Source organism: Polyodon spathula, chromosome 1 (genome assembly GCF_017654505.1).
Source record: "Polyodon spathula isolate WHYD16114869_AA chromosome 1, ASM1765450v1, whole genome shotgun sequence".
NCBI classification, from domain to species: Eukaryota; Metazoa; Chordata; class Actinopteri; order Acipenseriformes; family Polyodontidae; genus Polyodon; species Polyodon spathula.
Genome location: NC_054534.1, coordinates 86077329 through 86149417, shown reverse-complemented (window position 1 = coordinate 86149417; position 72089 = coordinate 86077329).

Sequence of the window (72089 nt, the reverse complement as noted above, 5' to 3'; positions counted from 1 at the left end):
GCAATCCCACTGTCACCTCTGCAGTTCATGTACAGAGAAATACATTCTAAAGCATTTCTACAGAGAAATATGATTTATAGCAAAATCAATTATAACCGCTTACTGCCTGCAAAACCATACCATGCCAAACTTACCTATATAGTGCCCTTTGCGTAAATGTATCACAAGTTCCACTGACATGGGGCACAGGAAATAAAGGCCCTGGAACTGAAAGCCTTTAAAGAGTATATGGTACTTCAAAACAGAATACAAGGTATATGGGCATGAACATAACATATTAGAAGCTCACTTAAATAAAAAATATACCACAAATCTAATAATACGCCACCCCTGCAACGGTGAATAATATTGATGAGACAAATGTCTAGATTGAGAATATAACTGTAATTATTCTTACTATTGTAACCCTATGCATTATTTTAGGAAGGAGATTGAAAAAAAAAACCAAAAAAGAACACCTGACAGGTTTCTAACTGTAACTGGGCCTACCATTCAACAGGCTCATACTGTCTATGTTCCGTCATTACTGAAGTAAACTTTCACTCAAGTATGATACATGTCTGTCTACCCTTTTAATCTTTCTATTAAACTGTAACTTAACCCAAGAAGAGAAATATATCTATAAACCCACATAAGAAGGCCACTGCCTCTTTGAAAGCTGTGATATTTCTCTTTGTTAGTTGTATTGTATAGAATTTCAGTCTTTAAGGAAAAAAAATACCAGATCTCCCGGCAACATGAGAACCTGACAGATCTTAATCAGCCCTTTGTCAACGTCGCGAAACATAATCATATATCTGTGTGATGTCACCTCTTGTATTAGTACTTAAGGTGCACAATGCATCCAGTCTTGCTAGGTACTGTACAACACTACTTTTTTTGCATGTGAAGAACTCGTTAGCAGTGGTAAAAATTTAAAAAAAGATGTTGGTGATAATCATAGAAAGATTTATATAACATGGACTCACTTCCCTAATGTGGTCTACATGGATAGAGGATACAGTACATTGTAAAACAGTTGGATATACACACACACACCACACACACACACACACACACACATATATATATATATATATATATATATATATATATATATATATATATATATATATATATATATATATATATATATTATATATATAATATATATATATTATATTAGATTAATGTGGTCTTAATCTGCATGTACCATAAAATGTCCAGCTACAAATAACAAAATAAGTGTGTCCTCGTGATGCTGGCCCAGCAGCCACCTCCCAGGTGTGGCCAGCTGCAAAGCAGAAGCAGGGGAGGGGAGGGAAAATCAGTGAAAAGACAAATAGGTACGACAATGAGGTGCATCAATAATTGAAATACAACCAGGATTCAAATAAAACTGTTTTGTGTGGGTTATAACCAGGAAAAAAAGATTTTACAAAATTTATATCGATTTACTTTTTTTATAACCCAGCTGTGGGAGGGCATGTGTGTCAACCTGTCTAAACAGAACTAATCTGTTCTCACAGGCTGCCCTTGAATGTTTCTAGCCAATGGTAGTACCATCATTATTGATAAACTTTGTATGTTTTTTTATACATCTGCTCTTTTTTGTTACATTGCTATTTTGTAGATTACATTTTTATATGCCGGATCAGTTTTTATAAGTTATTCGAACTATAGAATATAGAAATATTACTTTGTGTAGCTGATTTACTATATGGGTGTTTTTTGTACCTGTGAAATATTTTGGTCAGTGTAATAACATCTAAAAACTGCAAATAATTCCTTTTATCTAGACATCAGTATTATTTTAAAGAGTTATAGGTAGGGCTCCCAAGTGACGCATCCGGTAAAGGCGCACTGCCAACCGTGGATTGGAGTTCCCAGGCGGGAGGTACACAATTGACCAAGTGCTGCCCAGGCAGGAGTCCTTGGCTCACCGCACACCAGCGATCCCTGTGGCTGGCCGGGCACCTGCAGGCTGGCCTGTATGCAATTCAGAATTGCGTGGTCCTCCGACCCTGTAAGTTCTTAATATGGCTGCATGGAGAGTTTGCAGAGTGAAAAAAAAGCAGACGGCTGACGGCACTCGTTTCGGAGGACGCGAGTGCTGGTCTTCATCTCTCCTGAGTTAGTTTGGAGGTTGCAGCGGTGTCAGGTTGAATACTAATTGGACATTTCAAATTGGGAGAAAAATTGGAAAATTAATGCAAATAATTAAAAAAAAAGAGTTATAGGCACAAATGTAATAACGGTAAAACAAAATTAAAAAAACAGGCGAAAATAGAGTTAACCCCTAAAGAGTTAAATCAAACCTAAAAGTGACATTTTTCAAACTCATCATGTGTACCTCAACATGTACTGTAGGCCTATGTTGTTTTAAATAAAATAAAAGCATCGCTAATAAAAGGATTCAGTATTTTCACAGTAAATTGAACTGTATTGCTGCCCTGCAAATATGGTATTTATGTTACATTGATGCCAGGGAAATTGCATTTCATCTTTTAATTTGACTATTAGTTCCAGAGGAGTACTTAAGGTTCCTTTTTAATGGAAAGTTCATCAGACTGTAACTAACAAGCTGACATTCAGGCCACATTAGCTACCAATGGCTGCTTGCATAACAAGTCTGTCAATGATTTACAAAGTGTGTACACAGACTGCCAAGAGTCGTCTCACACAAACAATTGGTTACTCATTACCAAGTCTGTACAGTAGTTATGCGTGATGTGTTAAAGGTGCAGTATCAACATTTACGAGCAGAATTCAAATTTTTAAATTTCACAAGATAAATGATTTGTCAATCATTTTTTTGTTTGCAAGTTTAAATGTCCATTTGGGATTAATATTTATTGTTTTTTCTTTTTTTTTTTTTAACAATTGACAGCGTAAAGTAGCTTTGTTTTCCTTTAGCAGGCATTTACCCTTTTGGGACAGGCTGTGACGCACGTTTAATGGTGGGATAATATTACATATTGTCTTGAACAGTGTGGTAAAAAGACAATGATAATGACTTTTAGCTTGTTAGACTTCAATCAAAAGCCACTTATAAGGACCAGTGTGTTTACCATTAATTTGTTTACATTTAAAGTATAAGAATACATACATGTGGCCTATCAAATTCCCCTCCCATAACTTTGCCTCACAACACAGATTAGTTGCTAGATCACTGTTTTGATTTGTTCATATTTACAAAGATGGCAACCTTTAAATGCCAAAATTTCAATTTTTAATAACCTTTTTAATAACATGTCTGGATGACCCTTTGCTGCTGAACATCTACTGTGCTACTTTTTAAGACTTGGTTTTCAAGGGTTACTCTAGCCCTGGATTATGATCCAACCATGTCCCAAATGTGCAGGTCACAGTCATGACTGCACCCCCTTCAGTCATAAATTATGATTTAGAAATTTATATTTACATGAATGACAGGTGGCCTATAGAAAAAAGAACTAGGTAATGGGTTTGATTTCAGTCATGTACTTTAAGCAAGCAGATTGTTGTATAGAAAGAAAGTGGAAATTATTTACAGTGGAGTACAGTCAAATAGATTATATGATTAGTCATGTACTGTAAATTTGTATTTCTTTCAAGTCCAAGTGGATAAAGATAGTCACAGATGTTTTTGTGGTATTTATTACATTAAAGTCTCAATAAAACACATTGCACAAATAGAGTTCATCATGTTTTAGGGTCTTGGTGGTTAATATAAAACTATTTCTTAGAGTGGCCGTTAAGAACTCACTTTGTCTGCTTCAGCCCTAGACAATACATGGAGGTGAAATTTTATCATAAAATTATCTTGGACTTTTTCTTGTCCCAACAAATTCAGCTTCCGTTTCTCTTTTCAATATTAAGCAGTGACTGGCAGTGTTGAAAGCTAAATAACTCACTTTGAAGGTTAGTGAAATCAACATGTTATCCCAGAGTAACCACTAATCAGCTTTGGCATGAGACCCAAAGGCTACCCCTTACATAGTATAAGCAATCATAGGACAGATTCGGCTTTAATGGGTTTTATAGATCAGACTACCTACTTCAGAAAATACTTCAGAAGAACAATTTCATATGCTGCTGCACTTCTTGGTTGACACATTTGGTTTATATATATATATTGTAAAGTACCTACTGTATCTCTCCCACCTCCTATGGTTTCGGCTGAGCTATTGTAAACATGTCATTTACATTTGTAACCTTGTTCATTGAATTAGAATTATGCAGCATTCATAGAACAAGAGCAAAGTCTGTGTGTAGAAACAGGGAATTTAAATAGCAATTATGTGCTTTTGACTTTAGAAAGAGGACAGGATTTCCCATGGAGGTGAGTCCGAGCCGATCGGCCTCCAAGGCTGGGAAGCAACCATTGCTTCCCCCAAGGGATAATGAAGAGAAGGATAGTGGCTAAATCAAAGAGAAGTCTAGAAGTCTCCCCGGCTTACAAGGGAGGATGGCGCAGCTAGACTTCTGAAGCTGATCCATGAGGGGGATACAAGAATGCTGAAAAAGAGAAAGAAATAAACATGCATGAGGTGGTCTCCAGAGAGGGGACTGGCACAGATGAAAGCAGATAGTTAGTAAAGAGTATAGAGTTTCCAGTGGCTCATGGAGAGTCGCCCTTGTGGAGGTGATTCTGACTCGATCGGCATCCAAGGCTGGGAAGCAACCCTTACTTCTCCCAAGGGGAGCCTAGAGTGAAAGAGAATGGGAAAACAAAAGTGTTAGGATAGATTTGGCCAGGGGTTCCATCTGGCTTGCAGAGAACCTTCCTGGTGCAGGACGAAGCCAGCGTGGCTGGGCCTCTGAGGCTGGGAAGTGAGCTTCACTTGCCCCCAAAAGAAGACCCCTGGCTCCCTGCAACTGCACCACCAATGCAAAAAAGAAGGACTAATCTCATCGCTTCGACTTACTCTGGGATCACATGCTGATTTCACTAACCTTCAAAGCTGAGAGTGGGATGGCAAAGCCCACCAAAAAAAAAAAAAAAACATGCAAACTAACCCGCATAAAAGTTTTCCACAGAAAAATGTAACAAGGCAAAGCGAAAGCTTTAAATATGGCAGGACATAACAGGGAAGAGCCCTAGCTCCCGCCCTCTGAACCACACAGGGTTACAATTATGCAGTGTAGATTAGGTTCCCAATGCTTCATAAACATGTGTGAAAAAGTATTTTCATCCATATCAGATTTGGGAAGTTATGTATTTAGCTTTATACTTACTTCAAAATAAAGTAACACAGGTCGGTCTGTGAAGAAAATAGAAATGCCACTGCAACTAATACATAGAAATATATATGACATAAGAAATAAGGAACATACTGGAGTTATAGCCCAGGAAGGGAAATAGAAGTTGAAAACGGGCTAGGCTTTGATTAGCACTGGGAGGTAAAAAGTTAAAACCCTCTATTATTTTTTTTTTAGCAATAACTATTACAGCCTATAATTTGTAACATTGCTCTTTAGGACTTCACAGTAACCCTGTGACATCTAAGCTTTAAAAAAATCCACCCAAAACTCTTGGTCTATGTAATTGAGTCCTGATGTCACCGCTAGCTTGGAAGAAGTCTAATTTAATTAAAAAAATTTGTAGAAGACCATGCTCACATCAAAAATGGATGCACAAAAGTAAATATTAAAAACATTTAAATAATTTACTGTACAGTACAATACTTTACTGTACAAGAAGTTCACTTTTAAAAGTTTAGATTCATATCTAAATCCATCATTTTTTAAAACATCTTTCTGTCGCCTGGTTTCTATTCTTAGTATAAATAATTTTTGTTTTAAAATACTGTATAACACTACATTTAAATGTAATGCATCTGCCGAGTTTCTATGGCAAAGACACACACAGGAAGAGGTTTGCACCAGAGATCAAGTCACGCATGTACTGTATGACATCAACCTTTTTAGGTACAAAGCAATTTCAGTATTGTTCATTTATTTTTTACTCTGAAATATGGATTTAAATATTTTGTGGTATACTATAATACAGTATGTTGATGACAGATCGACATTCCTGGTGTTTAGGGCCACTTCATTAGAGTGTGAATGTTGGAAATGGTCACAATTTCCAGGTGTGTCCCCACATTGCTCAGTTCTCAGTCAGTCTTTATTTTTATATAGCACCTTTCATGATAGATTGCAGCAAAGTGCTTTACAAGGATACAAACATTAATAAATATTACAAAAAGTAACAATAAGCAGTAAAAATGAACAGCAGAATAAAAACAAAACAAAAAACAATAAAACAAGCAATAGAGGGTAAGAAAACATTTAAAAATATATATAAGATAGATTATAAAAATGTGTTTTTAATCAAACTTTAAAGGCAGCAACAGTGAGAACATTCCTTACAGTGCTAGGCAGGTCTTTCCATGATTTTGGTGCTATAGCTGAATGCTCTACCACCTGGGGTTTTTTTTTTCTGAATTGGGAATAGTAAGTAACCTGGCATCCTGTGATTGGATGAGTGTCTAGGAATATATGGGTTTAAAAGATAATTTAAGTAAGATGGGGCAAGGCCATTTAAAGCCTTATAAGTTAAATGCAACACCTTAAAATCGATCCTAAACCGGACAGGAAGCCAGTGCAAAGATGCTACCATAGGGGTAATGTGTTCTTGTCTCTGTTAAAACAACAGCAGCATTTTATACAAGTTGAAGATAGGGAAATAACATGACTGAGTACCAGAGAACAGGGCATTACAGTAATCTATCCTTGAAGATTTAAAAAAGCATGTATCAGTTTCTCAGTATCTGGTCAGGAAAGAATACTTCTCAATTTGGCAATATTTCTTAGTCAACTTTTTAATACAAACAAACTGCCAATTGTGATACATGTGATAAATATATAACCATATTAGGTTCTAGAAAAAATAAATAAAATAAAAAAACGACCTACTTTGGCTATGGTAATTGGTTAACTAGAGGCGGTATTTTTGCAATCAACTTCCAATGAGATAAGGTCATTGTGTAGAACTGATTTTTGGAAGTAAAACTGAAGGTCTGCATGATAAGTAAACATGAGGCAGGAAAGAATCAATTTAGAGCTTTTAATGAACAACCTCTTATCACAATCTCTCTGCAGTATTGCCCCACTGGTTAAATATTACATTTAAGCATGTCAGAATATTTTAAGGTGGTGAAGGGCAATTTTACTTTAATGTAGTTGCTTACAGTACCTTACAAAATAAATCAGGTTTTCAGTGTACCAGCCCCAATGTACAACAATCATGGATAATATTATGTTGCATACAGGACTGAATGCATGCACTTCGAGCCTTTGTACTTGTAGAAACAAGTCCTTCATGAACCAGAGTTTGAGGCTTTATATGTAATACCATAATCTGAGGTCCATGGCTATGAACACGAGTGGAAGTTAGTATGAGTTGAAAAAACTATAAAAGAACAAGCTTGGCAAGAGGACTATATATGATAAAAACAATGTTCTAAATGTATATCTGAATATACCAAATGGACTAATATTAATTAATCAACACAACTTTTGGAGCGGCAGAAGTTTTGTTGCAATTATCTTTTTGTTTGCCCATTTGTACAGTCAAACTCACCATGATTGGAATTGAAGAGTTATACCAATGCATACCACTCAAGTTTATTGACATCTTATGCACTATAATTTGGATATAAATAGAACCTTAAAGCAAATCACAACAGAAATAAAGCAAATTACAATTAAGATAATTAGAGTTAATTTCAGACTAGTATGTATATTTATTGTTCCATCATTTCCTTGCATGTTGTTGGGTATTTGCTTTGACTATATAAATATACATCTCATACATAATATTATTATCCTGGAAACAGCTATCCTACAGGGCTTAGTTCATGTTGTATCTCAGAGACGACAAAGACGCCATACATGGTCATTCATAACTGTAAACACTCAATCATAACCTTTAACAAGATGCTGTGTTTTATAAAGGTTATTTTTAGTAATTAGCATACACCTTCACTCTAACCTATAGTAGTTAAGTGTCCCTCAGGGTTCAATATTAAGACATTGTAATAATGCTCTAAAACTGATTTCAGTAGAATCGTGTCTGAACGCTGAGTTTCCGAACAATGAGCAACATTTATAATTAGGCTTAATATAACGTAATTTGGTACTAGGCCCTTGACCTTTTACCCGTAGGACCTAGTTTTAAAGCTGACAGCTAAATAAGCAGTGTCAGATTTGACAGGCCAAAGGTGTAAGTGGGTAGAATGAGAATGTAAGCCTGGATAAGTAGAGTGCTCTATGTTGGTGGAGGTTAAAGGGCATTGCTAAAATAACAGACATGTGAAAAGTGAAAGGTGGTGATGGCAGGGCAGAGTTGGGGGCATTGTTGAAGATCTCACTTCGAAAGAACCAGGCTAATACTATTTCATAAAATAGTTCATAATACCCTTCTTTGACTCTATTTGTTTCTGTTTGAACTAGCTGGTAAGCCAGCTATTCTGATATTTAAATATTTTATTGTTTTAGGTATTATCACAATCCTGAGGACCATCATTTACGTATCCCCATTTCCAAAGGATACATTGTACTCCTCATCTCTTTCTCTTTCACTTTTCAGAGAAGCTTTTCTTGTTTTCTGTTAATTCTATTAAATGTCTGAAATGTTTCCCCATGAGTTAAACTTTTGGAGAAATAAACTGAGAAACAACATATTTCAAACTACTATACTTAGTTCATAAACATGTAAAACTGAAATAAATTTGAGCTCCACATAATGTGAAAGAAAACATGACGAGAAATTCTTAAATTTTCTTTCAATTTTGTAATTGATTATTCAACAAAATACAAATACTGAAACATATCCGAAGATATTTATAACCACACACATTTTTTTTTGTTTAAAAACCAAAAGTGGTTTATAGACGAACCTGTTCAAATTACTAAGATCCACCACTATTTAGATAATGAAAATAGACCATGGGCATAGATCTCAGGGGGGATGGGGGGTATATATATATATATCCTCGTCTTTTTGGTCAGGGGGATAACATATGCAATCATACCCCACAGTTTTCAAGCATAATTTTACTGTAATTATATATGTAAAATTTCTTCTTTTTGCATCTCATCTTGTACCAGTAAAAAAGAGTGATCTACTAATTTTGTAGAGCGGAACAAATTAAGTTACACACAAACTGTACTCGCAAAGCTCTGCACGCCGTCTAGCAAACAAAATTGTGCATTGCATTCATGATCTAATAATCTCACGCTCCTGCGGCAGCAATGTACATGAACTGACTGAGAAACGTGCTTGAACAGCTTGCAGCTTGAACAGTTGACGAAGCAAGCAGGCGTTCATCATGTCTCATCAGAAGAAAAAATGAATGAAACTTAAGACGGTCACATCATTCTATCCACCATCCACATCCACAGTGACTGATGATTCAGGCCGGATTTTATTTACTTGATTTGTTTATTTTATTTATTTGTTTATTTATGTATGTTTTTTTTTTTGTTATTTATTTGTTGTAGCCTGTGACTTCTATTGGATTTTATTGTTTTCATTTTTGCATGCTTTCACTTCATATGTAGTACAAATATCAGTGTTTGTGCAGGTCCAGAAATGTGCTTTAATTTTATTTCATAAAATTCAAGTATTGTTAAATCAATGTTTGTTTTTTTTTAAAAAGCCCTTAAAGTGCTTGATTCCCATAGACAGTGGTTAAGACATTATAATACGTCAGCATGCATACGTGTAAGAAAAAAAAAAAACCTGACAATATGGCATATCAGTAAAAGAAAAATAAAATATCTAGGGTGAAGAAATGATATAAATGTTTGACTTTAGTGTCTCTGCATAGCACTGTTGAAAGTTAAGTGTCTTTCCACTGGACACATAAACATACACACAGAACATTTACTTGATTTTATAATAAATTATAAAACTGTTTTAACACTGCTAATTGGCTGTTGACATCAAAATGAAAATAGCCATCTAGGCCAGCCAAAGCAATCTAAGACTGAGCAATCGCAAAGTGACCATTCCGACAGTTTGGACAAAACTAAAATATCAGCCCTACAAAAAGAAGTCGGCACCAAGCCTGAACTAAATCAGCAGACTTCTCATCAGCCAGGATCTTCAATATCTGGACAAGAGCAAAGAAATTCCCTCGCAAGTATTAATTCTGTTGATTGCTGGAGTAAACAACAATATCTGGAATACAAAGAAATATAAATAGCTGTTTTCGAAAGGTTCTGTTGTGATGCAAATATATGAAATATTGTCTATTCAATGGCTGATTTGCATGATAATTTCTATAGCTTTTTACACCCTCTTCTGCTGTGGTCAGAATCTGTAACAAAAGTATGGTACATTGTATAACAGACATTATCAGAGGGCACAATGCAACAAGGCAGAGGCTGGTCACATTAACTTTACCTGTCTACCTTAATATTCTCCATATCTGCAGCCCATGAGTCTTCTATTTACTAAATTCTTTTTGCTTATGTATGAAAGGCTCCTGCCTCAAGCAATCCTCACCTTCCTGTTAACACCTGCTGTAGGTGGAACAAATGCAAACTATTTGAATGCACTTATGGTTGGTTGTACTTTTTATTATGTCTCCCCAAAGGAAAAGCCTTTACTTCAAACTGGTTGTGACATATTTTAGCCTTTTGTAGAAAAAAGAAAAAAAAAAGCTGCCAAAGGGCATCCTTTTGAAAAAAGGAAATAAAATGATGATGGTTTGACAGTACAACTGGGTGAAACCTTTGCTCTAATTATTTAAATTATCTGTAAAAAAAAGTTTACTTTTAGTGCATCCTCAAGATAAACTAGAGCTGCAGTGGACAATGAGGCTTATTATTGTGTCAAAAAAGTAAACTATGTTTAGGGAGAAGATATTTTCAATGCTCCTTTAGCCCAAGGGTAAACTTTTTTTTATTGACAGTGCAGGAATTGCAAAAGAGAAAATGTAGGGATTCGCTCCAGTATATGAGCTAAACAAAATATTTGTAAATTGAGAAATGTCAGCAGAATTTAATACAAAAGAGAGAACACAAAGGTACTTACATGAATTCCTATACATTTTCCAAACAAGGTATGGGAAATCCTCTCCCTCACTTTGCGCAAATGTCTTAACCCGTTTAGTCCATAATATGCATGCTGTGGTTCTAAAAGCATGAATCTGTCATTTTGAAACAATCTTTATAAAAGGCTGTCAGATAGATAATTTATCACATACCATCTAAAACTATTCATCTAAGCACTACCTGAAAGGTCCCAGCTGCTGTAATATAGCAGAACGTGCAAATCTGCTCTTGCATTCTTCTAAAAACAAATGGTCCATGAAGATAATTAGAAAATAATGCATGGATCACTTGAAGTGCATTAAGATGAAACTGACAATTGACAGACTGGACAAATGCACTCATTAAGTTTATTGTTGCATGCTATTCACTTTTCAAATGAATGTTGATGAGATGATTCATGTACATTTTACGATCTCTGAATGTAATATTACCAGTCATTTATACTATTTGAAAAGTAAATAAATGTCAAGAATTTTTAACATAGGCGCTGATTAAATCTAACTTTGCACCGAAAAATACATTTTCTATTACTATTGCAGTAAAGATGGATGCAGGAATGTTTAGAGCACTGTATAAGCAAACAGGTATATAGGAAACTAGCTGCTCTAGATAAAAAAAAAAAAAAGATATATGCTACGTACATTGCTGTCTTAGTAAAAGTAACAAAGTATATTCAAGTGAAGGAATATGTGCTTTAGGATGAAGAGGCCCAAGTCATTTAACTAGAAAGTTACAGAAGCCAAATGAGTTAACAGGAACTCAGTACTACATTGAAGCAGTATGTGTCACTGGTGCCAGATGCATTGTAAATGACTGCTAACATGAACAGTAAATGGATATAAAATGACTAGAATTTCCTTTTTTATGGCCTGGTTCCTTGCTGAGAGATTTATTTGTGGAATGACTACAAATAAATGAAAAGCAAGCTCAGGAGAACTTGAAGGATAAAGAAAATATGTAGACAGAACCTGTTGCTGCGTGTAACTTTCACAGACAGGAAAGATGGGAACAAACATCGACAACAATAGAAAACATATACTGCCATTGCAGGACGACAAGCCTATGAAGCTCCACATAAAACTGTACTGTACTGACAGTACTAGGGTTGCCACCTGGCCCCATAATTCCGGAACACTGCGAGACAGAACAGGATTTTGAAGTTACCTTTAAACTGAAAGAAATCAACGTGAATTGAGAGCTAAATTGATTTTGCTGTTGATTAATTATCTTGAGGCAGCATGATATAACAATAACAGCTTTTAACAAATTAAATAAATAAGTAACAATATCAAGATTTATTTATTTTATTAATAGTTTTAAAAAATATATATTTTAAAGTTTCTTTATAGTTTCTAATAGTATATCGCCTTCTACTGCTCAGATCATTAATACTATTGTATTTCAAGCAGTGAAAAACTATTTAAAACATAAACATCAAACCTACAGTTTGCAACAGTGAAATGTACATAACATTGCAAATGCAGCAGTTACAAGCAGTATTGTTGGATAATACTTTATCAAATGCAATACTGGCAACAATACAGTACTGTAATGTTGACTTTGTTCAGTTAGTGTAAATATATATATATATATATATATATATATATATATATATATATATATATATATATATATATATATATATATATATATGATAGCTTTTCAACTGGTAAAACCTGTATAATAAAGCAACAAACAAAAATATCAGTAGGGTACCTACAAAGAGAGAAAGGGCACTGGGAAAGTGGACAGTATGCTTCCCCGTAGACTGGTCGACTCAACGGTGGGCGGAAACTGGAGGTCGGCCATCTAGGCGGAAACGCGAAATGGCACGTACACAAAACAAATCCATTGCGATCCGCTATGGGACAGGCATCGATTGGAGAAAGGCTGGCGCCAGGCAGATTGCAGGGAGTAGTTGGGTAGTACAAAGGAGATGCTGCTACGTCAGTACTGCCCCATACGCTGAATGTTTATTATGAGGCCGGAGCCTGCATTTGTTTGGTTTTGTTGTTGCAAAGGAATAGGTGTGGAACGGAGCTGCAGCCACAGCGTGGCACTAACCCCGACTCACTGCTTTCACAGCACAGAACAGCACAGCAAAGCACCACCCACACTCGAAAGGACACTTACACCAAGAGCATAGCTTCGCGCACGGAGGACTGTGGTTACCAGAGTGTATTTGTTTGTTTTGTTTGGGATTGCAACTCACCGTGTTTTCTTCTCCTATACCATTGCTGGTATAGGGGCAACCTGTTTTGTTTAAAGAACCTTTTTGTTTTGTTCAATTAAATAAACACAGACGTTTTTGGGAGTGAACATTGTTGTTACTGATCATTTCACCACACACCACTCACCATCATTGTCACGGGTACATACACAGCTCAGTAGTTACGGAGGTACACATTCCCACCGCTTCCTGTTTTTTTTTTTTTTTACCCTGTTGCATGTCTTGGCATAGTCGGAAAACACATGTTATATGTAGGGTTTTGTGAAATAATCTGTTACAGCGCTGACTGACAGCTTAATTAATGACGGATTAATGAGATGTGGATAAATGGGTGCTGACTGTAGATGAGAAACTGGTTAAATTAAAATTTTCTTTAATATGTGCAATTACTACATTTTGGGCTGTTATCAGGTCAGTATGTAGGAATATTGCAACACAATTCAATGATTAGAATTGATGTTGGTTACCTTGTCTTGTAAGTGGAATAAGGCATAGATGCGAAATTCCATGTGTCAAAGTATCAAATCCCTCCAAGCAGTATTATGATATCTAGTCAGAGCTCAGACCTGTTCACTAAACTTACAGAAACATCAAATGTGTCATTCTCGGTTTAAAAAAAGTGTGACATGCAGTTATACATACCCAAAGATCATGAATCGAAAATAGGACAAAATATCTATTTCTCATTGAGTCAACCTCAGGCTGTAACCATTAGACTTTTTTGTTGAAGTTATCATGTTCCAGTTGTGCCTTACAGTAAATGTGTATTTAGTCTTCTTTATATGGTGTGATGAGGTGACCGATGTTGAACTGCAGATTAACAAACACCGGAGACTTGAGATGGTTTTCCAAACAAACGGTTATTTTATTTGCAGACAGAGGAGAGCTTTTTAATAAAATAAACACAATACACAAAAGACTAAAAAAAAAAAAAACACTGTAATACTAACTAAACAGTGCCTCTTGGTATTCCCTAACTAGTGGTTGGAACGGCTAAGCTGTTTATCCAACAAAACAAACATTCCACACAGGTAATGTTAACGAAGTCCACACAGAACTATCACCCCTCTACTTTTTCTTGGTACATGCTTTTCTCACAGCTTTTTTCATTCAGCAATATGAACACCAGGGCTGGATTTAGGTGTCATGGGCCCCAGGACAAGAAAGCAGAACAGACACCCCCCCCCCACCCCCCCGATATGCCAAAACCGGAAAAACAGACCTAGGTTGAAGCAGACACTTTTTCAGTACTTATACTTGTTGTGCTCAACTTCTTCCCCATTGTGAAACCTGCGTTTAAAAATGCTTTTAGGCAGGTGATGCCTATAAACTTTTTCACTTTTTCACTTGGATGCAACAGACTTGTCACTCTGATTCTGGTGATGACTTGGGCCTCGTTCTGTATAGTATATGCAAAGCGGTTCATCCACCTTTATTTATTATGTAAGTGTTTATTTGACAGGGGTCGCTTACGATTCTGAACATTTATGACATGTCGTAAGATGTATTTCACCCAGATATGAGCTAGTTTTTATTCCCAGGGCAGGTGTAAAGAAAGGAAGAAAATAAATAAGCAAGCACAAAAACGGAGAAATAAAATAACACAAATAAGAAACATTTACGGAAGGGAGCAATTTCGAATTGACAGATTAAATAACAAAATTATCTCCTGAAACAAAATGCAATTATTCCATTCAAACAAATGCAAATTTATAATAATAAAAAAACCCATCAAAATTCATAGTACCAAAATAATAATAATTACCCTCCCACCCAATTTTGATAAATCGCAATACAATAATTGGCAAAATCTAATAATATACCACAGTTAATAACATACTAAAGTGTCCCTCTAATAAAATAGTATATTTACAATTAGTGTTCACAGATTTGTTTTTGTTTTAACCATACTTTAAGTTTATAAGTAAAATATTTAAATTCATGAGTACATTCTAACAAGCCGGATCCTTACTACAAGTTAAAGCGAAGGGCAGATTTGAGTTACATTGATTGTTTGGTGGTGTGGATAGATTGGGTCAGACACCTTGTTCATTCATTACTTTTCAATTGTTTGAGCCCGACCTTCTCGACCGTTTTTGTTCAGGTTAATTTTTAAGGGATTTAAAACCGAAATTTGGTAGTCTGGATTTTTTTCTAGCAGGTGTCTTTCACTAGCTTGCTTTTCCTTTTGGTTTGTTTTTCGTTTTGCTCCACTGCTAAGTTTCTCCATTTGTTTTCTGTTCATATCTCTCTCTCTCTCTCTCTCTCTCTCTCTGTCTCTCTCTCTCTCTCTCTTTCTCTCCATCTTACTGCATGTGCGTGACCAGTTATAGACGATATTGTTTAGCTAACATGGTAAAGGGGCAAGTGAATTGGATTTCAAACTGAAAATAGCGATTTAAAAAAAATATATATATATTTATTTTGTTATTTATTTTAACCTGGGCTGTGGGCCTCCTTGGCAGCCCAGGGCCCTGGACAAAAGTCCTGTTTCCCGCCCCCCTTAAATCCGGCCCTGGTAAACATGCTTCTGCCCCTTGGATTCCTATACAACTTTTTGTACCCGAGGCAAACACAGAGCCTCTTTTATAGTTTTTGTGCACTGTACAAACAATTGCTACTCGTGCTGGATTTGCAGCTCAATACTTGTTTATGCACAGTGTTTGTTTATTTGACCTCACAGTCATGTGTTCATTTCCTGGTCTGACATCATCCACAAGCCACCCAGGTGACAAGTTCCAGCAATGGAATTTTGTTTTGGTTTCACTGCAGAAAAGCCGGCAGATTGCAGAAGAGGCTTTGTGTGTAGTATAGTGCCCTTTTATGGTCATATGATCTCTCGGACATGCCCCTCCCAGCCAGTCAGGGACTCCTGAAGCGGTACGCATGCTCTCTGGTCAGTGACAGGTCTCCCCTGTCGCACATGCAAATGTAAAATATTGGAAATGTATAATTGGTCTTGGAAGCTGCCATGAGTCTGTCCACTAAGTTGTACAAGTCTATTTACTAGGTATTTTTTATGGGGTCCTAAAAAAGGGAGGGGGGACAGACGGACGGACGGACGACTTATACACCAGTGTGACATATACACTGATTTTTATGGTACATTTATAAAAGTACATTGACACTTTATTTTTTTCCAAAAATATTTGGAGATTAACATCTTTATATCTTGATAAAAAAAAATCAATTTGAAAATTGATATGGAATATACCACTAGAATTTAAATGCAATCAGGATCATGTGATGCTTACTAGCCTCCTTTGTTGCATGTTTACTTTCTTAATCCCTGTAGTCAGCATCAATATTAGCCTTACCTTAATGAAGGAATATACAAAAGAATGTACACATTTTTTCAGATTCTCATTGCATTCGACTAGCTGCTTTGGTTGTCTAATCGTATGATGTTCACAATTCACACACACAGTACTTTTGAATCCACACTACTATTTTGCTAGAATTTGCCCCACATGTCAAGCAAGTTGGAAAAAGGCAAATAGCAACTGAATAGAAACATGAATAGAAGAAAAATAACAAAAACCTCATTGGTTGGATGTAACTTAATCAGAGTGACTTTCATTTTATTTTCCCTACCTCTTGATCAAGGAACAACAAGAATATAAATATAATTTTTTTTTTTTAAATGACTGTAGCACTGTAGTACACTTTTTACAATCCACACACTGGGCCTCTCCAGATCAACTGTTGTAGAATGAGAAATCTTCTTCATCTTGAGATCTTTCATTTTGATGTGTAAACCTTTTATTTGCTTTAGATTTGGTAAAGTAAAAGGTGATATTCTATGATACGAAGCAAGCTCAATATTGATAATATATATAATAACTGAAAGTTATAAACCAAAATAATGAGTATTCTGCAGAGCAAGATGTTAATTTCTGGTACACATCATTCAACACTGTATTTACAGCATCCATCATCAAGCTGATTATGGAAACAATCAGAATCCACTCAGCCTACACCACTCCCCGTACAGCTCAGGAATGTGGTGGTGTCTACATTCGAAACACCTTCCAGAAAGGAAAACCTTCTGAGCTTCCTAGTATTCTGCACTTAAATACAATTTGTTACACTGTAAAAACTATAGAGACTTATATAAATGAAGAGAATTGCTGGCAAAGTTTTCAAGCAAATGTAGCTGGAAAGACTAAAGTTGTCTTAAAATGGGCCTGTTGTCTAGTGCTGTTTAAGTTTTGTGAGGTTAATACAGGTATATAACCCTCTTTATACACCTTTTTTAGCAGGTTGAAAAGTGGTCATTGGGTAGATAGCAGGAACAAAAGTTGCGTGTTGATTTTCATTCGGTACATAGTTGCAGTGTCAACACACTGTGACATTTTTAAGTTACTATTACCCATTTTAATATATAATTATATATATATAATATATATATATATATATATATATATATATATATATATATATATATATATATATATATATATATATATATATATATATATATATATATATATATATATATATATATATATATATATATATATATACACATATGATGAGTCAAAGGGGTTTCGGTCTGCAATTCAGCCTCCCAACAGTAGAAGGCATCAAACCAACTTGGGACTTCCCTTACCAAGGTCTTGTGACCATGACAAAAGTCATCTTTTTGAGGGGCGGCACCTTGGTGAGGGGCGGAAGTACGAGTATGTAAATTCCAGCCACTGGAGTCAAGTGAAATTAAGGATACCTGTCAGTTTGGGATTGGTGATCCACTGACTACCGGGGCGGGGTTTGCATACTAAAGGGAACGTGCTACTGTGTTCGGGGTTGGTCCTAAGGAATAGAGGCGGGGGAAAAAAGGCTGGAGGGAAGTACGTGGGAGTTTGGACTGTGTCACGAACGGAGGCCTTACTAACTTGGCTCTTTTCTGTTTTTATTCCTTTTTTGTTTTATTTTTGGATTTAAGCAGAGCGCGAAGAGGACTAAGAGGCTTCCGTTCCTTTATTTTTGATTACTCCAGCACTCCCTCCCTCACATCCTTCTTTATTATTTTTCTTTTTTTTCCGTGTAATATTAAATAAAATTTTAATTTTTACACGTAAATCACTGTCTGGAAAACCCATTTTTACTCACACGCCTCACAACACAGTACTGTGAAAAAGTTTTAGGCAGGTGTGAAAAAAACAGCCAAACTCAGCTAACAAGGTGAGGTTGCTGATAACAGTTTACTGTCAAAAGTCATACACCATGGCAAGACTGAGCACAGCAACAAGACACAAGGTAGTTATACTGCATCAGCAAGGTCTCTCCCAGGCAGAAATTTCAAGGCAGACAGGGGTTTCCAGATGTGCTGTCCAAGCTCTTTTGAAGAAGCACAAAGAAACGTGTAACGTTGAGGACCGTAGACACATTGGTCGGCCAAGGAAACTTACTGCAGCAGATGAAAGACACATCATGCTTACTTCCCTTTGCAATCGGAAGATGTCCAGCAATGCCATCAGCTCAGAATTGGCAGAAAACAGTGGGACCCTGGTACACCCATCTACTGTCCAGAGAAGTCTGGTCAGAAGTGGCCTTCATGGAAGACTTGCGACCAAAAAGCCATACCTCCGACATGGAAACAAGGCCAAGCGACTCAACTATGCACGAAAACACAGGAACTGGGGTGCAGAAAAATAGCAGCAGGTGCTCTGGACTGATGAGTCAAAATTTGAAATATTTGGCTGTAGCAGAAGGCAGTTTGTTCGCCGAAGGGCTGGAGAGTGGTACACGAATAAGTGTCTGCAGGCAACAGTGAAGCATGATGGAGGTTTCTTGCAAGTTTGGGGCTGCATTTCTACAAATGGAGTTGGGGATTTGGTCAGAATTAATGGTCTCCTCAATGCTGAGAAGTACAGGCAGATACTTATCCATCGTGCAATACCATCAGGGAGGCATCTGATTGTCCCCCAATTTATTCTGCAGGATGACAACGACCCCAAACATACAGTGAAAGTCATTAAGAACTATCTTCAGTGTAAAGAAGAACAAGGAGTCCTGGAAGTGATGGTATGGCCCCCACAGAGCCCTGATCTCAACATCATCGAGTCTGTCTGGGATTACATGAAGAGAGAGAAGAAACTGAGGCTGCCTAAATCCACAGAAGAACTGTGGTTAGTTCTCCAAGATGTTTGGGCCAACCTACCTGCCGAGTTCCTTCAAAAACAAGTGCAAGTGCAAGTGTACCTAGAAGAACTGATGCTGTTTTGAAGACAATGGGTGGTCACACCAAATATTGATTTGATGTAGATTTTTCTTCTGTTCACTCACTTTGCATTTTGTTAATTGATAAATATAATCTATTAACAAGTCTATTTTTGAAAGCATTCTTACTTTAAAGCATTTTTTCACACCTGCCTAAAACTTTTGCACAGTACTCTCTCTGTGTGTGTGTGTGTGTGTGTGTGTGTGTGTGTGTGTGTATATATGTGGTATCATTTTGTGCATATATATTCTTAACAAACCTATTAAAATCCTTAATTCCTGACTTTCTATAAAGTAATACACCCATAATGTTTTATAATTTTGAAAAAAAAAAAAAAAAAAATTCTAATGATTCTTTTATTTCTAAAACAATAAGCCACAGACTTCAGAGTTTACAACCGTGCAACAATATAACTAACCTTTATCATAATTTTGGTTGGTCCTTAAAACGTTAATAGCAGGACGGAAGTAGAAAACAATGCCTATTGCAGCATGCGGTTTTGTTGGCACTTATTTATTTCTAATTTGTTATGACAAAGTTCAGTATACAAGAAACGTGAGTGAACTAAAACCCCATGGGATAGTTACCACTGGGATGCTTTCATCAGGGTTCAGACATGCAGTTTTTATTTAGAAGTAAACTTTGAGTAGGAATGTAAATGCTGATTTATGATGTTCAGCTAATGGGGTCACTCTTTGGTCCCTGCTGCCTATTCTGCTTTCTGCTAGCAATCATTGATAGGCATGGCTAGGCTACATTGACGCCTCCTGTCCCGAATAGCTTTTGTGTTGTCCAGTAGTTCTTGATTTGTTCTGACACAGGGGTCTGCTCAATGGGCAAAAAATATTACAATGATAAAATTGTTTTTAAAATTGAAATGCATGACACTGTTTACCCTATGTTATATTATTATGGGAAAAAAAAAATATTGGCATTTCTGAAAGGAATACCTAGTACCCAGTCAATTGGTGACGAACACTATTCCTTCTGATTATCTTCTTTTTTGTCTTGTTTCTTTCTTACCCCATCACCTCCTCTTTCCCCACATCTTAGCTGTCTGTTGTCTCTTGGGGAGTTATTTTACCTACCAGCTCCATGACTGTTTTATTTGACTATAAGCAACTGTGTTATAGGCTCTGAGAGTCAATACCACTGGACCACTAAAAAAACTTTTTTTGTGTGTGTTTTCACATTTGGAATTACCTGTCTTTATAGATTACATATTTTAAAAATGTCTATTTCAGTCTACTTCAGAGTGATGAGTCATTGTATTATTTGGATTCTTTGTTTATAGTTTTCTAAAAGTGAAGAGTAAATGCATTGAGAATATGTCCCTCTCAGCGACACAGTAGTGTCATATTTTCCTTTGCCACCTTTAGAAGCTTCTAGAAAGCACACATAGGCCAACTGAATGTCCTTTCAGTTTGTTTTGGTGAGCTATTGCTTTCCAGACCTTCACAGACTCCTCTTTCTGCAACTTGTCTGACACTGGAGCCCAGGATTCCTTATGCCTGGCAAAGATATCCATTCTTAGTTCCATGTTCTTAAGCAATGCTGCAGCATAAGCTGCCACATCATTGACAGAAATACAGACACTTGGATTAACTCACCTGGTCAAGGTAAGATCTGAGTGACACAAGCATAGATTTATCAAACAAGTTCAGAAAGCTGGAAAAGCTTGTGATCTTTGTGGAAGAAACTTTTCTAAATAAATAAATAATTAAATAATTAAATAATAAACAACATTTGTGAACCACAGTCTTGGTCATTACAAACAAAGAACAGTACTGTTTGTAACATTTCCCAGGTAAGTTAAGCAGACTTTAAATTTACCGATGTTATGTATCAGTGACATATTCTGACTCCAAAAGACACAATAATGTTACGCACCAGTAAGGATTCAGTAATACATTCACAAGACCATTCTGCTTGTTGACTAGTCTATTCCCATTCAGTATACTGAAACTAATCAAGGTGAGATGTCATCACTTTGCAAAATGCTGACTTGACCTGGTAAGAAGAGGATGCCAAGGAATGTGAAAAGCCCCAGACAGTGTTCTTAATTGAACAGCAAAGAATGTAAAATAGGCTTTGAGTTAACCCATAACTCATTTTCTTATTAGTAGGAGGAGATCATCTCATTGGAATGGAAAGGTCACCATTCAGATTGTAAAATAACCTTTTGCCACCTCTCAGTGGGATAGTCTGTTGTCTGTCAAATTCACAGACACTTTAAAAAGCCAAAGGCCACTTCAAACCGGATGTTGACATATTTACTGGCTTTATAGATAAGAGTTGTGTAGGTTTCAGATAGTGAGGTTATTCTGCAGATAACCTTTACAAAGGCACTAACAAGCAATGTTAAAGTAAAATCATTGATGAAGTGTGTTTTTTGATTTCCCACATAGTCTTTTGTAGGAATGTATAGGGATGTGCACATCCTCAAATACCAGGGTACAGTTCCAGATAACGTGAGTCAAATTTTGCTGAGGGACCCAAGAACATCTAAAAGCATTTCAGAAATGTATGAAACAGCACTGTAAATCGACAGTGGAGTTTATGTGTAAAAAGCAATCAATGAAGGGGGAACAGAAAAATGAATAAAGTACTTCAATGAAACTTACATCTATGCTTCGGGATAAATGAGCTTCACCTGGAAAACATCTTTGAGGGAGAAATTTTTATACAGAATCCAACCAGGACTACTGTTAAAAATCATGTGGTTCCTGAATTTGTAATAAATCCTAATAATAATTGAGATTCAGAATTAACTTGGATTCCTGAAGAAACCTAAAGCCTTAAACCCATAAAACACAAGACGCTTTTTTTCTGGCAACCTTTTAAGGAAAATAGGGGACATTTTCAGCAATTGTACCATTTTGCAGAACTCAACAGCATGGCACCATTTTTAACATCCAACTACTGTTTTATGATCTTAAAGTGTTCATACTAGGTAGGCTATTCACCATGTTTATGTTATTTTCTGAATGTATTATTTTTTAATTTGCATAGATGCCCCAGATTCTACTTGGTTACTAAATTAGATTGACAGCTTGATAGAAGTATCAGCTTTTGCAGCTGACACATGAGATGGTAATACACCATTACACTAAGGTTGCCACCTTTGTTGTTTCTAAATGTGACTGACCTTTTCCCGTCCCTGCAAGTGGCTAAAGGTGGGGTGGAGATACGGGGGTTAAGAGCTATGACTGACAGCTGTGGGACTCTTGTTGTCCATATTAAATAAAGGGTCTTGAACAAAAATATTAAATTACTTCCAGGTCAGTAAGCCACATTAGCAGCTGAACAGGCAAAAGAAAATACAAAATTTAAAATGAAGGTAGTGTCTAGTTTAAAATGATGTTGAAATTTGATCAAAAGAACCGATGAGAAAAGTATTGGTTTAAAAAAAAAATCCTGAGATAATTAAATGTATCTTGTGATCTCGACAAAATTACCTGTACTGTCGAAATACTACTAGAATGGTAACATTGAGAGCCTGCCGATGGCCTCAATGAGGCACCGTATAAAAACAGATGATTTATCTCAGGGTTTTGACAGAACAAGTCGTTTTGTCGAAATCAAGAGATGAATCAAATTATCTCAATTATGTCTTTCATTTTTTTCGAGATCCTAGGATAAATTATCTTGTGATCACCAGATAATGGAATAGTAATATCGAGAGCCTGAGATCAATGAGCTCTAGATCTAAACATAACTGGTATGTTATTTTTCAATGGCCTCAACAAGCCGCTGTGGTTATCTGATAAAAAAATAAATAAAAATAATTAATAAAGAAAGAAAAAGACAACTTTAATATTCAATGCTGTAACATGAGTAACTTTTTACTGGGACTAATTTTGCACATGCTTAAAAATCCCCTCTTATTTACACTTGCAAACAAATCACACTAAACAATACTATAGGCTACTTTCATGTAACAAGCTTTAAATACTTTGTTTGCTCCATGTTTCACGTTTATTAACTCTGTCAGAAATTGTTTTAATTAAATATTATAATACTTGCCTTACAGGAACTGTATTTTCCCTTGGCTGCACCTCACAAAATAAAAAAATCCTGAAAATGTTCTCCATACTATATGAAAACACAGGAGTTCTCCAGGAGTATATTGACAGACTGATTCAAAACATTCCAATATCAAAGACTTGTCACTTGGGCAGATCACGATGATAGAAATTAAAAGTATATGCAGCACTTAAAAATAACCTATAAAATTGCCCAAATGATGCACATTTGTTTAAAATATGTATGTACAGTACTTCAAAAAAGAAAGTACAGTACTGTACCACCATAAGGTATTCACATTTACAGATATTCACATCAACCCGCTATATGTTTCATTATAACATTAAAAGCTGCATTTCATTATACAATGTACCTTATTAAAACAGCTAAATCAAACCAAGGCTTAACATGAATAACTATCTCTTCCTTTCTTATGATTTACTTTAAATAAATGCAGTTATTTTAAATCATAGGAATGGTGCTTCATCATAAACCCTCCCGGTCGTAGGAGTTAAGTTAGTATTTTTTTATCTTAATTTAAAGAATTGCGATTCAGAAACATGCTGATACACTTACTGACACACCAGTAAATTACAGGGTGTAAACCCAGGCATATTATTGTTCTGCATGATGCACACACGCCTAAAAAACAAGAAACTATTTCATCACAGAACTGACTAAAGGGTTAATTGTTTCAACTCTGAACTATGACCTAACTCCGAAACTAGAACCACACATCTTAAACTGGAAAAGAAGTTATTTGTTTATTATACAGTAATCCATTTTTATTGCCATTCTGTCACAAGGAGACCAGTCAACTTCTGCGGTCTACATTTAGGATACTTTATTTATTCAACTGTGTAATGTATTTATCTCTATAATGACCCATCTTGATAGCCTACAAGAATAAGGGTTTTGTGACTAGGATCACAAACTTTATCTGAAAATGTTTGTGATTGCCCTTTTGTTAGTTGAACTGTTGCAGGTGACATGCAATAAATTATGTTTTTTTTTTTTTTTACCTCCCCTGAAAATGTAATGGATGAATATACACATTATACTGAAAGTTGCATTGTGTGTGAACTCCCTTACAAAAATATCCCAGTTTATTTTTTAAGGGCTATATCAGTTGATATAGACTAGTGGATAGTGTTATTTGCAGCACTTGGTTTGGTATCATGTAAAAATATACTATGAGATGCCAAAACAATGTATTTGGCCACTGTGAAGTCTAGGCAGTTGAATTAGCATGGTTTCAAATTGTACAGAAGGAAACATGGGCCTTCCCATAGTAAGCTGAGCATTGCAATCATTTTTGTTAAATGTAAGGTGGTGGGCACAAACACATGTTTGTTTTTTTTAACTGTATATTATATCTGGTGTACTTGGAATGCAATAATATTATTTTTGTTAATCTTTGGCCATTAAACGTTTATGGTTTCCCACACCCTTTTTGAAGATAATATGTGAATTGTTATCTGTATATTGAGGTTCCCAGTATACATTGCACCAGTGAGGAGGGTCACTTTTTAATGATAAAGCAAAACGTTACCATCTGTAAGAAAACAGAGACCAGTATTTTCTTTACCCTACTGCTTTTTCAAATCTAATTATAGCTCATAAATTGCAGCCCAGCTGAGCAAGCATAACAAAAATAGAGCTAATTAGGGGCAATTGTAATTTTGGGATTAGATAATACCTGGAAAGGGGACCCAGACCCCACCCCTTTACCACTACCACTAATTTGGTAAACCCAGTGAGGAAACAGTGATGGTCTGTACACCACTGGCTTTTTCCAATGCTTTCTGTTCCTTGATTTGTAGATTTACTTTTGGTATTCATGGATCCTAATGTAAAAAGACACTTGGGTTAAAACTGGGTTAAAAAGCAATTCAGATGGATTGTAGAGCCTACAGTATCTTCTCACTCTTATACAACTTGGATGGGTGCTTGGTTACACCTGAGGATTAGCTTTGATTAATCACAGAATACAAAGAGATTCCGCTCAACAGCTTATGTATCTGTAGAACTGGCAGTCGCATTAGACACATACTTAACAACTTGAATGCAAAGCTAGATGACAATGAAATACAAGCTGAGTATATCTCTTACTCAGGGCTGCCGACTGCTGAGACACAGACTATATATATATATATATATATTACAATTACATATCGTCTTGCAGTGTGTTTATAATCCTGTAATTTAATAGCCTATTGTTTTGACTGAAATTATGACTGGATTATGTATACATATTTTAATATTCTGTAGCAGTAGTCACAGTACCGACACTAGTTTTGTTTCTGATTTCTTTGCTGATCTGTAATTTTGTATAAAAGTAAACATTTTCAGAAGCACATAAAGCCACAATGGTGAAAGACCTATAAGTAAAGTGGGCGGAACAGAGCGTGTGCGAATCGTGAATGTAGCAGTTTTGAAATGTAAGATTATCGTAGTAATCATCAATTGAAAAATAGATGTATTTTTTAATACAACTTTTTGCCCACCACACGTCTGTCTTACAATATTTCTGAGTAGTTTTATGTTTACAGATCTCTAAAGTCACTAAATATCGCACAAGATAATGAAACCTGCCGTATTCATCGTAATAATAATAATTTATCAAAATATAATATAAATATTTGTTAATAAGACACGCAGCCACCGAGTTTCGGTTGCAGTTGACCTATTTTCGACAATACCACACCGACTTCATCATACTACACATACAAATAGCTTTAAAATAAACGTAATACCTTTTAATCTTTCTGAATCCATATTTTCACGTTATTATAACAGTCAAAACATTTTTTAAAAATAGTTTTAAATATTTTGGCCGGTATTTATAAAAACAACAAATGCCTTTCTCTCAAAATGTACATAATTGGTTTGGAACATATGGACGTGCATTCAGGTTTGTCAAAGTTTAACTCATTCTCTGCTCTCTAAGACAATGAAACGTTAACAGATCACCGTTTTTGCGTTTCTGCTTTCAGGGGCGGGGACAGACGGACGGAAGGACGTTAGGTCGGTGAAATTTTCACATTCAAACACAGTGCTTTGCGGCAGCTTTTGTCGAAATTCTCTTTTATTTAATTTTGTTTGCTTTTAAACCAATTAAATTGTTACAAAACAATTACTATTAATAGAATAGAATAGTCGTTTTTTGTAACAAGTGCGAGGTTTCGAGTAAATATATAAAGAAAAAAGGCAGTTTATATTTTAGCACTACAAGACCATGTACGGAATTAAAACGAATGGACTAAGTAATAGTGATTGTTTTGGAACAATGTCATTGGTTTAAAAGCAAACAAGATTCTCCAGAAACTAATGCTCACAGAAAATAAATATAAAAAAAGAATTTCAACAAAAGCTGCCACAAAGCACTGTGTTTGAATGTGAAAACTTTACCGACCTAACGTTGTTTTCCCCAGAGCGTCAATCTGTTAACGTTTCTGTCGTGAGACTGGGTTGGACAGATCAGCGGTGTCTGTGCCACGCCCTTACCACCTTGAGCCCATAGTGAGATGTGCAGTTTTCAAGAGGCTGGCATGTACACATAAATCATCGATCCTCCAATTTAAAGTGGTCGTTTAGCTTAGAGTAACATTATTTCTTAAAATGTGTTATTCAGTTTGGAACAAAATGTATTACCAATTTAAATTAAGAAAGCTCAAAGTCGTCAGAGGTGTAACATTTTTAAAGTCTATTTGGTGGCCTATTTATAAAGAAGCTACATTTGGTGTTTTTTTTTTTTGTTTTTTTTTACCCGTTTAAAAAGTATTTTTGTATGTTTTCATTTCAGATATGTTTAAGTTATATGAAAACTGATTACAAAAATCGGTTTGCTCTTTTCTAAAATCTAAAATTACGTTTGCCCACCCTCCTATAAGCATTGGTTGCATTTAACCCTCTGCATTAATGTTTGATGCACAAACAACTATCTCTTGTCTAGACATTCAGTGTTGTAAACAAGTGAAACTTTTATATAGGTATACAAACTATGTGTTAAATGCTACGTTAATCTGTATGTTTTTTTTACCAGTTATGTTGCCCAGGTGAGGTCAACAACTCATAGATAAAATAAATACACATGTAGCTTTTTGCAAATTAAACAGTCCAGTAAAAAAACTTGTGTGTGAAAGATAGCTAACTGTTACTTTAAATAAACTTCATATCATAGACACACACTGTTAAACCACTTATAGAGACAAAAGCACAATAAAAAATATCTGATAAAACTATTTTCGAGCACTGCATAACCCTTAACCTGTGAAAGCACGTTGATGGATAAGTCATTACAATAACAAACGTGCTTGGTTTGCTTTAACAAGCAGTTTTAAGCAGTACTGCTGTAGCTGGGATACCTATTCAGTTAAAATATGCCATTCAGTGACCAAATGAGTCGGTTCAATTCAAGACAAATAATGTCCAAATAATACACACCGCTTACTCTCCTTTCCAAGGTCCAAGCATATAGTAATAGTGCAAGTCATACACACACTGCGTTTCTCACTGCAGATTTCAAATATTGAATTTCAAACAAATTATTAGTATTTTGACAGCGCCTGTCTGTACATTAGTCTACCATAGAAGCACATCAGTTCAGTGTACAGTACTATAGTTTGTAGTGTAATGTAGCCCAATCTTACCCTGAAAATAAAAGTTGTCTTCTTTTTTATGTGGTGGTGGGTGCAAACACAAATGGTCCTGTGCAGGCCTTAATTTTGAAATGTTCGGTATTGATTGACCAGAATGTATTTTTCTGGCTTAATAGTTTGGTGTCGAACCTTTGTGTTTTATTGAGAATTCCTCCAGCTGTAGCAATCAGTTGTCCAAATCATTTTGTTGAAAGTGTTTCATGCATTAATAGATAGATATGATGTTTGTATTGTGGCACATTATTTGACAGGTGGGGCTGAAGATTAGGATTTTTCTTTGGCTAGGGTTTTATGGATGAACATCGTAGATAAAGATATTTAGATTAGAGAAGATGTTCATACGAATTCACAAGATTAATTTATTTAAAAGGTGATACCTGTATTCCAGAAGCATGCCAAGGAAACAGTCGCTAGGTTTCTGACATGATGTGATTAATTTATGTGTAGAAGTGCTGTGGATGCTCTTGGTTAGGGTTAGGGTTAGGCTTCAGTTTGTGTGTAGATATTACTGGAGCCAGAGATCTTCACTGGGCATGTTTTACTGGATAAATCAAAAGCCTGCTTGATGCACGTTGTCCATTTAATCCAGTGCAAATTCTGCATGAACATGCACACTTCCAGGAACATATTATACACATTAACCTTTTCCTTACATTCAATCACAGTTTTACCCCAAACATTTAATCCTAGCCAATATCAGATTGCAACATTTTCATTCAGTCCCCCAGTGAGGCAAGTATTATTTACTATATAACAATGTTCACATTCCTGAAGCATTTAGTACTGTTTAAAATTACATTTGGCGATCTTGACAACCTGTGTCCAGCCTGAAAAAAATATTCAAGTCATAGTGATAGTAGGTCAGGGAAAAGTCTTATGTGCAGTTTAAGGTTATTTTAATTTAAGTTGCAGTAAAATGTCTGGCAGGAAATACAATTGTACTATAACAGTGGCACACCTGCACATTAGAACTGTAACATATTTGTTTTGTGCCAGCTTTGGTTCTGAATTGAAACATTTTTAAATCCGTTAATTTTGCAGTGGATTTCTTTCTGATTTGCTGTAAGTAGGTCAGATAAGGTGGGTCTTTGATATACATCCAACTTGAGTTCAATGCAGCTGATCAAAAGTAAATTGAATGTTGTTGCATTAAGTACCAAATGCATTGCGACATGTTACACCTGAGTTGGCTCTAAAAGTGATTTATTTTATTACAGCATTTGTAACACAGGAAAAAAAAAAGGAAAAAAAGAAAGAAAAGAAAACCAGAGCCCCAAACTATGAATAATACTTATACCGGAAATAAGGTAATATAATATATATATAATATATATATATTATCTATATATATATGATATATATATATATATATATACTCCATATATAACTATTTTTCAGGTATACCATGATTAAAAGATAGCATTGTGAAGCTCAGAAAAATAACGGTAAAGCACAGTCAAGCCTTGTAAATCATAAAAACTGCATGGTTTATGCAGACAAAGGGTAGTAAAGCACATTCAATTGTAGTAAATCGATAGCATAAGCATAAAAGAATATGGTAAATTGCACAATCACCAGGCAATTTTTCATTAATGTCATGTTGTTCTGTTATTTTACCTCATTTGTGAAGAAAAAAAAAAGTAACATGTTGATGCATTTCTAGATTCTTTAAAAATGTACTGTATACTTTTGTAAAACATAGGACCACCCTAGTTTTTATAATGAATGTCAATCCTATATTTGTCAATCAGATATATTTATATCTTTAAAAAAAAAACATTTTTTTTTTTTTTTTTTACAAAATTGCTTCTTACAGTTATTTGTTTATTGGTATTAAGCCAATCATTCCAGGTCACTTCCTTAAGATCTTAAACAAAAGGAAGTTAAGGTGCAAAATAATGTCAAGTATGTTCATGTCATAACAAGACATACTAATACCACGACTTTGTAAACGTGATGAGCTAAATGCATATCAAAGCAATGGGTTGTTTCAAAAGATTTTAATGCAAAAATAAATAACAGCTGGCCGCGTTGACCACCACCTGCAGTAAACACTTTATTCTATGTGGTTGAATACTTAAAAAAAACACACAAAAAAACAAACAAAAAAAACTTCTATGCTATTTGGATCATATAAGCATTATAAACTATTTCAATAGGGTGATTGGGGGAAGCTATTGGGGTTAACCAGGGATATTACTAATGGTGGTTCTTACACATCAGACTCTTTTATTCTCTTTCTCTTTAAATACTAAAACATGCTTGTTTTACTTATTTTCTTTAATAGTTATTTAACAGTTATACATTAGTCATACAAGAAATTGGTATTTTACACGAGAAATCAGGGCAAATACAACTTCGAACAGGACTAAAAATCAAATGTCCTCTGAACTGGTCAAAAGCAGAGAACTCTAGTGACCCCACAGACGTGGATTTATTTTCATCAAGTAAAATCGGTAAATTCAAAATGAAATGCAATGTTGTGGCTAGAGAAGGCTCTTTTGTGCATGATTTATAAACAGTGAACCGGGTGTAAATAACTAACTTATTTTCCAAAGGCTAGAATAACTAGTCGCTTCAGTGATATGTATTTCCATACATACCTTTAAATACACCGCTCAAAGCATACATTTTTCAAAAGTCGCACAATCTGTTTTCTATTTTCGCCCGATCGCAAGTTTGGTCATGCCCAATTGTTGTGTTTTGAGGAACTGTAATGTGTGATAACATTGATCTAGATTTAATTAACACTTAATCCATGACTTTATAATAAACTGTGCTCATTTGAACTTTTTATTACAGAGAAGAACTAGATGAAACAGACTATAGGAAACATGGTGGGCAACAAAAATTGCTTGAAAATATTTAACAATCATTGATTTATTTAATTAATGTACAATGCAGTGGAATTTATTAAAATATGATAACGTTGTTGGTGTTGTTTTTTCTTTTGTGAAAAATTTCCAGTAGAAAATACAATATCCTTACAACAATTACATACACATTAAATACTCTATTGTGTGTTACTAAAAATACACGATGAAGGAAAAAGAAAGAGATTTGTTTCTTAATTATTTCTTCTATACACTATTTCTTCAAAGTTTTGTTCAACATTTCAGCCTTCACATAATCCCTCTCCTCTCCCACTCCTTTTCAGCAGTATTGAAGCATGATTAAAATGAAGCTAAACAGTTGTTCAAGGAAAAAAATGAAATGAAGAAAACCCCATTCCTGTCATGTACTTGAATATCCCTTTCACTGGCGATTTCTTTGTGTAATTTTTAAAGTAAATAAAACTCAGAGGGATGCCACACAGCAGGCTTTGCTCCAGTCTGCATGCATCCTCACTCTTTGCTTGCCTTTGAAGTAAAAAGGCTCCCAGAAGACCTGCAGCCGCAGTGTCAAGTCACCTGCTGGGACTGACACAGACTGTGGAGTTTTCAGTTCCCTTCTCTAGGGGTAGCTCATTATCATAGGTTAACATCTGTAACTAACGCTGACCCTCTATCCACAGGAGTTTCAAAAAAGAGAAAGCATTTTGTCTTGCCACCCATGCTTCTACTTGATAGCTCCTTCAATCAGATGTAAATAGCCATCCATAAACAGTATTGTTTTGGCAATAAAGTGTTAAAGAAATTAAAACGATATTTGAATCTGCGAATGTCCCTAATTAAAGTAGAAAAGTCTGATTTCTACTAATTAAATAACACTCTTTTATGCTCTTTTAGTCCAGGAGCTGTGATAAAACTTCTTTGACTGCCAACCTGGGAGCTCCTCATTTTGGAGTGTCTTTACCAGTGAAATGCTGTTGCCATACTGACAGTGAAAATTGGGCTCTGCCTTGTAGATTTATATATATATATATATATATATATATATATATATATATATATATATATATATATATATATAGTTTGTTTTTTGTTTATAAATATCTTTAGACAGGTGCAGCCATTTCCAGAGATAATAATACAAATGGACAATAGCAGAGACATTTGTTTTTTGTGTTTCTCAATCATTTAAGATTATGAGTTATTATTAGTCTTATTTCTACAAATAGTCACATAAAATGTAACAGACAAACCATTACAATAATTTCTAAAGACCGCTATCTAATGAAAACCCAGCACTGTGGTGACCTTCTTTATTGATTAGTTGTGATATTGAAAAAGTCACAGTCAGACAGTCTTGGTCTGATTGTCCCCCAAAACATCAGGTGACAGTACAAAGAAAAATAAGAACATGTAATTATAAACTACTTACTAGCTACATTTTTACCTTAAGAGGTGCAATTACTACATTCATATACAGCTCTGGAAAAAATTAAGAGACCACTGCAAATTTTTCTTAAATCAGCATCTCTGCATGTATGGCAGCCATTCCATTCCAGTGTCTGTTGAATTCCAACACAGGCACACCTCATTCTATTGAATGAGGTACTGATTAGGGGATCACCTGAACCAAATCTTATTTAACGAGGAAAAGTATAAAAACCACTCCTGTGGTCATCACTATCCTCTTGCAATAGGACCAGCTGGATGGCAAAACAGTGCTAGTAGTACCTCAAAAGTAATTGGAATCAAAAAATAACTATTGACCATGCCCAAAGAGTTGAAAAGGAAAGTTTTGAGTGAGGAAAAGAAGGGTTCAATTCTGGCTTTACTGGCAGAGGGATACAGTGAGCGTCAGGGTTGCTTCTATCCTTAAAATTTCAAAGACGACGGTTCATAAGAACAAGGTCAAGCAGCACACGTTGGGGACAACAAAGCTACAGACCGGCAGAGGGCGAAAACGACTCTCCACTGACCGTGATGACCACCAACTCATTCGAATGTCACTCAGCAACCGTAGGATGACATCAAGTGACCTACAAAAAGAATGGCAAACGGCAGCTGGGGTGAAGTGCACGGTGAGGATGGATCGAAACAGGCTCCTAGGGGCAGGGCTGAAGTCGTGCAAAGCTAGAAAAAAGCCCTTCATGAATGAGAAGCAAAGAAGAGCCAGGCTGAGGTTTGCAAAAGACCATAAGGATTGGACTGTAGAGGACTGGAGTAAGGTCATCTTCTCTGATGAGTCCAATTTTCAGCTTTTCCCAACACCTGGTCATTTAATGGTTAGACAGAGACCTGGAGAGGCCTACAGTGAGTGTCTCGCACCCACTGTGAAATGTGGTGGAGGATCAGTAATGATCTGGGGGTGCTTCAGCAAGGCTGGAATCGGGCAGATTTATCTTTGTGAAGGATGCATGAATCAAGCCAAGTACAAGGTTGTCGTGGAAGAAAACTTGCTTCCTTCTGCTCTGACAATGTTCCCCAACTCTGAGGATTGGTTTTTCCAGCAGGACAATGCTCCATGCCACACAGCCAGGTCAATCAAGGTGTGGATGGAGGACCACCAGATCAAGACCCTGTCATGGCCAGCCCAATTTTCAGACCTGAACCCTATTGAAAACCTCTGAAATGTGATCAAGAGGAAGATGGATGGTCACAAGCCATCAAACAAAGCCGAGCTGCTTGAATTTTTGCGCCAGGAGTGGCATAAAGTCACCCAACATCAATGTGAAAGACTGGTGGTGAGCATGCTAAGACGCATGAAAGCTGTAATTGAACATCAGGGTTATTCCACCAAATATTGATTTCTGAACTCTTCCTAAGTTAAAACATTAGTATTGTGTTGTTTAAAAATGAATATGAACTTATTTTCTTTGCACTATTCGAGGTCTGACAACACTGCATCTTTTTTGTTATTTTGACCAGTTGTCATTTTCTGCAAATAAATGTTCTAAATGACAATATTTTTATTTGGAATTTGGGAGAAATGTTGTCAGTAGTTTATAGAATAAAACAAAAATGTTAATTTTACCCAAACACATACTATAAATAGTAAAACCAGAGAAACTGATAATTTTGTAGTGGTCTCTTAATTTTTTCCAGAGCTGATATATATATATATATATATATATATATATATATATATATATATATATATATATATATATATATATATACCATATATATAAAACAATATTCACTGCAAAGAAAGAGCCACAGATGTTGATACATGTGGTACTGGAGAGCAAAGGAAGCTACTTTTTTATACAAGCATCTGTACTTCTGAGGTATCTTTGATGTAATTTAAAATATAAATTGAATGTCAAAACATCTGAACATCTGTTTGCTGAGATCAATTGAAAGTTTAACGGAGTTAAATGTCTGTTTTTCTGTTGTGGTCAACAGGAGATTCAACACAAACACATCCAAATGAGGGTTTGGAGGCTGATGTGATTGGCATCCACACCTGCTAACTACAAAAGGAAGTACACACTTTCACTTTAAGTAACACCCACAACATATATGGTGCAGATGACAGAACTAATATAACTTTTTTTATGACCAGCTCATGCTTTCACGCATGGGTTGCCTCACAATAAATGGTTGTAGGGGTTTATAGCCCAAATATACCTAATGCAATTTCTTTTATAGCACAAATATATTCTTTTAACACTTTCACGTCAGATTAACCTACATTAATTACATATGTGCACCCTTGTCCGACTTGTGTAGTCATACAGTAAATAAAATGATAATCATACCCATATTTGGAATGAATGAAGCATGAAGTTTGTTTTTCTTTAACAGGCAATGGGAATTGGATACATGTTTCCAAAATGTGGAAATGCAGCTGCCAAGATTCATATCAGTCATCCCAATGTCAATCCCACTCTATTCTTTATTGACTTTGTTTTTAGCTGTTTAGTTTTCAAATAAATACATTCTTATGAAAGTAAACAGAAGTATATCCAACTAACCATGTAAATTAGGATATCTTTAGAAAAATGTACCCATTCAGCATAAACATACTAATGTAGTGATTTTACAAATTCAGTATAACATGGCTTGAAGCTCCAGGAAACACCCTGTCACAGTATCCTAGATTTTTTATTATTTATTTATGATCATAAAATTCTTTAAAAATGTTAAGACATTAAAAAAAAAATGTAAAGGAACAGGAAAAGTATAACATTTTGCACATTATAAATGGTCAGTTATATACTTCTCACTGGTCTCTTGTCATAATATCACATATAGATTGTAGTTTCCATTTCATTACATTTGTATTCATATTTTAGACATTTGTTTTAGATAACAAAATGGACACGTTTTAAAAATATATTGACAACACAAGCATACTATGCAACAGTTTTACTGTTTCACTGCCCCAGGGAAATGTCAAGTTTTGAAAGGAGGAATAGCTCATGCTTCAGGTTAAAGCAACACAGAAATATTTAAAGGAAACAAAAATATTAGCCACTGTCACCTTTTTTTGGAAAATGACTACATGACTTAAAGGTATGTGACATGTCGTTCTATCAAAACAAATTATAAACCGGTTGCCTGTAAGACAAGTTTTGTGCCGAGAAAACTTAAGGTAGTTAGCATTGTGATGCACTATCACTTTGAAAACTCATGGGATGTACTAAGTCCTCCCACTCACCTTTGAACGTCAAAGCCTACTGCTCCCTCCTCTGGAATTTTCACTCTGCTCTGGAACTAGCCAAACACGAATACATCCTAACCTTCATCATTCTCTGGCCACCCATTATTGCCAAGGCTCACCCTACGTCTTCCCCCCTGGTCCCTGTCCCTGCCTCCATCATACCCCCACTCCTCCCTCTTATCCTCCCTTACCTAGTCTACCTCTTTAACTCCTCTCATTCCACTGGTATCTGTCCTGCCATCTTCAAATCAGCTACCATCATCCCTCGGTTAAAAAACCCTCTCTTGACCCTGACTGTCCTGCTAATTATCACTCAATCTCTCCCCTCCCATAGTTCTCTAAGCTCCTTGAGCGTTTAGTCCACTCACGCTTATCACACTACATATAGGCTAATTCACTTTACCCCCGATTTCAATCTGGCTTCCGTCCCTCCCATTCCACCTAGACCGCCCTTCTCGCTGTCCAGAATCATCTGGCCAACTCCTCCCATGCTGGCCTCTCCTCAATTCTCATTCTCCTTGACCTTTCCTCTGCCTTTGACACAGTTGATCACCCCATCCTTTTCTCCACTCTTTCTAACCTTGGCATCTCTGGCACACCGCTTGATTGGTTGCAGTCCTACCTGTCTGCATGCACCTATGCTGTTGCTTTCAACAACCTCACTTCACCCCTCTGCTCTGATTGTCGGTGTCCCCCATGGCTCTGTCCTGGGACCCTTGCTGTTCTCCCTGTGCACCTCACCCCTTGAAGCTCTTATTTCCTCTTTTAACTTTCCACATCATTTCTTTGCGGACGACACCCAGATTTTCTTTTGTTCCCCTCCTTTACCCCTGACCTTGCCGCTCGTATATCAGCTTGCTTGGTTGCTATCCAATTTTGGTTGGCATGCCGATACCACCTCATCAATCCATTAAAAACTGAAATCCTTTTCTTCCCTTCCCACTCCTCACCTCCACCCTGTCCTACTATCTCATTCCCTCTCTTGTCCCTCATTCCATCCTTCACCGGCTCCCTTTCTATTAATGCTGCCTGTTCAAATTCTTTACCCTTGTGTATAAATCTCTCTATGGTCTTGCCCCACCTTATCTGGCTACATTGATTACCTACTATTCCCTCATGTCCCTTACGCTCCCAATCACTATTTTTCCTCTCTGTCCCACCCTCGCCCTGTGCCTAATCCCGTTTCCATTCCTTTTCCCTTCTTGCTCCCCTTCATTGGTATAGACTCCACTTATCACCCACACTGCATAGTTTCCGCTCCTCCCTCAAAACGCACCTCTTCTCCCGAGCCCATCCTACTGATACTTCTGGCCCCTGACCTCCTGTTATGATCCTGCTTTCCTGACCCTGATCTAGCCTCTGGCCCTCTGCTTTCATTTAAGCAACTAATATGTATCTCCCCACCCTAGCCCAACAAACTTACATTCTTTTTCATCCATTTTCCTTGATTGTACCATTTTGTTTAAACTTGTAAAGAGCCTTGGATATAGGCTCTATAAAAATGTAACTAAATAAGTAATGGAACATACTTATCAAATACAGCATTTGATATTTAGCAACGGAAATAAAGGAGGTTTGGGTTTCTTCATCTTAATGTCACACCAAAGTGACATGGCCTTCTTCTGACCCTACTTCCACAATTAACTACCAAACCCACAACAGAGCTAGGTAGTTTGACTTCCACTTATTTTGCCAGTCTTACCATGGACTGCATTAAAACATTGTTATTGTTCTGATAGTATTTTTATTTATTTTATTACTTATACTATGAATTTACCATAGTTTACCCTGATTTGTCATTATCAGTACTTGGCTATGCTTTATTACACTTTGTTATGTTTTTTATAAGGGACAAAGGCTAGTGATATGTGTTTTTATGGCAAACTTAACGTGTTTGATACGAAGAGTTCATTAAAAAAAAAAAATCAAACAAAATAAAGGATATTATATTTCATAGTCATAACTCATTATACATCAATGTAGTTTAAAATGCAGTGTCAGGGAAGATTTCATGATAATGAACTCCATTTGACCATTAAAGCTTAGACAACAATTATTGCATTATAAATATTTGAATTACATATTTGGCCTCGCCCTTCGAGGTACCCCTGCCCATAATTTGTTTTTGATAGTGGAAAGGCTGACTGTAGGGAAGCCATGGGCAGGGGGGGCAGGATAGCTGCCCTCCCCCTTAAATGAAGACGAAAACCAGGTGGAGGCTGGGGAGGCTGGAGGCAAACTCTGACACACAACAGAGACGGATTTACTGAGGTAATATATAAAGCCCTTTCTAGCTGATCACTGCACGAGTTGTTTATCAAATGACGAATGAGATACTTGCCATTTGAAGGACGAACATTCTTGTAATCAAGGTGCCTAATATGCTTGATGATTTTTGCAATTTTAATCTATCATAAAAGTGAATTCCCTGCCTGAACCACCACTTTGCAAATTTTTCTGTGTAATCCTTTATTGTGTAACAAGGATTTGCATCTCAGCTTTAAGGGTGTAGTGGAAGATCAAATGAAGCAAGGTTTGTACATACTGGGGAGGGCATGGCCAGGAGACCCAGGTTATTAAAGGGCTGGAGAAGCACACTTTCAAAAGTAAAGGGGGAGGTTTCAATCTTGGGAAATTAACAAGGGAAATGTGTTTTTTAACATTGCTATAGGAATAAACGACTTTTGGATATGTTTGTAAAATGATAAATACAAAGTAAGTAAAAAAATGATTCTAAAAGATTATATGTATTAGTTTTGATTGTTCTAGGTGGGGAGGAGCCTAGATGGGTAGACTGCTATAAATACCTCTTAGGAGTTAATTTGAGAGCGAGAGACTTAATAGCTCTGAGCTAAGAGAGGGATGTTCAGCAACTGCACCACTAGTCAGTAGAACATTACTGGTATCCTGTTCGTGTTTGTCATTTCTTTTGCTCTGTATAGTTTTGTTTTGGCCCTTTTGGCGCCTCACTAATAAATTGTTGTTCTTCACTGCAGCGTACAGCAGAGTCTGTTCTCCTTTTCACCTCTGGTCATATTGCTCACCTTTACAATCAATAAACAACTTAAAAAAAAAAAAAAAATAATATATATATATATATATATATATATATATATATATATATATATATATATATATATATATATATAATATAAATTGTAAATATTTCTTTTTAAAGGCCAACTGAAAATTGCTGTTCATCTAGAACAGTGTGAAATAGCAATATTTAATTTATTAAAATGTATTAAATGGGTTAAACAGGTCCAGATATATTACAGTGTATGAGTATGTCTTATTTCATGTGATGGAATAATGTCTTGTTTATGGATTGATTGTGAATTGTACATTGAAAGTTTTTCTAGCCTCTTTTCTAGTAAGTCCTTATAAATGAGGTTTATCTCACTTGAACCTTGAGCCTGAAGAAAATTATATGTTTTTTATTAACTGTAATAAGCCCTTATATGCACATAGTATTTGAAAAACTATGTTTTCCAAATTATACAAATGACAGTAATCCAATAAAGGGGTTGGTGCTAACTCACTTTTGTCAAAAATGTATTATATGCAGTCACATACAGTTTTGATCTACACGACTACCAGTTGAAGCCAGTATTCCAGATGCATCACTATGGTGTGCAGACAACATTAGTACAGCCTTGAACTCTCCATTAACTCTGCTCTGTCCAACTTCAAATTTGGGGTCTCTGACTGATCCCTTGCTAAGCGGTGGGTCTAAATTGCCGCCACTGTTTAAATCATTGACGGTAAGTAACATGTATGTGAGGCTCGTTAGTGCAAAAGAAACAGACATTGACTGGCTTCTGCAAACAATATCTGAGGGGTTCAGATACGGTATACCACCTTAAAACCATTTGCATTTGAAAGAATGAGGGAATGAAAGGTATGCCTGGATGTTAGTAGAGGAGTAGGGTGTTAGTGAGGAATGCCACTAACTCAGTGTGCAGGAGGAACTGTGCTGTCAACAACAGGAAGTCTGTGAAGAATGAGAAACACCCCTGTGGGAGGTGGATGCTAGGCAGATGGCACTAATTGTAAAGCACTCTGTGACACCTTGACTGGAAAGAACTCCATCCCTGACACCTCACGCATACCAAAAATACTAAAGAAGACATCCCACAGCTCTCCAAGGGCTACCATAGTAAATGCAGCCCTCTTAACACAGCCCACAAAGGCTGATAAATATCATGACAGCCAAACATGTCAGTAATTAGCAAGGTCACTGATAAGCACCCAATAGACAAAAAAAAAAAAAAAAAAAAAAAAAAACAGTTACAATCTTCTGCTTTCTAAAGCAGGGGTATGTATACTCAACACTTCCAGTCCAGGTCTTTGTTCCTTTATTTTGAATATATTTTAGTTGTTTGAATTTGGTAATTACATTTTGAATAGGCAAGGATTCAAATACCACACTACAGTGTAAATGGAAAGTTGCTGTTACTTCTTGATACCTACAATAATAATTTTGTGTGTAGTAGTTCAAGCTCATAGCAATGACCAACTTGGGATCAGAATATGTGACTTACAATAAAGGAACTAGAACATGGCATGACAAAACAATACTGCACTCAACACTGTTTTGGAGTTTCAATTTTATATGGTGGTGTGAAAAGGATGACGTCACTGGCAATGGTGTTTAGACCAGGAAGGGAGCCTGAGACACAGAAGGTGTAGTAAAGTGCTAATGTGCATGTTTAATTATACACAGATAAAAATAAAGCACATTTAACAAAATAACAGGCACAAGGACCAAAATAAAAGGACTATGCAAAACACTCATGGACGTTAATAACACAGGACAAACAGCACAGCACAGAACATGAAAAACACTTAACACATACCTCAAACAGCATTACCTCAAACACCAACATTACATCTCACACACCCACCTGTGAACACCTATTTTGTACCCCTGTGGCTGGAGCCTTAAGTAATCATAAACATTTATTCAATTGATGGCTCCAGCCACATTCCCACAAGTTTTTGCAGCTTTCACCCTGCCATGCTGCCACATGCCTACACTAATAATACACACAGGCTTTTCGCTATAATATTTACAAAGACAAATCATAATAATAATACAGCAAATACAAAGTCTGCACAGGGGCGGGGAGTACCCTGTCACAGGTGGTCAGAGATTTTCATATACAGTATATGAATCTTAATTAACTCTGCAACACTATTTTAGTGATAACCCTCGAGGTCCAGCTGGGAGAGTTTATGGCCTGAAGGTGAATCCTTTTGTTCTTTTAACCCTTGACAGTAATGAATTCCCCTGCAAATGCCCTAAGAGACCAGTGTTCAAAGGAATAGATTTACTTTATCCAATATAATGTAGAAAAAAAAAAAAAACATTTTAAATGAAAAGTGTTCAATTATTGGCACCCTCCAATTCAATTGCTAAGCCAATGGTCTCTTTACATCTAGAAGCTCAACAGCAGATTCTGACGAGTTACTGTCCCCTGGAGGATGAAGGCCTGTCCTGGGCCTGTCACCAGGGTGTGGCTTATAGGGGCCTATGTAGCACAGTGAGGTGAAGTATACCTCTCCAAAGCAGGGGAGATCCCCAGTCAAAAATCACAAACAGACCTGCACTCCCCTCATTGCATGACCCCCTGCATACCATGCAGCCATGCCTTTATAAATTAAAAAGTGAGCCATTCTTGGTATACATTTTTTGCTGTAACATAAATAACTAATAAAACAAAGTTCCCTCTCAGCTCCATGGGTATATTATATGTACACAAAAAGCTTTTAGCCGGTGAGTGTCTTAGACTTTTTTATCAAAAAGTTTCTTATCTTAAGCCTTCCCAAATGCTTCCTCTTAACTTCCTCATTGCAAAACAACAACTCCTTTTTTTAAATATAAGCCATCTGGCAAACAGAAGAAGAGAACTTGAGAAAACTGCAATGAATCAAAAACCTTCGGCATTCCTAGAGGTTCTATCTTGGCCTGTTAAGGAAGCACATACTTCATGCAAGGCTAATTTCTCTAATTGCATTTGTGTTAAATGGCTGCCAGATGCTTCTGTCAGGACCGCCACAATGGCAAAACAATGCCTTTCTGATTTAATCAGAAATTACTGCCTTTGCACAAGTGTTTGAATCCCAAAAGGCTGACTTGTTTATTTAGTTGCTCCACTTGGAGGGGAGCCTTTGGAGGCTCGCCGGTAGCATACTGTGGCTGTTCATAAACCTGAAAATGTAACTTTCACAGTGATGGAAGTTCAATATCTGTTCAAATCAAAATGATCTCCTTGACGACTCAAGCTCCAGATGGCTTCATCCATTCTTTAATCCATAAAATAGTAAAAACATTTTGCTTATTGAAATTTGTGTTGGTGTCACTTTTTATTACACTGTAATTATGCCTGTAGTGTAGTTTACTTTGCACAAATTCTCTGCACCAGGAATGCTTTTTTGTCATGACACTGTACTGTTAATTCAATTTTATATTTGTTCCTATCTACTTGATACTGTATGAAGTGCTTATCTCTGCTTTCTGCCCATGCAGAAAGCAAAGATATCTCTGGTACTGCTTTCAGAAAATCAATTACAGTATGTCATCATTACCACATGTTATGTTTTTCATCAAGACATTCTGGGCAAGAGTAAAACAAACTCCACAAGTTTCTTATATATTTTTAAACATCGATAAAAGCAGCTCAATCTGACACCACTTAAGTGACTCTCAACAGAAAAACTTTTCCCTAGCTCTCTATATCCCACAACCCATTGCACACAGTGTGACGGAAGTCCACATAAAGAATCAATGGAGTTGAGTATTTTGGATACCGATGTAAACCAGTTTAAATGAGGACAGGTAATTCGCAACAGTATTGGTCTTGTACTGATGTTGAAAAGTGAGTTAGGACAGAAAGTGGCATCGTATAGGTATATTCTAAACCGAAACAAATTTTACCAGTATTGTACCGATACAAGTGTGAACATGGTTTATAACTGAAGTTTGGACTTGTTTTATCTATGATTCCTGAGTTAAAAAAAAAATAAAAAAACATGTGTGTCATGTGACCTTTCAATTCTAGTGGCCGAGTCCTACTACTATACTATACTATTTCATTAGGTTCACAACATTTTTAATTGGCAATGGTGTAATCTGCCTTGCCATGCCAGTTAAAATAATGAAGGCTGTGAGAAGGTGATGCTGGATTTCACATAACAAAGCTAAAATGAGCTTGTTCAGTTCAGGGTTTCCTCACATCAAATAGATCTGTCCCCACAATTCTTTGTCAGACATCCAAAGTTGCAAATGTTTTCGTTCAAGCCTAAACAGCAAAGTGGCACCCAACTCTGAAGATTTATAATCAGAGACATTTAGAGCAGGTGGTCACATTTTGTTGCCTTTTGCTTCCTCTGTTGCAAACAGGCTAGAATAGGCCAACTAATTGGAACAGTCTGTTGGGAAATTAATGCTTCAGGCAGCTGTGGAATGGCATTTCATTATGATCTGTCAGCAGTGCCCTGATTGGCCTGACAACCCTAATCCTCCCAGATGTTCTATATTATCAGATGAGCCCATGACTACATCATACTGGCTGTGCTCAGAGGATGGCTGTTCTGTAGTTTGGATAAACAAACTCTCAAAACCACTGTTAGTGGGATTTAAATGTTTCCTGCACAGATCCTTCAGTATCTGGAAATTAGACCACGTTCTGCATGCATTATATTGACAAAAAAGAAAAACTTCTAGTAGGTTCAAGGTACAGTATAATTTTACTGCAATGCAATGATGATGGCTCTGGAAATCTGGGTATTGAATAATTTTAGAAAGTCACATCATTTATAAAGTCATATTTATTATGAGGTTTTATAAAACATTTGTTGTGCAGGACAACATATACAGTTCGTATGCAATAGAACATGAGAACTGACCTAACATCCCACTGCTTACTGGAGTCATTTTTAAAAATGTGTCTTTGTCTAATTTTCCTAGAGCCAAACATCATCCTTCAGAATGTTCTCTCCGCAGCCAGCTGTTCAAAATGGGTAAAAGCAAAAATGCATGAGTCTGAAAGGAGCAAGGGGCACATACTACTGATCTGTTTAAGTGCAGTCAGAAGAAACCACTGATTGACAGGAGAAGACGAAGGCAGCAGAAGACCCCTAATCCAAACACAGAATGCAGGTTGAGCAACATGTACCAACCAGAACAGTGCACAGGGATGACAGTTTAACGCTGTAGAAAGGGGAGCTTAGGTAAAACAGGAAAAAAAAATGAGACCTGACAGCACTAATCCTACCATATCACAACATTTGTATTGAATCCTGCACCTAAATGAGTAATAATGAACAGTGTCGAAGTACCAAATGTGCATTGATAGCATGAACAGGAACAGGTGCATCTGTTTGATGCACTAAGATTTGCCACATGTATAATATTTCAAATGCATTTAAAAAGAACAAATAGCATTGAATGTAAAAGACACTTATGTCATTTGGTTTTTGATTTGATGGTTTTGTACAACTTGTGAAAATGAATTGCTGGGGATACACATGCAAATAACCTGGGTAAAATATCTTGAAATAACATGCAACAGCACCATGCATTAAAAGCTATTAAAAGTGGAATATTTGCATTTCTAAAAGATCTCTCTGTGGTGTGTGGTGCACGATGGAATTCTTTCACAATAGCTCTATTAGCATGCTCTGTTGTGCTTCTGTTGTTCTTTATTCAAACAACCTATCACTACTGACAGGACACATGAGGGTGTCAAAAGGAGCTGTCAAACCCCCATTGTGTCACATTTTACACACAGACCCTTGCCATTTTGCCCCTTGCAATGAGGTGAGGAGAGAAGTAGTAGAAAGCTTGAAGAAACTACGAGGAGAGCACCATTTGTTTCATCTTTTTTGATTGACATCGGATATGTAAAACTATTCTGTTTCTAAAACAAAACTAAAGACAGGACCCTGAAACAACTCTTAATCAGCACAGACAGCAACTTGTCTCAAAACTGCTGCACTATTAAAACAGGAAGATGCTGCATTAGGTGTTTGAAAATCTATAAGAAATATCTTTATTAAAACCAAAAGGACCTTTTAAGCACATCTTCATAAATACAACGGTGAATTTCAATAAAAAATGTTACTAGTGGTATTCTTATTATTGTAATCATATTCTAAATGCAAGCTGTGATAGCCTAACCATTTTGCATTTACATAAGTGCATGTTATTCATATTGCTATTTATATGACTCGAAGTACATAGAAGGTGAACATTGCAAGATACATGTGTGTTTGTGTTATAAACTGTGTTATATATGCAGATGTTAAATCTGTATGTGGTACTGTCTAATTATATGGTTGCTAAGTAAACAGTAAGAAATACACCAACAGATACAGATGTTTAATCAAACGGGATCAATGGACTATGTGAAGTTGTATATTTTTCCAAAAAGAAACACTTTGTATTTTCAAAATCAACATGAGAACATGGACAAGACTTTTGAAGTTGATAGTTATAGTGTGAGTCCATCATTTTATATAAGGCATATATACACAGTGCATTGCAAAAGTATTCAGACCCCTGACTAATTTTCTCATATTACTGAATTACAAATGGTACATTGAAATTTCTTTCTGTTCGATATTTTATTTTAAAACACTTAAACTCAAAATCAATTATTGTAAGGTGACATTGGTTTTATGTTGGGAAATATTTTTAAGAAAAATAAAAAACTGAAATGTCTTGCCTGCATAAGTATTCAACCCCCACACATTAATATTTGGTAAAGCCACCTTTCGCTGCAATAACAGCTTTATCTTTTGGGGGTAAGTATGTACCAGCTTTGCACATAGTGTCGGTGTGATTTTGGCCCATTCTTCTTGGCAGATTTGCTCTAGGTTGTTCAGGTTGGTTGGACGACGCTTGTGGACCACAATTTTCAAATAGTGCCACAGATCCTCAATGGGATTGAGATCAGGACTTTGACTGGGCCACTATAGGACATTCACCTTTTTGTTCTGGAGCCACTCCAGTGTTGCTTTGCCCTTGTGCTTGGGATCATTGTCCTGTTGAAAGGTGAATCTCCTACCAATCTTCAGTTTTTTAGCAGACTGAAGCAAATTCTCTTGTAGTATTTTCATGCATTTTGCTCCATCCATTCTTCCTTCAATTGTAACAAGATGCCCAGTCCCTGCTGATGAGATGCATCCCCACAGCACGATGCTGCCACCCCCATACCTCACTGTCGGGATGGTGTGTCTTGGCAGTGTTAGGTTTGCGCCAAACATAGCGCTTTGAGTTTTGGCCAAAAAACTCTATCTTGGTCTCATCTGACCACAAAACCTTTTCCCACATCGCAGCTGGGTCACTCTCATGCTTTCTGGCAAACTCCAGATGTGCTTCTTTCTTGCTACCCTCCCATACAGGCCAGTGTTATGCAGAGCTCTTGATATGGTTGACTGGTGTACCATTACTCCACTCCCAGCCACTGAACTCTGTAGCCCGTTCAAAGTGATTGTTGGCCTCTCTGTGGCTTCTCTCACATGTCTCCTTGTTTGAGCGCTGAGTTTTGAGGGACGGCCTTTTCTTGGCAGTCCCTGGGTGGTGTGATGCAGCTTCAACTTCCTGATTATTGATCCAACTGTGCTCACTGGGATATCCAAACACTTGGATATTATTTTGTACCCTTTCCCTAATCTATGCATTTGTATTACTTTATCTCTAACTTCTGTAGAATGCTCTTTGGTCTTCATTTTCCTTCAGATTCACAGCCTTAGCAATGATTCTTCAACAGTGGGGTTTTTATCCAGAAAATGTGACAGCAACTTTAATGGTTCACAGGTGGAGGCTAATGGTAAGGTAGTTGTGTCCTCGTTAGGGCAATTTCTTTCATCGGTGCAAACTGGGAGCTTCCACAGCACAGGGGTTGAATAGTTATGCAAGCAAGATATTTCAGTTTTTTATTTTTCTTAAAAATTTTTCCCAACATAAAACCAGTGTCACCTTACATTAATTGATTCTGAGTTTCAGTGTTTAAAAATAAAATATCAAACAGAAGGAAATGTACCATTTGTAATTCAGTAATATGAGAGAATTGGTCAGGGGTCGGAATACTTTTGCAAGCCACTGTGTGTGTGTGTGTGTGTGTGTGTGTGTGTGTGTGTGTGTGTGTGTGTGTGTGTGTGTGTATATATATATATATATATATATATATATATATATATATATATATGTACACATATAAATACACACACAGTTGTAGCCAAAAGTTTACATACCCCAGTGGAAATGTATAATTTCTAGAAATTTTTCTAAAACAAAGAATTTGAATAAAAATATTTTGTAACAAAAGTTTTGCTTTTGTGGATGAGGACAAAGTTACAAGAAATAAATGTCTACAATTATTTATTTCAGCAAAATATGCCAAATATGCCAATGCTAAAACTGCTAATTCAAAAGTATTCATACCCTTTGATGCTATGATATTATTTTCTACAAGATGCTGGAAATTTCAATATGATAATGCAGAACCTAATTCTAGAAAAGTCCAGAAAATGCTGGATTGTAGGCGAACATTCTTAGAATGTATAAATGGTTAGGCACAGAATGATTGCTGTCATTACCAATAAGTTAATATGGGAAAAAGTAAAAAGCTATCTTACATAAAAATCTATGGTTCAGAAAATGATTTATTGTCATAAAGCTGGAGAGACATAGATGATGATTTCCAAGCTTTTAAGTATCCCAATTTCAACTATTGTTTCTATTATCAAGAAGTATAAGACAGGGGTCCCTGAATGGCTCACTTGGTAAAAGCACTGCCGTGTGGCTTGCAAGGCGAGTTATACAACCAGAGATCACAAGTGTCAATCCTGTTGTGTGAGGCAGCCGGTCTTCACTGGGGATTCCGTGGGCATCACATTGGCTTTGGTGCTCCCGCAGTTGAGGAGGTGGGATCCAGCTTAGAATGTTTCTCTTCAATGCTCTGCAGCGACCCCTATAGGCCAGGCTTTGAGTAAGCTTGGTGGCGGAGATTTGCTGTGCTGGTCTTTGTCCTACAGGCTGGTAGCCTGCAGACATCTGCTCTCAAGTTCCTGGGTGTAAATAGACGTGGGATGGGTGTGGGATCGGAGGACACCCACTGTTCCTGAGCTGTGTGGGCAATCGCCATGGTGAAGGAGAAAAATAATAATAATAATAATAATAATTGGGCATTCCAAATTGATAGAAAATCAAATAAAGTTAAAATAATAATAATTGGAGAGTCTAAAAAAAAAAAAAAAAAAAAAAGAAGTACAAGATTCATGGTACTGTCACAACGCACGGTTGGTGGCAACAGTACAATTTTCCAGGGAAATCTAGGCGTCTTTTGTTCCGAGTTTCTTGACTTCTTGTACAGTATTGCTGTGCAGAGTATTAAAGATTGTACCATATTTCTTTTTAATAGGTTTTCAGACATTAGTTGAATTGACGCAGAAAACAAAACTATATTTGGTGCATAACACTAACAACAGAAAGGTTCACCAATCTTATTTGTCTGGTACTGCTTGGATAGACTTCAAACATTTACCACTGCTGGTACTGAGCTGTAAACTATGAGGCTTCTAATACCAACAATGAACACCTGTTGTGTATGTTATAAGAAATTTGATTGACACTGCTGGCTTAATGATCAGGGTACCTTTTGTCAAACAACCAGGAAGCTGGGGTGAACTATGAAAATAATAGATTAAGCTTCTCATCAAGCTTATGTTTTTACTGTTTTGTGAAACTTTACTAACTCATTGCTCCAATGTGATTATCTTACCAGATCCCTTTGTAGTTTGTGTTTATAGTCTCTTATTTGATTTTGCTCTTATTCACTACTGACTTTACTATATTTTATAACTACTCTCATCTGTAATGTGATATTTTATAATTTGATAAGGGCATCCGCTAATAAATAAATAAATAAATTAATAAATTAATTAATAATAATAATAATAATAATAGTAATAATAATAATAATAATAATAATAATAACTGGTTCACACCTAGCCTGTGAAACAAGTCATAAACATAAATTGTAAATTATCAAGTATCAATAATATATACAAATTAATTATCTGCAGATTATCTGTTGTTTTATCCTGCAATGCTGGGGAACAAAGCTGATTTATATTACATATCCTTTGTATTATTTTATGATTACAATACAGGCATTTATTTCTATTACAGATTTCGTTGAAATATCAACTTATAGATATGGATTAAGAATGAAATGGATTCAAACCATTATTATTCATAAGGTATATAAACCTGTGGAGCGGACAAATATTAATAAAGGAAACAAGGTGCCCACATACACCTAAAGATTAATGCCGAAAACAGACCCCAAACGATGTCTTAGGTCTCTTTTCTGTTTGACCCATAGTTGTTTTGATAGAAACCTGATCTCTGAAATGTGATGTTTATGCTGATCGATTATCCAAATACTAATGACCATTTTTTTAATGTCCTACGTTCCACATGGAACATCATTTGAAAGCAGGTTATATTTTTTACTGCCAATTTACTTGATTCCATCTCCTGAAAGCCTTTTATCTGGTGCCTTTTGGCATGCATTTTGTAAGTTCTGCAACTAATACTGGAAAACATCTTTCTGAAGGTGAATGTAGAGTTCTGAACAATGTTTTTCTTTAGGAAAAAAAAGATAAATCAGGGAGTCTCAACTGTCCGCTCAATAAATTAAATAAAAGTCTGTGGTCTGTAATTTGAAGAATGTTGTCTTAGTGACCCCTGATCTTGCCTCAACAATAAAAGAACAACCCCGTTTACCAGCTGTTGTATTTAAACCTTGAAGCAAGACATAAAATACTAAGCCACTAAAAGATTGCACTTTAAAACTAGTATTTCTTAGAACAGCGCCGGACATAACATGAATAACTTGAAGGATATGGAGACTGTGAGGCTATGTTTGGTACAACTTGCTCCCTAGGCACAGTAAATCTCATGTTTACAAGTAAATACTCATGTTTACACCAACTTTTTCTCTTCAAAAATCAATCCTGATATTCTTCTTTTAGAAATGTTTAGCACTGTTGTTCCTATTGCATTTTTTTCTATACAGTTACAGGATATCACTGCTAACTGAAACTGGGGTTTATATATAGTATAGATAGAGATTTTGGTAGGAAATAGTAAGGGTGCTTTGAGACACGAGAATTGGACCCTCAAACATCTTTGAAAACAATAATAAAATGACATAAGAACATAAGAACATAAGAAAGTTTACAAACGAGAGGAGGCCATTCGGCCCATCTTGCTCGTTTGGTTGTTAGTAGCTTATTGATCCCAAAATCTCATCAAGCAGCTTCTTGAAGGATCCCAGGGTGTCAGCTTCAACAACATTACTGGGGAGTTGATTCCAGACCCTCACAATTCTCTGTGTAAAAAAGTGTCTCCTATTTTCTGTTCTGAATGCCCCTTTGTCTAAACTCCATTTGTGACCCCTGGTCCTTGTTTCTTTTTTCAGGTCAAAAAAGTCCCTTGGGTCGACACGGTCAATATCTTTTAGAATTTTGAATGCTTGAATTAGGTCGCCACGTAGTCTTCTTTGTTCAAGACTGAACAGATTCAATTCTTTTAGCCTGTCTGCATATGACATGCCTTTTAAGCCCGGAATAATTCTGGTCGCTCTTCTTTGCACTCTTTCTAGAGCAGCAATATCTTTTTTATAGCGAGGTGACCAGAACTGAACACAATATTCAAGGTGAGGTCTTACTAGTGCATTGTACAGTTTTAACATTACTTCCCTTGATTTAAATTCAACACTTTTCACAATGTATCCGAGCATCTTGTTAGCCTTTTTTATAGCTTCCCCACATTGTCTAGATGAAGACATTTCTGAGTCAACAAAAACTCCTAGGTCTTTTTCATAGATTCCTTCTCCAATTTCAGTATCTTCCATATGATATTCATAATGTACATTTTTATTTCCTGCGTGCAGTACCTTACACTTTTCTCTATTAAATGTCATTTGCCATGTGTCTGCCCAGTTCTGAATCTTGTCTAGATCATTTTGAATGACCTTTGCTGCTGCAACAGTGTTTGCCACTCCTCCTACTTTTGTGTCGTCTGCAAATTTAACAAGTTTGCTTACTATACCAGAATCTAAATCATTAATGTAGATTAGGAATAGCAGAGGACCTAATACTGATCCCTGTGGTACACCGTTGGTTACCACACTCCATTCTGAGGTTTTTCCTCTAATCAGTACTTTCTGTTTTCTACATGTTAACCACTCCCTAATCCATGTACATGTGTTTCCTTGAATCCCAACTGCGTTCAGTTTGAGAATTAATCTTTTGTGCGGGACTTTGTCAAAAGCTTTCTGGAAATCTAAATAAACCATGTCATATGCTTTGCAATTATCCATTATCGATGTTGCATCCTCAAAAAAATCAAGCAAGTTAGTTAGACACGATCTCCCTTTCCTAAAACCATGTTGACTGTCTCCCAGGACCCTGTTACCATATAGGTAATTTTCCATTTTGGATCTTATTATAGTTTCCATAAGTTTGCATATAATAGAAGTCAGGCTTACTGGTCTGTAGTTACCTGGTTCAGTTTTGTTTCCCTTTTTGTGGATCGGTATTACGTTTGCAATTTTCCAGTCTGTCGGTACCACCCCTGTGTCAAGAGACTGCTGCATGATCTTGGTTAGCGGTTTGTAAATTACTTCTTTCATTTCTTTGAGTACTACTGGGAGGATCTCATCCGGCCCAGGGGATTTGTTTATTTTAAGAGCTCCTAGTCCCTTTAACACTTCTGCCTCAGTTATGCTAAAGTTATTTAAAACTGGATAGGAACTGGATGACATGTGGGGCATGTTGTCAGTATCTTCCTTTGTAAAAACTTGTGAAAAGTAATCATTTAATATATTTGCTATTTTTTTTTCTTCATCTACGATTTTGCCATTTGTATCTCTTAAACATTTAATCTCCTCTTTGAATGTTCGCTTGCTGTTGTAATATTGGAAAAACATTTTGGAATTGGTTTTAGCTCCCTTAGCAATGTTCATTTCTATTTCTCTCTTGGCCTTTCTAACTTCCTTTTTGACTTGCGTTTGCAGTTCTGTGTACTCTTTCTGCGTACTTTCTTTTTGGTCCTTTTTTAATGCTCTGTAAAGTGCCTTTTTTTGCTGAATATTTTTTTTAATTGATCTATTAAACCATTTTGGCAATTTAGTTTTACATTTAGATTTGTCTACTTTAGGGATGTAATTGTTTTGCATCTCTAGTACTACATTTTTGAAGAACAACCATCCTTCTTCTGTGGGTGTTTTCTCTATTTTACTCCAATCTACTTCTGTTAGTCTTTGTTTCATACCTTCATAGTTTGCTTTTCTAAAATTGTAAACCTTAGCTTTAGTCATTACTTTTGGGGTTTTAAAAAACACTTCAAATGAGACCATGTTGTGGTCTGAGTTTGCCAGTGGTTCTCTGACCTCTGTTTTAGTTATTCTATCTTCGTTATTTGAAAAGACTAAATCAAGGCATGCCTCCCCTCTAGTGGGTGCCTTGACAAATTGTGTTAGGAAGCAGTCATTTGTCATTTCCACCATTTCTATTTCATCCTTCGCGCTACCCACCGGGTTTTCCCATTTTATTTGGGGGAAGTTGAAATCCCCCATTAGTATGGCTTCTCCTTTGCTACATGCATTGATAAGGTCATTGTATAACAGATTATTGTGCTCACCATCTGAATCTGGCGGTCTATAGCATGCTCCTATTATTATGCCTTTTGAATTTTTGTCCGTTATTCTGACCCATATTGATTCGGTTTTATTTTCTTTGTCCAGGTTTAACACCTGGGCTTCAAGACTGTTTCTTATGTATAGCGCTACCCCTCCTCCTCTTCTGTCCTGCCTGTCTTTCCTATACAGTGTATACCCACAAATATTATATTCGTCCCCATCACTCTCAGACAACCAAGTTTCTGTAACACCTATCACATCATAGTTACCTGTTAGTGCAGTAGCTTCAAGTTCTAGAATTTTGTTTCTGATACTTCTAGCATTTAGATAAATACATTTAATGGTTGTCTTACCTGAGTTGTTGTTCTTGCTTTGATGCGGTCTCCCTTCTGTTTTTCTGTTGATTTCTCCCCCCTTCCTTTCTAGTTTAAATGCTTCTGAACCTGCTCGAGGATCTTTTCTCCGAGTAGACTGGTTCCCTTGTTATTTAAATGCAGTCCATCCCGTCTATACAGATAGTCCTCGTTGTAGAATGTGGTCCAATGATCAAGATAGGTGAAGCCTTCCCGTGTGCACCACGTCTTCAGCCATGCGTTTTGATTAATTATTTCCAGCTGTCCATATGGTCCTTTGCAAGGTGCCGGTAGTATACCAGAAAATACCACAGTTTTGGTTTTCTCTTTTAATTTCCTTCCTAGCTCTCTGAATTTGTTTTGCAGGGATTTTGGTCTGTCTCTTCCAAAGTTGTTTGTACCGATGTGGACGACTACTACCGGGTCGTCTCCTGTTCGTTCTAGGAGCCTGTCCACGTTCTCAGTGATGTGCTTGACCGAGGCTCCCGGAAGGCAGCACACTGTTATAGTAAGGGGGTCCAAACTGCAAACTGAACTTGCTGTGTTTCTCAATATGGAGTCCCCAACAATCATGACCTCCCTTCTTTTTGCTGTCTGGTCACCACTGTCAGTGGGATCCTGGATGTTGTTCCTTTCATTCTCTTGTTGTTGGTTCTGCTCATCAAAATTCTGAAGTGACTCAAATCTGTTGGTTGTTTTGATTTCTGGTGGTTGTGTTTGACGAAGTTTCTTTTTTTCCCTGCTTCTGCCTACCTGAACCCATCTGTTCTGACCTTCTATCTCCCTGGTGGCTTTCAGTCTGTTAAGGGTGATGCAGACTTCCATGAATTTTGGGTGTGCCAGTTCCTCAAGATCCTGTTGCTGTCTCACTTCTTCCAGCTCCATTTCTAGCATACTTACTAGTTTATGCAAATCCTGGATCGCGCAGCACTTTACGCACACTTGGTTTAGCTCCGCTGGGTTTTCTCGGATTTCCCACATCAAGCAGGTGTCACAGATTACTGGCTTGAAGACCATGTTGAGGGTTTTTTTTTTTTTTTGAAGTTTAGTTTCTTCTGCAGCCGTCAACCTGCTTTCCAACTGCTTCGAAACTGCTCTGTACTTTTCCACGCCTGTACTTCTCTCACTCGCTGTCGCTTCTACTCGCTGTCGCTGGGAAGACTGCCTTGTTTAACTGCGTTGTTGTGCTGTGCTGTTGGCTCCTCTCCTCGCCCATGTCTCAGAACTGCACTGAATTTGAATCAGCTGCTCCGAGTTTCAGCTTGTTTGTTATCAGAAAAACACATGCGGCTGTTTGACTTTGAGCTGCTACTGTGTTTCCCCAATGTCCTCTGTTTTCTGATTAAGCAATTCAAGATGCTTTAATCAGAAAAAATCAGATATATTCATTTACTATAACTGTGTAAAAGTTATTAAGAAAAAACAAGTTTAGCTACACAATATTTTTCATTTCAGAAATAAACCATTTGTAGATGTAAGAAAAGGAAGAGAAAAAAACAATATTCAAACTGCATTTGAAGCTATGGTGTATATATCCTTGTGGCAAAGTGCCCCATGATAAGTCCTTGCTAATATTGTGTAAGTTCATGTATTCCCATTTTATCCCTAAGGTGACAAGTACTCAAACCTGGATTGCTTGCTTAGAGCAGACAGGTAACACCCTTGTTAAGTTCCATATGCATAATTTACCCTTGATGTTAGAATGACAATTTGGATAACATGCAGTTAGTCCGGTTGTTCTAAAGCCATAATCTGGCACGTGGTGTACTATCAACACCTTCCTAAGTACAACCTCAAGCTAAAAAATAAACAGCATCTTTGTCTTTTCCTTTTGCAAGGCCAAACATGCTGGTTTTGGACAGGTTTCAATTTAGCTTTAATTCATTAAAAAAAGTGAAGCAAAATCACCATTTACATCCCAGGCAGCTGGCAAGTTTTGTGTGTTTTTTCTCCCCATGCCAATAAAGTTTCTCTTTCAGCCCTGTCACGGATCCTCAAGGTATCAAACGTGTCAAACTTGCTTGTAGCGATGACATATGTTACCTGAAGCAATGTGACTAGTTCACTAAAACAGTGCTGGAAAGGAAGTTGCAACGTTGACTCTGAAAACAGAAGAGACTGGATGGTGCAGCTGTCTGGAGGCCCATCCTTCTCCTCTAGAGATGAGCCTGGACTGGGTACAAGCCAAGCCAGTTTGGTGTTATCTGATGACTTTCTGAAAGGTTACTCTACATTGAGCACGTTCAAAAAGTCATCCATTCTTTTTGTTTTCCAGACTTTATTCACTTTTCCTGTGTAAAAGGTGTTACGTTCTGCACCTTTCAGTAATTACAAGATAATAACATTAGTTCATAATTCTCAAAAAACAATAAGCTACAAGAGCTAAGGCTTCTGAAACTTTGTTTTATAGTATATTAGTCTTGCAGCAAGCTATTTTAAGACCGGCATTTGTCTTTTTTATCAAATTCGTGGAACCAAGTATTTTCAAGTCTAGTGTTGTCGGTAGATGGCAGCAATAATACAGCCATGCTAGTTTAATATATATTTTGGTACAAACTTGACTTTTTATGTACCCATGAAAGATGTTACTTAAGCTAGTGTAGAATGAATTGTATCTCATTGCTAAGGGGGACAGAACAATCTAGGCTAAAGTAATAACAAAAGTAATACAAAGAAGCCCTTATTTATGTATTTATTGCAGTGTTTGTTTGTTTTTTATTATTGGTAATAGCTTCCATATTTTTTATAACCTTTCTTATAAAACAACTCAACTATAAAGAACTTTTTATGGGTCAAATAGCAATAATCGTAAACATTGAATAAATGGTGTCACATAAAAGATTACAATTAAAAAAACGGTGAACAAAGAGGTCTTTAAATGCCTCATACTATATACTTTGCCCCCCTATTTGGTCAAAGAAGCTTGCCAATAAAGGATTGCTTAGGATGGCCTTCAGTTATAGTAGAAAGTTGCGAGAGGTGATGTCACAAATGGGATTTGCACTGCTTAAGTCTGGTAAACATAATGTATGACTTCCGGACATGTTTCCATACAAACATACCTGAGTTTTTGGTCAGCTGTACGATTTACCCAGCCTTTAAAGTCGTGCAGTGTTTCAGATGGCACTTCCTATAGCGCGTCCAATAATAACTGTGGAGAAAGAGTGACAACGTTCTAAACTTCTTGGAAACCCAGCCATTGAGGTACTATAAAATAATACTTTTAAACACACACACACAAAATTGGGGGTATTTGGGGCCTATTCAATTGATCTAAATATCCCTGCTGATTGATGATTAAAACAGGAATATTTGTGAACCAAAAGAAAAAAAAAAATCTAAACAGTGCTGCTGAGAAACCTTTTTTTGTGTAAAATAATGAAGGGAAACATGAAAGGGAAAAGTCTATTGGCAACACCTAAGGCCATACAATAACACCCAGCTTTATTTACCTGTCAACATCTTAAGAATGTCACCCTCCCATTCGTGCACCCAACAGCTGCCTTTATTAAAGGGTGACAGCATATCCTGACATTAATTTGTACTGAAGTTGCTGGTGTATTATCATTTATTTAAAATAAAAGCATCATGTCAGTGTGTTGTAATAAATCTACTAAAGCTGGTTTCACTACTGAACAAAGCATGACGCTTGGTTTAATCCAAAACACCTCTTTACACTAAACCTAAAACAAACAAACAAAAAACTGTAAAAAAAAAAAATTGGTCTAAATATTTTAGAAAGAAAATATTTCCACAGATCCAAATATTAGACATTTGATAAAAACAAACTAACAAACCAAAAAAAAAACACATCATAAAACACCAGTTCACTAATTTACTTCAGGGTCTGGAAAAATGAGCAAACAGTAAGTGCTTGAGCCCTTCAGATCAGGAAATGGGACATGTTTTCATAACATGGGTACCAGTAGTCAATTAAATCCTGGCCAGGTGGTCAACAAAGCTGTTTGGTTTAGAGTTCACATAGGGTCGCTAAACAAAAATAAAGGCAATAATATGGCAGCTACTATCATGATTTCTTTTTTCTTATTAAGATAAACACTATTTCTGTACACATATGCCAAAAGGGAAATAAAGATTTTTTTGTTATTGTTGTATTGCTGTTTATTCAAGGACATGTTTATTCTTCTTTTGTTGCCCTAATCAGTTACATGAACATAAAGCTAATATTTAGTACCGGTAGTCATGATATAAACTCTTTTAACAATTACAACATTATGACCTATTTATCAAATAGAGCTGGATTTAACCCTAGAACAATAAAACAAGACTTTCAACATGCCTGTGAACATCTAACTGTACTTGCGGTAAAGCCTTTGCAAACACAGACTTTAATGCAATTTAAAAAGTATATTTTAAGGGTGGCTGCAAATGTCCCCCTATTCTCATTCCCACAAATACCTTCCATTCTAAAAACATTATTGAGACAATGTGTCCCAACAAGTCAATCCAATAGACACACTTGCTTTAGGCTCCTATCCTTGCATGGCTTAAATAGAAAACAAGTTGTTTAAGTGCTAAACTAAATAGTTTCTTACTCAGATTTTATGATTCATCGTGATTCAACTTCTGTGTTACAAAGTGTATACAAAGATTTCTTGACTTTGTATGTCTCTTTTTTGTACAGAAAAGAAACAAGGTTGTTTACATTAGAATCTAGGTCATCACAACAAACTTCAAATGATTTGATGTGTTCAAAAAGTAGAACATGTAATTGCATAACTCTACTATCCCTCCTGACCTTTCCCCTAGGGGTATCACACCCAGAAATCAATAGATGTCTAGAGCACCAAACCCTCACAACTCGCATGAAAATGGCAGACATAAAAAGTGCAGTAAAATGAATTGATCCAGAACAGACTCTTATTTAAAAACATGACAGAACAAATAAAAAGATTGTCAGCCTCACATGGACGACATACCCAAGCACATCATGGAGCATACCAGAATACATGCTACCATTTAAACACCTACTTAAAGCAACGTTTTTAGTCTTAACATGCTGCCATTATTTCTAAACTCATATTGTATGTTTATAAAAAGGGCTAAAGACTGAACCACACACAAAAGCTGTACTGGAGGTATCTCCCCTGCAGGCATTTTCTATGAAAGGGCAGAGTTTGGTTTAGGTCAAAAGAAAACTGCTGATCTGGAAATAATGGTACATTCTGGAAAGGCCCAGCTGTCACACCCAACCTCCCAGCTGCTCTACTTATTTATCCCACATTACAAAAGGAAACATAAATACAGATTAGCCTCAAAATTATTATTACAACTCCAAGGTATTATTATTGTGTTTAGTCGTGAAAGGCATTAATTGTATGGCAAGTTAACCCTTTGAACATATTGCTCGATGTAATTTTATCTCTAGAGTAAAGTGGATGTTGTTATTGGTAATGGTGGTGGGGGAACCTTGCAACACAGAAAGTAACATTTGGGTCTAAAATAAATAGGTGTGGTTATAGAAAAAAAAAAACAAACAAAAAAAAACAAGTGTTAAATCCAAATTGAGTGATTTGTCATGGAATGACCCTAAACTTCTATGAACATTGAGCAAAGGTTTAGCTACATTTAACTTATAGATGTATACTATAGTCAGAGTTGGGGGTTACTTAAATACTGCATTACTGTAATAATATTACTTTGTCAATAATGAGGTTATATAACGTGTTAAATTTGCAATGAGAGTGATTATATGGCAGTTTCTTTCCGTTTGTCTCATTACCTTTTCTCTGTTGTACACCCACTTCAGTGGTCTTTTCTTTCCTAAAGCCAAAGTAAATTTCAGTTTCTAAACTCTAAGTAAATATCTAAATGTCTCAGTTGTGATTTTCCTTTCAATAATTGCCCAGACCAATTTCAGAAAGCAGCTCACAAAATAGCTTTCATACAAGCTTTATCAGCACCAAGGTCTTAGTTTAGTTTTTATCTGGCTAATTGCGTGCATGCGTATTGTGCAATCAGGTTAACTGGTTTGTGTACAGAGCTTATTAAAGGCATAGCAGAGACCCTGACACACACACACACACATATATATAACATATAAAATCAGTAAGAAAATAACAAAAAAAAAGTCTTTGCACGGCCTACCTTCTATGGTTAAAGGTATTGCCCCTACTTTAATATTTTTGCCATTGTCCTCAGTCAACTCAAAGTCAAATGCATTTTCTGCTCAGGGATGAAAATCCTATCATGTGCGAGAAATACAAAAAAAAAAAAAAACTGGTTATTCTCTTATAAAAAGCTTTTACATACTATAACTGTAGTTGCTGTTCGCAAAGAAATGTGAAGTTTATATATAAAATAATTTAACAATTAACGTGCTTGTTTCATGCACATGTTTTCAGATCCTTTGTAACTGCATTCCTATTATGTAGGTCCCTTTTCTACCGGTATTGCTGTTAATAGGCTGAACGGTCACAAAACGGCTCCCCTTGTGACAAAAATGAATTCTGTTCAATTGCAGGCAAATATATACTGTACCTCCAACAACATAAGTTGTATAACCCAATTAGTGAAATTATTCAGAACAGTAAAATTACCATTAATATCTCTTTTGACATCGCTTGGTTATTTTTATTTCATATTTACGGTTTTCTCAAAGCACCACATCACTGACATGGAAGTTATTTGTTTAATTCAGTGATTTATGTAACTTCAAATAATGTTCTAAGAAAATTCAGTTAGACAGGTTCTACAGCATGTATGTTTATCAGCGGTAAGATCCTCCTGTAACCATCAGGATTGACAGGTTTCATATTTTCTCAAGATAAACAGACACTTTTTTTAACCCTTACTAACTTTTTGATAGTTTCAGATCTTTTTATTTTATTTTTTTTTTGTTTGCCCAATATTGCAAAAGTGGCTGTGATGTTTTCTGGACATCGTTTAACTTAATTATTTCTAAGGCTACTCCCTTCTTCTTCAAGCAATCTGTAAAAGGGATTGAAAAGCGATGTAGTACCGTCAGCCATTCAGCTGCCAGCTTTAGCGTGCAGTAGAGGCATCACTTTTTTTTGTTTTTCTCTTTCCAGCTTCGTAAGCCTTTATACACTGTAAACTCAAAATCTATTGTAGTGCATATTAGCACAGCTTAGCACCTAATTTGCTGCTGTTGGTCTACAGGCTGTGCTGTTGTATGCTCAGGCAAGTTCACTTCAACTTGTGCCAATATACCGCCATACACATGACATCCTACAACCCAATATTAAAGTTTGGTGTTATATGATTAAGCATAACCCATAGGGTGCGGCTGTTCTTAAACAGTCGCTATCTAACTCAACTATTAAACACAACAAAATAGCATCAGGAATAAAAACCACAAATATTAAAGTTGCACCCCTGATCTAGGACCTGAACTAATGAGGCGCTCCCTATGGAATCCCCAGCTAAGACACTGCAAGGATTTGAACCTGTGCTTCCCTAATTGTAGGGCTCACCCTGCACACTACACAGCTGTGCTTCTACCAGGTGAGACTATTGGTGACCAAGTGATGATTTAAAAATAAAAATAAAAGCCAGTAAGTGATGAAAAGAGGTACTTGCACGCAGATCTTACATAGATTTCATAGTGTTGCTATACTGTAGCGTACTGTTACAACAGTGTGGAAGAGTTCCATAACAGCAATAAATAAATAAATAATAATACAAATAAAACTAACAGCCATATTTGTGTCTGCTTTGTTCAGCTGTCAGCTATCAAAGTGGGCAGGCTGATTCATAAACATGGTGACATCAAAAGATATTGATAAAGGGGAAATAGGTAGATGAGTCTGTACCAGACACATAGCCTGCATTCCTTGCTCTTGCTGTGGGTCTGGCATCACTGACACGAACCATCCCAGCTCATTGTTCCCAATGTGTTGACATAAACAGCACTGATAATTTCAGTCTGCACAACAGAGAAAGATAGGGGCTCACACAACCATATATAAACACATTAACATCAAATGCTAACTTATGTGCGTGCAAAGAAGCAGATTTGGCTACATGCCTTTCACAACACCACCTGCCCTTTCTCCACAGATTAACTGTGTTATGCCTGCTTATACCATTATGATTTTAAGAATTCTGCCTTCCTTGAATCAGTCTCTGTTTGCTTATCTCATGGACAGTTGCCAGTTCCCAGGCTAAGAATAAAATGTACACACAAAGACATATGCCAGTGAAAGTGGAGTGTGAATATTTTGAAAAAAATATATAAATGTTTTTTTTTTTTTTTGTGTGGTTCAGTTTCCACATTCCTAAGATGTGCCCCTTATACCTTGGTAAAACTGCACATTATTTTTGCAGTTTTAGATGCTATTCCCATGCATAATCTAAGCATTATCATGCTTAGCCATGGTTTTCACCATGCTTAAAAATGCCTATTTGTCATTTCCCCTATTTTTGCAATGTTTTTCTACACTTTGTTATGCTTTTCTTATGGTATAGATGCTGATATAGGTGCTACATTCAATTACACTCTATTAGTTCAAATAAATAAATAAAAATACAATACCCTTATAGAAGTAATAATATAAAAGGCTGAAGTGCACCATTTTATAGTGAGTGACGTGCATTTTTTTAATAACAAATTCTTAGAACACTAGCAATGGGGGTTAATAACAGTGTGTTGTCCTACTAATTATTCTGAACTTAAATCAGCTACACAAAAGTTTAAGAATGCATAAATATCTAAAAACACAAAGGGGATTCGCTGATCAAAGGGATATTAGAAGTGACTTTTTCCCAGAGCCTTTGTCAAAGCTTTATATAAAGTATCTCCTTTTGTGATAAAAGGCCTTACATTTTCCTAATTAAAGGGTCTACAGATTTTCCTCCTCCTCCCACTTTCAAATTCTTTCAGAAGTTACCAGAAGGGGTGCAGAAGATATTCTGAAATCTCCTTCAAATCTGATTCAATCCCAGCCAAATCCACCGCGATAATGACCATGAAAGCCATCCGCTCTGTCCCCCTTTAAGCTGTTGTTTAAGGTCAGGCTTCGGCTCCCACTTTGAACTTGGAGAATTCTTCAGGAGTCACCCAGATTGTTTCCTAGCAGCAGCCCCCAGCTCCTTTTATCTCATTCCTGCTTCACTGGAACATCTTATCCTTGTGTGAATCCTGTCGCTGGAAGGTCAGTGTCACAGCTGCTTAGTCAGGTCATTGTCTCTTCGTCTGTCACACACTTCAAGGGCAGACTCTTTGCTCTAGAGGACAGGGCCTGATAAAGGCCTGTACAACTCAGCAGAGCACTTTGATAAGAAACTACAGGCCAGGCAGGTTTATTTAATACATTTGGTATATTAAAGGAACTGTTGTTTGTTAAATTTTGCCTTCTTTATTTTTAATGACTCAAGGCTGCAATTGCAATTTGCTGTATACAAAAGTATGGCTTTAGGACTAGATACCCAATATATTACATATGAGGGATAAATACAATGTCTGGGGTTACACTACAGCTTTTCTGTTTCAATCATTTACTATCATTATTAAATTGAACTGTTCAGAGCCAGTAGTTTTGTTCATGTTTGTCAGTCAGACAACAACTTTCTTAAATAGGGAAAAACCTGGTCTTTCCAAACATAATTCCCAACATTCAATGCTCAAGTGTGCTCATTAACAGAATGTACATTTGTTAAAACGTGTTTTGATTTTCTGCTGTGGTAACTATGCCTTACATTAAAATATATACTTGCATTCACCGCTTTACCAAACAAAAAAACAGGTAGGTAGGATATACTATGTTTCTATACTGAGCCAAGGTCAGTCATATGATTCAAGAATCAATTGAAGCTAAAGAAAGCTAATAACCACTTACATGATACAGGATTTTGCACTAAATGTCTGAAAAGTCTTGTTCTAGTGATTGCAATTGACTGTTCATGCTTTTTAAAAAAATTTAAATTAAAGCAACCATCTTGAAACTAGCCTATTACCACAAGTAGTTTTGTCATTTTTTTAGGGTATTCTAGAAAGAAAGAAAATAAATAAATAAATGAAACAAGTTCAAATATAATACACTTAAACTGTAACAAAACCCTTTGTAGTTGCAAACATTTCTTTTCTTCAATCTTAAAAGGAAGCTTTGAAGGAGAACATGCTTACTGTATTAAAACATGCCTGCAAAGCAGCTTGCAAAAAAAAAAAAAAAAAAAAAAAAAAAAAAAAAAACACCACTTCAAAACCAAGCCCAGCAACTTGCAATTCGCCCAACAAATGCACCACTCTTTTGTGTGGCATATAATAGCCTAATTAATATTAGATCAATTGAATATTTATTTGCCAAATTAACTCTCACATACATAAAAGTGCGGTAAGTACTGTACGCAATAAGGCGCTAGATATTCAAAGAGCACAATTTTCTCATTTATTTTAACTGCATTAAAATAAAACAATACATACGCAGTTTCTTCCTGGCTAGTATTATAGAGTTTGGTTTTATTCCTTTTCAGAAAATAATGTTTTTGCCTTTGAAGTTGTATACAATATAGAGTCCAAAAAAATTACATTTTATGATTGATAACAAGATTGTAGATATACATGTCATGGGTAAGGTAACAGTTCACTGTAACTGGCAGATGTGCTTTATGGCATTACCTGCTCAATAAGAATGTCATTTTTTATTTATTTTTTCTCAGAGAAGGGTTACAGCACTGAGTTTACAATCCAGCCATTTTACAAGGGCACAACATCTTTCAAATAGTTTTGAAATGCTTTTTTCACAAAAGTGTCCACAACCATGTTTAATTTGGAAATATGGCCACTAGAGTTCATTGAATAACTGAATCATTGCAAAATACTGTCCATAGACCATATCCAATATTTCATTTGTCAAAAGAAGCTGTACTTGGCTGACAATAGGGGTGTGATATGTAACTTATGTATTGGACATGATAGACACCATGAGAGATACTAGTTTTAAACGTGAAGACTAATCTACAGTATTTTTGGCTACCATTATGGTGTGTGTCCAAAGTATCCCATTTTAGAACAGTAATTCATACATGTGCCTTTTGAGTTACCTATTGCCACATACTAGCTGGTTGCGTGTGTATTTGCTATTGGAACATACAGTTGCCAGTATTACAACATATCTCTTACCCTCATGTAAGTTTTGGTGTTATCAAGCCTCCTTAAAATCTGATTTCATATCTTTCTTGAGACAGGTGTTTTTAATCACGCATTTTGCTTCCTCTGTACCATGTGTGTAGATTGAATATGTAGTGTGTGAACTTTCTGAAAAGGTATTATATATTTGTATATTGGCCATTGAAAACATATATAATTATATAATATATAATTATATGTAATTTACTTATGTTGATACTGGATACATGTTTTAAAGTCATTATCCACTTTTTATATGTATTCTGTTTCTCTCAATACTTAGAATATTTTGCAGATCAACATGCACTGAAGTATAGGGTTACAGTAGGTAACCAACATTCTAAACTAAGCATTTATAACAAATAAAAAAGTAAATTGTACAATTAAAGTCATCATAATACTTACCCTGAATGTATAATGTATTATTGTAGTATGGCCATAATTTGGGGAGAAAATAATTGGTTTGAAGTAATAGGGCATTTAAACCCTTAAAGCACTTAAAGAACAACCAAACTTTAATAAAAAATACACACACATCCCGTATTAGGTCTGGAATTCATGCAAATGCCTTGAATAGATTCATTCACGTTTTACAGGCTAGGAGATTGTATAGTTTGCCACATCACTTCATCCAATCCGTCACTTTTTATTTTAAGATGTATTTTCACCCAAAACAAACAAGGATGTGCTTTTAGTTTGTATTCATAATACAGTACAACAAAGGAAGTTTTTATTTGACCACTAGCCATTTTGTTTTATTCATAAACAGCTCCAGGTTATGAGCAGAAAAGTGTCAACATATCCATTTTTCCCACCATTTCTTATGCAAATATACAGCTAGGGCCAAAAGTAGTTGGAGCTTAAATGTATGGAAAACTCACAGTGAATGTGTTTTTATTGTAAGCATTTTGTCAAATGAAACCTGCTGAATAATGTTAAGTTAATGTATTGAATTATATACCGCTTTGTAGTTTTCCATATACTTAACAAAAGATCGACAAATTGAAAAAGTGACCTTTGGAAATCTAACATGAAATACTGTTCTACTGATATGACTTCTAGTAGACTTTTGCAATATCATTTAGTAGTTGTTTGATTACATGGTGTTAAATAAAAGATCTAAATTATGTTCTTACACTTAAAAAAATAAAGATGTCTCAATCCGTAAATCCTAGGTGATGCAAAACGTTTGGCATAGCTGTATCTTTAGCTGAGTAATAAATTTAACTAGCAAACAAAAATATCCAAGTTACAGTAGAATAAAGGGATCAGCAGTATAACGTGTACTCATGGTTATGCAAAATGACATCTTTCCATAAATCTCACTGGTCATACATTTCTGTTTGTTATGTAGGTCTCAGTTTTAAAAGAAGCTCATGTTATAGCCAACATATATTTTGATTAAAAAAAAAAAATAATAATAATAAGCTATCTGGTGCCTATATGAAAGCAAGAGCTCTGCATGGCTTACGCTAAGGTTCTATGTTACAATTCTGGATTATTTTGGATTAACCTCTCGGTGGTTCCTGCACAAATGTATCCAGCTGGGATGCGGAACAGGAGAAGCAAACAATTGAGCAGTTAGGCTCGCCCGGCGCTGAGCTTATCGGGAGGTCCAGATAGGCTGGGGGGGCGTGTCCAGTGAGGCTGCATGGAGCTCAAAAAGCTCGAGGTTACTGCACGGCCATAGCCATACAGATAGGTGCTGAGCAAAAGCTTGATGTGTTGACATCAAGGAGAAGACTGTCTGCTCTGCAAGACAACTACTACTGAGCCCCTCAACCGCAAGATGGTGCTCGTGAAGGCATTGCTCAGCCGAGGCAGTTTGAAGACGCAGGAGTCATCGTGAGGAGGCCTGGAGTTTAGGGAAGGTTGATTCCAAACAGTGTATAGAGAGGGTTTTTGTAGTGTAGTAGGTTCCTGGAGCGGGATGTCTCTTTTAGTGAGGCTAGCGCTCGCCTTGTGTGGCAAACTTTTATTTTTAGCTTTGTTTTGTTTTGTTTTCTTTATTAAATGTGATACTAGGGCTTCCGTTGCTGGTACCCTAGTGCCAGCACTTGTCTTAATTAAATCTGTACGTCTGGGTGGCGTGTCAACACCCAGTGATCTGTGTGTGCCTCATTGTTATGCAGTGATGACCCACACATGTAACACCCTGTTCTCAAAACTAATCATTTTACTTTTATTTACATGTGATGATTTTGTCTTGGCTTTATAGCACGCAGGTTTTCAATCTTTTCAGTCAACTATACCCTTTCAGTTTGAAGGGCTTACCTAAAATATGCCTTCATAATTTTTCATAGTAAGACTGGATAAATCACAGCACTTTAGTTGCAAGAAAAGCAAAAAAAAAAAAAAAATCTCAGAAACCTAAAATGTTAGTTTACATTAACTGTTAAATATTTCAAATAGTGTGCACACTACCCTCATTTTCACACTACCTTCGGTCTCTTTACACAAACTGTTATGCAGCTAATTCACTGTTCTCTCTGTTTGTTTTTATTTGAAAGTTAGAAATGTATCCCTTATCCATATGAATATACAACTTGGTAACTGTTAAAATCACATTGGTAATCTCCATCTCTTGTTGAAACCATGTGATGACTAACAGATGATGTGCTTACATATGACAGATGTGAATCAAGAGGGAAGTCAAGTTTGACAGATATAATGACTTCCAAACTGTTTCAAGCTGCAAGGGCTTGGATGACAGGCTTTCAATGTTTGGCAGTCACCTACAGACTGATGACTCATCTAGTAATTATCAATGAAGTGGCTGATAGCACTGCTAGCAGGGAGGAAATTCCAAATATAGAGATCCCTGCACTAAAGAAATTGCCTTGTGGTAATTTGAAAACTGTGGTTATGCTAAGAAGACAGCTTATTTGATTATATTGCCCTGCAAACAATGCCTCTAATAAAAACATTGATTTCTGTGGTGTGTTTCTGTAGTACTGGGTTTTGTAAACATAAGTAATTGGAGAATGGATAATCCTTGTGCTTTTAATTAAAAATAACTCTATGATCAGTATAGCAAATGTGAAAGCTTCATATACGTGTGCATAAATATATACTGTGCATAACTATACTTCAACAAGTATTGGGACACGTCTGGTAGAAGCCCTTAGCTGGTCTGGTTTGCAAAATGCTATCTGATTCAGAGCTGGAAGATTCGATATGTGAAATGGTCATTTGGTGCCACATTAGTGGGAAGTCCAGTCATCTTTGCAAAGTCCACTGTAGGCAGCATTGTTGCCAAATGGAGTAAGTTGGCGCTATCAAATTAACCTGCAAAAATTACCCTAAAGATACACTAAGGCAGATCATAACTGGCACTGGTCTAGAATTGTAAGAACCAATTTGACATACTGTATTGTATATCTTCCTTGTAATTGAATAACAAACAGACCATGACAAACACTAAACAAGTATTGTGCTGGCCCTCCAGCACAGTAGCAATGGTTATTATACTTTTAATTCCTGTTTTAATCTCCTCTTCACATCAACACCTCCACTCATGAACACACAACCCTGAGAGAGTGAATTGTGCAACTATTTATACAGCTGTGCTGGGATTCAATTACTAATTAATTATTCACTTGAACCCCGGCACATGAACTAGTTTGTGCATTCCCTGTGCCTAAATACAACTATATATTTTAACAACACTCTATCCTGTGCACCAATATATGTATATATACATCAACATTAACTTCACATGCAACAGACAACATCTAATACACGCATCGGTGGGGAACACTGCCACAGTGAATCATACTAAAGTGAACGAAGAATAAAACTTTTCTAAGTTGTGTTGAATGTGTGACTGTGAAAACTACAAGAAGACATCTAAAATACTTCTAGTCGAAATGCTAAAGTTGTTAGTTGTTGTCTATATCCTTTGTATCCAAGACGTGTAAGGATGAGACATTTAGACATTACTTCTTGCTTTTTTTAAGGTGACACATGGTCAAAATATCATTTACTGTAAGCCACTATTAGTTTGTCCGGACAACTAATCCCATTGCTTCCTCAAATAGGCCAAATCATAGACCATGATGCACAATATAATTTCAGATTCTATAATAGAAAACAAGCTAGGCTATTGGAAAGAGTGTAGGAGTGGGAAATGACTAGTGACAATAACACTGACCAAATATGGAGTTTAAAGGAAACTGAATTTGTGTAATTTGTGACATAGCATATATGTATGTAAGTTTATATGTATGTATATTTGTATGCAGTTCTCTTGGTAGCCATTTCTTAGAATATGGCCTTTAGGCAGCTCTGAGAAAAGTGATATACCATAGAAAAGAACACAACAACATACCTTTCTTAAACTTTCAGGACCTTAACATGTATTATTGTTGCTAGCCTTTTATCATTTGAATGCTTGTGTAAATGCTGGTAAAAAAAAAAATAAAATTCAAGGAGTATATAAGTTTGACCACTTCAAAGAACAATTGATTGGATGGGCTTATATTCTTTTAGCAAAATAAATTCTGTTAAAGGCTTTTTCTTCTGTCAATATTTCTTTTCTCAGAAAATTATTATTTTTTTAATTGAATTTTAAAACAGTATTTATTTAGTGTGTCATTAATTATAATGTCCCTGGCTTTTTGTAGACTACATTTTAGCTGCGGCCTGTGGAGCCATGGCTAAGGTTATTGTGTTAAGATTACCTCTGAGATATGGTATCTGAAAAAAGCACAACTCATATGGGTGCTTCAATCATTTAAATTATGTTTTAAATGTAAGGCCTGCATATAATGCTCTCCATTGCCACAGCAGTATACTGATTTGGAAGAAATTAAAGTTTGTAAACAAAGATTCAGTTGTCCCTGCCACTTCCATAGGAAAAGAAGAAGATTGCAATTAGCCATACATGTAATAACAGGCATTTATGTGAAGACTTCTGTAAGGCATAACTATAGCCAATGTTTATGTATAAGCAAATACAGGAAAGGGAGCTAATTGCAAAATGGAAAAATTTGGGAACAAGCTCCATGTTTGAGAATAAAGGAAGAGATTTGGCACATAGTTTAGTGTGGATAGCCCAAACTTGGGAGTGGATGAGTCACATATGAACCCATCCAGACTGCATTTCTGATTGGTCAGGTATTATAACAAGATTAATGATGTTCACTGATAGCTTTATTTCTCTTCATAAAGAGCAAAAAAGCATGGCTAAAGGTAAGTTTAACTAAATACCTATTTGTCTAGACGGCAAACTTTTTCACAAGTGTTTTTTATTCAATGTTGGTTTCAAAAGCACAGACTGATAAAAATGAGAGTTGAGACTTGCTTCTTATATTATGTCAAATCTACCTAAGATTTAGATTCATGAACCCAGTTTGAAGCTGGGTCTTCAGGTAAATAAATGTTTTGCTGAGTTGCACAAAAAGTCACACAACCAAGCATACCTAGCAACCACAAAGCAAACTGCCCCATCCATCTGAGCATTGTGATAAGCTGAAATACTGGACTACGTGGTAAACAGCCAATCAGAAATGGGACACTAACAAGAGCTGATCGCTAAAATGTAGTACTATGCTATACTCAATGTGACCAGTTGCACAAGAACTTATTGCTTATTAGTGTAGCTATAGTCAGACATGAGATCCCCTGACAGTTCTGTGAACACATTGCATTTTGATCCTGCCAGTCAGTCTTGGGCCTTTCTCATACAGATTGTCAAGCGTGTTAATGTGGTAGTTTTCTGATGTGGACTTGGGTATGGAGACCTGATCTGACCACCTAGCCATCACTAAGTTGAACTTGTTTAACAAAGTGTTTATAGCATCAAGCTATAAATACAGTATGTTCTATACCAGTATATAAAGTAAATTGGTGTAATTTTTCTGTTGCCTAAAAGTTAGTAGATAATTTGTAGTTATTGGTCCACCTCCATCAAGACAAAAGTGTTTTTCATTCACCCACTTAGTCTATTCTCAGCTCAGTGCTCTGCTAGTTCTAACACTGTGGTTTGAAGGTTATTATCATTGTTATGTGAAATACATACCTCTTCCAAAATAATTTACTCAGTTTGACTCAATGAAAGGCTTGGGAATTTGCTTTTCATTGGACTTCCTGTGCTGTATCGAAGGAGTTTCCTGTCTGTTATGCACACAAACATGTAAATACAATCAGCCAGGATATAGTGTAGAAAGCCCAAGCGGCCATGTAGCATTCAGTGTGTGATGGCTTGGATCTTGGTGGATTAAAGCTGTCACAATCAATCAAAGCTGGTGAAAAAGCAGCTAACCAGGTGGCACAAAAAGCCTGTTTGGCAGTGGCACAAATCTTCTGAATAAGGAATAGGATATGGTCTGGCAATACTGTGGTATTAAAAAAAAAAAAAAAAAAAAAAGATTTTGGAAACTTTCAAAATAAAACTGAATACAACTGAGTTAATCTCATGGAAAACTATTTTCTGAGTAATATGCTACTGTATTAAATGGGTGTGGATTTCCTTTGTCCTTTATAGCAAGTAAGAAGGCAGATAATCCGTTTTAAATTGTTCTGTCACAAATTTATCATGACAAATATATGGTTTAAGGATAATTTGAACTATAAGCATATTATTGAAGATGCTGATGATTATAAACAAGGAATAATGTTAATTGTACTGTATATAATAAGGCTTTAATTATATCAAGTCTAACTGAAATGATGTTGCTCCTTCTTTTTATTTTATTTTTCTCCCTGACAAATTTTACCATATTTTAATGGCAACATTGCTTTGTTGTGTAACAGTAAAAGAATTTGTTGTTGCCGAGTGCTGACAAAGCTAATTAATACTATTAAGACTGTTATACCCTGTAGTTCGCCATTTATTCTACAAGGAATAATGCACAAAAGGCTGTAATTCTATATAAACTACAAGAACTTGCTTGGTTGATTTATAATTGTCATCATAATTACAGCCTTCTATATTTAGTATTTTTCTGTCTACACTGACTAATATCAGTGGCACTGGAGCAATTTTTAAAGTGGTTGTGCTGAAAGCTATTGAACAAAACTGTAACCGCTGCATATGATGGTCTATGGAAGTCATGCAAAACCAAGGGGTGTTGCTGCACCCCCAGCACCCTTAGTTACAGCACCCTTGACTAATATACCAAAAAAGCTATATGGTTCATTTTTAGACCTAAACTGCCTTATGGGGGTTAAAATTTCCTAACAAGTGTCAACACCATATATATTACTATATATATTTAATAATGTTGCCAAATGTTTATTTGTTTTAGTCTGAATTACTGGATAGATAATTGACCTTCTGTTATGTCCCCAACCTCATTTGACTTGGAAGATTAAACTTTCAACTAAATTATTTAGCAGGTAAAAGTACCAGTGTATAGTATTGCAGCGATCTCGGTTAACGATAGGCAGGCGCATCAGAGAAGGTGAGCAATCAACACGCAGGAGGAGGGCAGGTGTGAACCCGGTACCTCTCGCACTAATGCATAGCGCCGATGCTGCTGTACAAAAGAGCCGGTTCCTTAGCAAGGAGCGTATATCTGGCTTATGGCTTTGTGTGTGACTACATCACCTACCAGCCCTGCTGCTGCCTCCCCCCGTGCACACACTAGTATTAATAGTTGATTTTAGATTGGAAATTTCTGACAGTGCTTCAAACCCTTAGGAATAATCTTTATCTAGATTATTTTAAACTGCAAAAAAAAAACATTAAAAAAATACAATAAATAAATACAAAACAAGCTTCAAACATTGTTGAAGTGTACAGTATTTACTTAAAATTAACATATTTAGTTTTTGTTTGCTGTTTTGAAGGTCTCCATCTTGGTTATTTATGTTCTGTTTCTTATTTACAGTTATATATTTTACAGGTGTAGTCCACATGGGTTTTTAAAACGTCATCCCACTCCAGTGAAGACATCCACAGACAGTCCTGTAAAAATTCCTTTACTCCAAACTTTTCTGTGATTTTTAACTTCAAAGAAGGGGAATTGGCCAATACATATTTCTTTTAACTTCTTGTTTACTAAAGTGTATTCAATATTTGAATTAAATATAATAATTTTTTATTCCATCTTACTTCCAGTTTTTTTTTTTTCTTTTCAAATTTAAATGTGTTAAATGTAATATAAAATCTAATGATTTGTGGTTGCTTTGTGGTTGATTTAAATATAATAAATTTTGATTCTGTCTTATTTCCAGTTTTTTTTTTTTTTTTTTTTTTTTTTTTGTCAAATTTAAATGTGTTTAATGTAATT